This window comes from Dermacentor silvarum, chromosome 11 (genome assembly GCF_013339745.2).
Source record: "Dermacentor silvarum isolate Dsil-2018 chromosome 11, BIME_Dsil_1.4, whole genome shotgun sequence".
Classification (NCBI taxonomy): domain Eukaryota; kingdom Metazoa; phylum Arthropoda; class Arachnida; order Ixodida; family Ixodidae; genus Dermacentor; species Dermacentor silvarum.
In genome coordinates, this window is record NC_051164.1 from 38,661,242 (window position 1) to 38,733,330 (window position 72,089).

A 72,089-nucleotide genomic window follows, 5' to 3' on the forward strand; every position below is an offset into this window, starting at 1 on the left:
CGTTACAGAATGCTCACGAGAAGACAAAGAATATTACTTTCGTATACTGTGGCGTTGCACATGGATGGCTTGGGACAAAAAAGGAATTGTATCGAGTTAGCCTCGCTTGCTTGTCTCTGAACAGGTTTAACTCGCGGAGCAAATGCAGGACAATTAAGCGCCCAATGTTTCTAATGTTCGCACGTGATGACACACTGGGCGTCGCGGTTGCGAGTTTGAGTGTGGAGTGCGTAAAGTCATCCTTCTCAGTTTTATTTGAAGAGCCAAACTTTTGCCTACGCCTGCTCCAATTGATTAGATTGTGTGAACAAATGGCCCAACATATCCGATCTCTCCCTATCTCTGTGCGTGTGTGTGTGCCCGTGCGCGCGCGTGTGTGTGTGCGTGCGTAATGTCCAGGATACAACGTACTACGAATACATCGCACGAGCGCTTTCATGTACATGCACGGCCATGAAGCCTCTGTACGGCCATGCCTGATTCGGGCAAATAAAATTATTGCCACCGCAGTGCCCGTGGAGTCGTCTAACGCCCGCGTTGGCCGTTCATAGTCTTACCCAAGCACAGTTCGCCCGCGGAGATTCCTAACCAGAACGAACCCGCCTCGGGGAACTCTGAACCGCTCCTTCAGCTTGTCGAGCAAAGGCATTCCGTGGATGCCGCAGGATGCTGTGAACGTCGCTGCCAATAACGTCAGTCGGTGAGCTAGTTGATACGTTACCTTGAAAGCAAACCTCCTTGCTAGGTTTCAGAGTTGCACACTGCTTGCAGCACTTGGTGAAACGTGAGTTTGAATTGTATTCGTTGTAAACGAGTTCTCCGCATATGCGTTGAAAATGACCCGCCAGCTTGCGGTCACCTGACGTAAGATGCCAGCCGTTGGATGACAAATAGAGGAAACTTGCACAACTGTACTGAGTCTTCGTGAAATGACTTATTTGGTGTATTACCACTTAAATGATTGTCCTGAGAATGAAGGGGAGGGAAGGGCAGAGGAGAGCGAGTACCACGTAGTCATCGTAGCGATCACTGCCAAGAAATTGGGAGGATTACGGAACAGATATAAATAGATGTCAAAGATGCGTTAGAAACTACAAAATCTTAAATATTCCATCGACCTTGGCGTGACGCCACGCAATCGAATGATATCTGCGTCGAAATGATGACGCAGATATGATGGTGAAATTAATGATGGTGAAATTCTAGCCAACGAAGAGTAGCCAAGGAGCGGGCAGTGTGAATTCTGTATTGTACATACGGAGAATCAATGCAGAAACGGCGATCAAACTGAATGGCAAACGGAGGTAAATAAAAATTGGAGGATGCTTAAGCATCGCCTTTAAGAGTGAAACGCGATAGCGTTATCGGACCTCGGTCGCATCACTTTTTTTTTTTTCAGTGGAAGCTCTTCATTGCAGCACAGAACGTGGGAAAGCCAGCTTACAAAGACCAAGCATACACCAATTCCCTTAAAGTCGGCTTCACGTTTGAACAGAAATGCATTGCTGGGAAGAAGCTTTTTCTTGGGCAATATAGGTGTTGTTATATTAAAATGTTAAGGCTCTAGCACCTTTTTTATTATTTTATTAATTGTTTGGTATTGCCCCGACCTGCGCGCGTGTCCAAAACGCATTTGGCAGGCAAAGTCCCAGTTTGAACTGCCGAGCATGCGAGTGCCATCTGGATATCATTTTCGCACCGTGAAGTCATAGTCATAGTCATAGGTTGAAGTCATAGTGACCGTCTTCCAACAGGCGTGCCGCAACTTCGCTAGCGGCCGGATTCATGCCACTACGCTCAAGATAATAAATCAAAAGCTGCCAACCAGATAAATTATGATCGTCTGGGCGCCAGCTCATCACGGCATTCCTGGCAACGAGGTCGCCAACCACGTGGCTCGAGATTTGACCCACCTAGCCGACGCCGAGGAATCTGAACCCGAGCGCATGCCCCCTCTAGTCTCATACCAAGACATCACACAACACTACAAGCTAACGCGCAGAACATATGCACCCCCACACGAGTCACTACCTAGAGAGCAGGAGCGATTCCTCCGAGCTCTACAGGTTAACACATTCCCCCACCCAACCAGAAACCACCTCATAGCCCCTGCACAATTCTCTCCTCAATGCCGCTTCTGCGCAGAGCCCGGGTCACTCAGGCACATAGTAGGGGGCGGCAAAGAGGCACCACTCGATCCTCCGAACCCTTACCAAACCAACGAGCTTTGGGAGAGAGCCTTGGCCAGCTTTCGACATCGAAGATCAGCAACGGCTGATTGCGAGGGCCCAGGACGCGGCCCGAGCTCAAGGCGTTCTGGAATGAGGACGCCTCTCCAAAGCTGCATTTGCATATTAAAGATGTTTATTCTCTCTATCATTTTCGCAAGTACCCGAGAGCGCGCCTGTAGGGTGTGGTAAAAATAATGGACAAGGGATTTTTGTTTGAGTGTCCTCGTAGCGCGGCCTGCGTGGTCGGGGAGGTTGGCGATTATTTTCTCCGCCACCAACGCCGGCATCGCACGCCGACGCTGGTCGCTGACGACGGATTTTCTGCGACACGGGGCCCTTAATGCTATCGCGTAAGTAATCAGCCCGAAAGCAAATGAAGTATCTGGGAACAAACAAGATATGAAGAACAACATAGCAATTTTCGGATGTAATCAACTTCAAATAAAGCAACGGACGCTCTCTACGACATCTCTGTGTCCTAGAAAAATAATTTACAGGTTCATTCGCACAGAACTGCCTCGGAAATGCTTGACGATAGCATGCTACGGGCACTGATTACTAGTCTCAAACCAGTCTCGGAACCACAGGCGGTTAAGAAAACGAGCAAATTTAGGCACTTTTAAGGCTGGAAAATTTTAAGTATCTGGTTTGATTGCGGATTTATGCAAAAATCTCTAACTCAAGTTCCCAGCCTGTTGACAGGCGTTGATTTATCGTTGGACCTCACAGAGCATCTTCGAAGCTCCATCTGAGAAGGCGGGGCAGCGCTGATGAAATTCGCCGCAAACTTGGGGACAGGTATTTTAAGACTGCTGTTCCTACAGAGTGAGCATGCCTTTAATACTTGCCTGAACTCCGCTGCTGCGACATGACCCTCAAGGTGATTAGTAAAAGACGGGTGATGACATATTTCATTGTAGATAATAGCGTGGTTTATCACAAGCGCTACAGATCGAGGGCTGCTCAGCAAAAGTTACGCAGTATCGGATTCCCGTCTTCTGATCATCGGATACGGTCATGGCTGAAACAACCCGGCACATACATTAGCCCACTTCGCACAGGCAGGTGGCAAGGATGGTACCAATACTAGTGGTTCCTGGTGGCAAGATGGATGCCTTAACGAAGGCCAAAACAATAAGGAGAACAAAGACAGAGGCTGCACAGTCAAGCGCAATCGGCGTTCTCTCCGCTGCTATCCTCTCTTGCGTGCTTCTGTGCTGTCCCTGTCTACGTTCTCCTGCTTAACTTTCATATTTAATATAAGAAAGACAGAGGTTGAAAGAAAGGTACAGACTTGCGATCAACATCGGCCGAACAAAGGCTGAACAAGCGTTCGACACGGGGCTTCATCATGACGTGGACGAGTCTCCCTCGTCGAAGCATTCGCTGGTTTGATTAGGGGAGGTGAAAAAAAGAATCACTGGGGCTTTTAAGGGTACACTGGGCTATAGCAGGCCTCTCGATTAAGTGGTGACCTCTTCGCGTCCACCAACGTGCGCATAAATCTGAGTACACGAGCATGTTCGCATCTCGTCCCCATCGAAATGCAGCCGCCGCGGCTGCGACTCGAACCCGCGACCTTGGGCTCGGTGGCAGAGTGACGTAACCACCGTGTCACCGTTGGAGAATAAACGTTGCCTGCAGCCCGAGACATCCCTTGCTCAACCACTGTTGGTGATTTCTATATATACATTATCCAGCACAGAATTTGGAGATAGAGATTAGTAAGCAGATGCAGTGAGGCAGCACTGGTGCATGTTGGGAAATTAGATGCGCTATCGCCCCGCTACTAAACCTAACGCCATTATCAGAAAGAACGGTTGTCCTTATTCAATAGTATGCTTGCGACACTGATTTTCTTTTGCGATGGTATTTCAACTTCGAAAAGCAGTCGCGGCTTCGCCCAACAGGCGGAGCATCGATTGCGATAGCAAATTAGTAGAGAACTACATGAAGCAAGGATCGTAGTTTAATGGGCCATCATCATCATCATCAGCAGCAGCAGCAGCAGCCTGTATTTATGTCCACTGCAGGACGAAGGACGAGTGATCTCCAATTACCCTTGCCTTGCGCTAGCTGATTCCAACTTGCGCCTGCAAATTTCCTAACTTCATCACCCCACCTATTTTTCAGCCGTCCTCGACTGCGCTTCTCGTGGTATCCATTCTGTAACTCTAAGGGTCCACCGGTTATCCATCCTACGCATTACATCGCCTGCCAAGTTCCATTTTTCCCCCTTAATGTCAACTAGAATATTGGCTATCCCCCTTTGCTCTCGGATCCACACCGCTCTCTTCCTAACGAGCCGTATAAAGTTGTAAATATTCGCTGACTGAATAAATAGACAAGCACGGTGTCACGCACGCACAGATAAACATAAACACATCTCGCTCGATGACCGCGGAAACTAGCTGAGACAATGTCATGGGTGGCGGCAATTGAAAAGAAGTGGACTATCACTACCTACCTCAAGAGAAAACACGAAATCATGAAAGAAACAATTTATGATACCTCAAAGGGAAACTCCTTACACTTCGAAGCAAGATCAGGATGCCTTAGAACGCGTAGTTATAAAGCAAGGTACGCCAAGAATGAAGAGGTATGTGCTTCCAGCTGTAAAGCTAGGGAAACGATGAAACCTGTTTTGTTGGAATGTGAAGAAATCTATCCAGCAGCCAGTCTAGGCTCCTGTGACCTTGAAGCTCTTGGGCTCACGCGTATAGCAGGAGGAAAGTAAACATGTCCGCTATTTATATTATTAAGAGGCGGTTGGAGGTTTGGTGGCAGAACATTAGGGAGACCACAAACAACGGAGAAGTGCAGAAAAAGAGTTCCCAGTAATGGTTCGAAAAGTTTCATGCATGGAATTTTTAGTATTTGTGTGTTTTCTCAAAAATAAAGGTAGGACATTAGGCAAAATAAAAATAAGAGCTTGGTGGCGCAACCTACCCCACCGACAGATAGCATCCATCTATCCATCCATCCATCCCGGCCAGCGCCGCAGCGCCAGTGTTTTACAATTTATGCGAATTGCACGTGCTGGGCTTGCTTTCCTGTGTGACAGAAAAAAGTTGTCGCAGTTTCACCTGAAAGGCGAAGCATCAATTGCGATAGCAAATTTGAAGAGAGCTATACGGAGTAATGATAGCAGCTTTATCAGCTGTATAAACTTGGACATGCAGCAGCACCGGCAACACGCAGAACTGTTGTCGACGCCGCCGGCGTTTTGCCCGCGTTCGCTCAATATGCGTGCGGCGTTGGTGACTGTTGCCGGAGCCTCTGATATAAATAGGCACTTGGTGCCGCAGCTAAACGTCGCCTCCCTTCCCTGCCCCTCCCCCCCCCCCTCCCCCACAGGCTTTCGCGCGTCGGAAGAAGGTACGTTTACTCTACATATATGGTGATTGTGGAGGAGGAAAGAGACGCCTACTTCTGCAGCTCTTAAGGGAGCACAGCGCAGAACGCGCGTTTCTTCTCCGCCGTGCGTTCACTCCCCGTGAAAGCGCGCGTCCCTAGCGCTCTTTCACTCGCACATACAGCGTTCGGCGGCGCGCGGCGACGATTTCATCTCCATTGACGTCATACGGAACCTCACGGCGACGGCGACGGCGACGCCGACGCCGACGGCAGAAATCTGCTTTTGAGTGTCCATATAATTGCTATCGCAATAAAATAGTCCGCCATCCCGCCCTGCGAACGTAACTTTCCACCGAAGCTGTACCAAACACCTCACACATGGTTGAGCATTCTATTCGCGCTGTTCTTCGGGGTCCTTAATTTCCATGGTCTATCCATAGCAGTTCTAGAATGAACCGAATGATATGCTACGTCGTCATTTGTACATACAACTGATCATCATCTTTTGGCTCGTGTGGTGCTTCGTCTCTGTCTCGGGCGGTTACTCGTAAATAAAGGCATCGCATCGGTATCGTCTCACAAGTGGTGGAGTGTGCTTAGATTCCCACGTTCTCTTACTCCGGTCCGGTCGTCGTTTGCTCTCGCCTAACACGGTGATGGCAGAAACCAACCCATCCAACAGTGCTACTACCACCTCTGCTCAGCCAGCTGGGCCTACCTGTACCGTGAACACCAAGCAATGAGACCCTCCCGTCTTTGCCAGCCTCCGCGCCGACGACGTGAAAGATTGGCTTGAGCACTAAAACAGAGCAAGCGACGTCAACCATGGGGACGAAACGCACAAACTGCGGCATGTCGATTTTAGCCTCACCGAAGTTACAAAGACGTGGTTCTTTAACCACGAAAGTGACTTTTCGGACTGGCCATCATTGACCCAGTAATTTCACCAGATATTCGGCATGTACTCTGGACACTCTGAAGTCGCGAAACAGAAGCTGGAAATACGCATACAAGAACAGGACGAGTCTCATACATCCTACATTTAGGACGTCCTCGCTCTCTGCCGCCGCGCACAAAGTGACATGGCGGGAGCGGACCGCTTTCGGCACATTCTGAAGTGCATCAACACAGTCGCCTTCAATGATCTCCTCCTCCAGAGCCCAAACAGCGTTTGTGATATTCTCACAGTATGCCAGCGTCTTGAAATGCTCCTGTCCATTGGCCTGCCACGTGCCTCTTGCGACAGTCGTCTCAACAGTGACGACGAGTTGCGAGCGGCGATACGTAATCTCATCAGGGAGGTACTTCACAGACATCTTTCTGGACCTGCGACGCTTGCAACCGTTCGCCCCGATATTTCTAGACTGCATGACATCATCAAAGACGAACTGGCGTCGATGACAAAGGCCTAAATGGACAAGTCTACTGCACCATTTCGTCCGCCAAGTTATGCCAATATGGCCTCCAGGCCTCCCTCGACCGTTCGGTCTCCACCTGCAGAAGCTTACCGCGACCCCTTAGCTTCGCTGGCAGCGAATACTCCAGCACAGCCGTAATACTAGACCTGGCAGTTGTGGCTCGCGGTTTGTTTCTACTGCGGTATTTGCGCCCACATCTTTCACTATTGCCGTCCGCGTCAACAAGATAAAAGGCGGGGCTACGCTACATTTAAGCGAGAATGGGCACCTAAGTTTGACTCCTATGTTTCCGGGCGTCACCCAGATGAGCGAGACCACCTTTGAGGTGGTCTCGCTCATGTTTGAGCGAGACAGGGGACCTGGGTTAGATTCTTACGTTCCCGGACCATATACAACCTCTTCTGGTCGCTGTCCTTCACCTTCCCAGGACATGGCTCGAGCTTTCCGCTCACCCCGGCGTCGCTCTCCTTCACCTTACCGCCGTTCCTCATCGCCCTTGCGTGCTGCTTCTGATGTTGTGGACACCCGTTCGGAAAACTAGAGGCTGCAGTTATTTGGAGGAGAAACTGCATCGTATCGGACTGTCCCGACTCCTCCTGCTCGCCCCGCCAATTTACGCTCGGTTTGTGTGGAAGGTCTTTCTGTCGACACCCTTGTAGATACTGGAGCCGCTATTTCTGTTATTCATCGTGAACTGTGCTTCCGTCTGCGAAAAGTGCAACGCCGTATGTCGGTTCAGTTTTATGTGGTGCCAATGACGTTCCTATCTATCCTACCAGACAGTGCACAGCTCGCGTTTTGATAGACAGTATTCGTCATCATGTACAACTTGAGCTACTTTCGACGTGCGCTCATCAGATGATATTAAGATGGGACTTCCTGTCCGCTGCTTCTGCACTAATTTCGTACGGCCACCCAAGGATTCACATCAGTGACACCGAGATTTATAGCGTTTTAGATTTCCCATGTCCCAACCTCATTCCAGCAGCGGATTTTATTATACCACCAGACGACGAACGTATTCTTACCATGGATTCAAGAGACACTGTCGAAGGAGACGCATTGGTTGTACTTTCTCAGCGCTGCATTTCTCGAGGACTCGCGATCGCTTCTTGCTTGGTCCGGTTCTCGAGTGGCTATGCCAGCCTCACCGCCTTGAGCATGACTTCTGAGCCACTACTGCTGCCGGAAGGGTCTACTTTCGCCAAGGTCACCGATGCTGCACCGGTATGTGTTGTCAGTGTTTCACCTGCCACGTCTCCCACGCATTGTACGTCCGCAGAAGGACACACTAGTGCTATTAAGGCCACCTTGAGTGCAGATTTCAATCCGGCCCAGACCAATGCACTCCTCACCATTTTACTGAAGCATGAAGCTTGTTTTGACGTTTCTTCGCGAGGCCTGGGTCAGACCACTGTAACTACTCATCGAATTGAAACAGACGGCTCTCGCATCATTCGCCGTCGCCCGTACCGTGTGTCACCTTCGGAGCGAAAACTTATAGAAGAACAAGTGAACGACATGCTGACACGCAACATTATAAGGCCTTCAGCAAGCCCTTGGTCTACTCCGGTTGTTCTTGTTTAAAAAAAAAGAATGGTTCTGTGCGCTTTTACATCGAATAAAGTCCAGCGTTGCTAATCGATTGCCTCAATTTTCAACGCTGAACAAAATTACCCGTAAGGATCTTTATTTAATGCCTCTTATCGACGATGCTTTGGATACCATACCAGGTGCCGAGTATTTTTCTAGCCTCGACTTGCGCTTCGGATATTCGCAGATTCCAATGCATGTGCCGTATAAAGAAAAGGCTGCGTTTGCTACACCTGATGGCCTTTTCTAGTTTAACGTGATGCCTTTTTGGGCTGTGCAATGGACCAGGTACGTTTGAACGTATGATACAGTACTCCGTGGCTTAAAATGGAACACCTGCCTTTGTTACTTGGACGACATTGTCATTATTTCGTCGAGTTCCTGACAGAGCATACAACGTCTAGACCAAGTTCTCGGGTATCCAGCAAAGGCGGGCCTCCTACTGAATACTAAAAAGTGTCGCTTTGCAAGCAGAAGCATTGAAGTATTCGGCTACGCCGTCAGTAAGCATGACCTTCTGCCTGATCCCGATAAAATCGCTGCAGTGCTGCAATTTCCGCCACCAACCACACTTAAAGAAATCCGCAGCTTTCTAGGACTAGCATTCTCCTTCCGCGGCTTTATCCGTGACTTCGCCACCATCGCCGCTCCTCTACACAAACATCTCACTTCGAGCGCGTCCTTTGTGTGGTCGGACGAGTGTGAAGCCGGCTTCCAGATTCTCAAACGATTTCTCACCTCAGGGCACATGTTCCGTCATTTCGATGCAACCGCCCCAACTGTTCTACACACCGATGCCAGTGGGCATGGAATTGGCGTTGTCCTGCTGCAGTGGAAATACAAGTCTGAAGGGCCAATCGTGGCTTATGCAAGTCGTGTTCATTCTCCTGCTCAGCACAACTACACAATCACAGAACAGGAATGCCTCGCCATCTTGTGGTCAATTCAACAATTTCGATCCTATGTCTACGGCCACCATTTCACAATTGTGACCGACCACCGTGCTCTCTGTTGGTTGTCGTCCTTGAAAAACTTCTCTGGACGCCTCGCTCGCTGGTTACGGCGCTTGCAGGAATATGACCTCACTGTCACGTATTGGTCCGGCAAACAGCATCAAGGTGCCGACGCTTTGTCGCGCTGCCCGCTATCTCCAAACGCCCATGCTTCACCTTCTGTCTGCACGTCACCATCTAGCCACACCTCTCAGCACACGCTCAGTAGCCCAGGGACAGTCGGTTGCCTCAGTCGATTTTCTTCCGTCTACTGACCTCGTCTCACTCCAATCTCCTAATTCATACTGCAGTATGGTTATCGAACGACTTACTGGCTTGGCATGACCCCCCAACAGTCGCTTAAGACGAAAACTTTCACCTTTTAGGCTTCAAGGTGGAACGTTATTTTGATTATTCTACACTCATTCCGGTAACCGATGGGTACCAGTCATACCTCGCTCACTTCGACTCCAAGTATTAGAAGCACTTCAGGACGACGCGACAGCTGGCCACTTGAGCTTTACAAGACCTACGACCGCATCAAAACGCGTTGTTTCTGGTCGGGCTTTTCCTCCTCTGTCGCCAAATACGTTGGCTCCTCCGCGTCGTGCCAGCAAAGAAAACGGTCGACATCCCTTGCAGCCGGTCCTCTGCAGCCTCTACCATGCCCGTCAACTCCCGTCTAAATTGTGGGCATAGGCTTCAACGGACCCCTGCCACTCACGCCCGCTGGTCACCGATGTATCGTTACCGCAGTGGATCATCTAACGCGCTACGCTGGGACAGCTGCTCTTCGCTCGGGTACTGCCTCCGAATTCACCGAGTTTTAACAGCGAATCTGTTTAAGCCAGCCGTAATTTGTGGTGCGTATCAAGAAACTACCAAGAAAGAAAATTAAATTTCTTGCCGTGACGGGATTCGAGCCCGCGTGCCCCCGGTCCGAAGACGAGCGTCGTAACCACTAGGCTATACAGCCACACTTACAGAACATGCATTTATGTGAACCATATGATTGCGTTCGAGCGTCGTCTTCGTCCACAGCTGGCGCGTTCGTACGCTCGTGCTCTGCGAAGTGAAGAGGTCTTGCGCGCTATGAGAGCGAGAAAGAGCGACAGACGAATTCACGGAGCAGGTCTCCTGGAACGCGGTGTCGGTGTTGCAAGCTGCGCTATGCAACGCGCAGTGACGGTCGTAAGTCCGAGACGCGCGAAAAGAAATTATGATCATCATGAGCAATAACATGAAAAGTTCGCGAGCACTTCCGGAAAATGCTGGGCTACGATCGCCCAGCCGCGCTGTTTCAAGCGTTGCACGGCCGAGTGCAAGGTTAAGCGTTTATTATTTTTTTTTTTCGAGAGCGGTGTCATTTTGCGCCACGGCGCACCTGAGTGACCGTGACAAGAGGTTCCTCTGATGTGCTTCGGGAAGTCCTCCAGGCCTCTGACACCACAAGACCACTCAGCGTACCATCCGCAAACAAATGGTCTTGCAGAGCATTTTCTTCGAACTTTGTCCGACATGATGTCTATGTATGTTCGACCCGATCACACAAACTGGCACACCATTCTACCTTTCGTGACGTTTGCCTACAATACTGCCGTCGAACGCACAACCAATTGCAATCCCTTCTTCCTTGTGTACGGTCGTGCGCCGTTGTGCGCCGTCTTTCGTCTTGAACACCACACTCCTTTCAGCACCTGCTGCTCCAACCGCGTCTCTTCCTGAAGAATTTGCTGCTTGGATAACCGCCGTGAAATTTCCCGCGCCAACACCGCTACCATTCAGGGTCAAAGGAAAATTCGCTATGAAGCGACGCGTCCCGTTGATTCGTTCTGCCCTGGCGACGAAGTTCTTTTGTGGACACCTACCGGGGCTCTGTGAAAAATTTCTTCATAAACATCTCGGCCCCTACACCGTTTTGCAAAGAACTTCTGCCCTTAACTACCGCGTCACTCCTGTCAGCTCAGCTGTACAGCCAGCAGTACAGAAATGGTTGACGTCTCTCATTTCTGCGGGGTCAGATCGCTGTTCGTGGCTTCAAATGTGTCACACACTATCTACATACAGCCCGTTTGCCGTCTTCGCGAAACAGTGGTCAGATTCAACCTGCGCGCCATTGAATACGACCACGACGTCGTTACAGTGAAATATAAAGCATAACGTGGCTCCTTAAAGCCTCGGGTGAGAAGAGCGGAGTGACATTTAAGACACGGGCGTCTCTGGTCGTGTGTGTGATTTGGTCACGTAATAATCGCTTCATAAGGCTATGGCAGTTGTATCTGTGCGAAAAAATGGGGGCCCTCACTGGCATAAAATATCATAATTCATGATTTCTAAAGCCAAGAAAATTTCTTCTACAATCACCAGCTGCAAGATCAGATTGTGTGATACTTAGAAATAATTTACTGAAGTATCGCACGGCGGATCTTAAACGCCCTCCATATCTATTCGAACTTGTATTATCAAAATATTTTTCAAAGTATACATTTCTAAATTAAACAATCAACCTGCACAATGCAGAGTTTCGGTACACATCATCATTCTCTCAAAACATAATATTGCGGTCACTTTTGGTGTCTTTTTTCCGGATAACGGTGAAATTAGGTAAGCGTTTATTATGCGTCTAATCACCCCAAGAAGCGAGCGTTTAGCAAGTCCCATTTGGATTTTGATAATTTACCCCCTCTTCAAAAATTGCCTGCACACCACTCCTAACAATGTCCCACCCTTGGACATTCCTTTAAATATAAACTCGGTCAATAATTCAGCTCTCTCATGCGACTGTGAAAACACGCATATAATATTTTCGGGCGTAACTGCTTTGCTCTAATACCAATGCTACCCCTGCCTTCAGAGTGCTCCGCAAAAAAATCTGTAAATATTTTTAATGCAATACCTTTGACAAGAACTCGCGGAGCAAGAAAAAGCTCGGAAAAACAAATAACAGCGGCAGTGCTTTAACAAAGTCTACTTTAAAAAAAATTTCAACCAGAGCTTCACTAACCTAGTCGAACCGATTTTCGCCGCCGCCAGCAATATAACCTTCATTTGACCGCAGCTGCGCCATAGCCGTGGCAACGCATCACGTGACTCGATGCGCCGAGCTACACCGGCGTCTGACCGGCGTATGACCACCCGTGGCATCTGATCGGCGTCTCACCGCCCCGCGGATATCGCCCGGCGAACTGCTTCACTGCAGAGGGTCCGGCGTGTCAAGCGCGCGAAGCTAGCGTCGGAGAATGAGGAAGAGCGAACCGTTCGGCTACGGTAGTTCGGCTCGCAAAACGCTTCGACTTGTAGGTTGATTCAGGCATTGCTAATCAGCCGCATAGTCTACTGGTTCCCCTATTATCACCTCCGGAAACCAGACAAAGAAAACATTGAAGGTATAATTCAACAAGCCTACAAATGGGCCCTAGGTTTGTCAGTTTATACCAGCACCTAGAAACTCCTTCAACTTGGAGTGCGCAACACCCAAGTGGAGCTGATCGTATCACACAAAACAGCACAAATAACATGGCTATCAGACACGATGACGGGACTACACATCCTTAGTAGACTGAACATTAAACCCATATACACCGCGGAAGGCAGACAACCCACTATCTCCCGCAATCAGACATTACCTAATAATCAAGCCAATGCCCGAAAACACCCTCGTGTGCGGGCACGACGCCAGGAGAAAAGCCAGGGCTGACTGACTACGCGAAAAGCGCGAGGAAGACCTAACCGCAGTCTTGGTCGCTGTCGCCAACCAGGGACACAAAACATTCACCCCGAGTTCCGTGGACGGAGAATCTAGAATCGTAAATGTGGCCTCAACTAGAGCCGCATCAATCAAAGAGGCCGAAGAAGTGGCCAAAGCGCTGGCCATCATGAACCCAACTACCCTTACTGTCTAGCGACTCTAAGAGCTACCCTTACTGTCTACTATCCCCTTACTGTCAACTACCCTTACTGTCTAGCGACTCTAAGATTCTCAGCTTGACAAGTTACCTGAAGTGATTTATGAGGCGCAGTATGGGACTAAATACAACCAAGATCCTGAGAAACTTCAATCAGGAAGACAACAAAAATCAATCTTCTCTAGGTTCCTGCTAACTCGAGAGATCCCGGCAACGAGGGAGCGCACAAAGTGGCTCGAGGATTAACAAACCGGGTCGCGCTCTACTTGGAACCGGGCCCCCCGATGGGAGAGGCATTGACTTCCTACAACGAACCTACCAATCTATATAAAGAGCAGATGGGAATATACCTTAAACCACACAGCAACCTTACGAGAGTGCAGGCCACTATCCTCCACCGAATTTAAACTAACACCCTTACCACTCCTCATCGCTTAGTGATCATCACAGATGGGGAGTGTGTCCCAATATGCAAAAACTTCGACAAAAATGCCATAGAAAACGAAAGTCACATACTCTGGGAATGAGAGGGCCTTCGCCCACCCAGAGAGCTTCTGCCAGCTCCCTCAGAAACGACATGGGAGCCCCTAATATGGTCCCCTGAAGAAAAGCCAGAAAAAGCAATCATTGCCTGGGCGGAAGAGGTCCCCGCAGCCAAGGGGCCCTGAAATTTCTCTTAATAAAGTTGTTTCCTCCTGCTCCTGTCGGCTTATAATTTATATCTACATTAATGATGAGTGTATGCCTAAGTATAATGATTACAGCTAAACAGAAGGATAACCAAGTAAGACCAAGACTTAACCAGGCTAAACCAAGCCTTCGCTTTGCATATCCAGGGTTAGCTCAGCTAAGCCGCAGCTATTTTTTTTTCTGAGAACACATATGGCACGTACCTCGGGAGACACATGCTACTCAACAACCGGGCTGAATTTTTTAGGCTACCCTGGCTAGCTACGACGCTTCTTTCGAGCGCCCTTCGAACCAATACCCTACAAGACGCGACGGCGTTCGTAATATCCGCCATGATAATTGGGCCGACCGGCGAAAGGTCCATAGTTTCCGCGTTCAAATGAACAAGACAATGCAATTCGAAAGAGGCCAGCGTTCTATAACAAGCGAAAACAACCACAAGGTTTCGTTACCATGGCAACGGACCGCAGCGAACGTAGTTGTGGAACGCTCGACATGTGCCAGGTGCACATTTGTTTTAAACGACGAACGCCGGTTAGTATCACTACAAGCATAAGCTCGGCGAATGATTTCCCACGGCGTGAAAACTTGCGCATAACGTCTTTGAACGCTTGAAGCTGTGCTATGCCAACTTTCTTGTGATCATAAATGAGCAATAAAAACGTAATATATAAGAAGGACGTACAGCCTTCGCGAATTTAACATGAAGCTTTGCCACGGGAGCTCCTATCAAAATACATGCGAATGGAGAAATCGCGCTCTATGTATCTACTGCACTGAATTTGATTCGTATGCTACACTGAAAAGAAAAAAGGAAATATAATGACTTCAGGAGCTATCTTCTTACTTAGCCTTCAATTTTTTTAGGTTTTTTTGTGTAAAATTTCTAAGAATTGAAAAAAAAAACTAATGCTAAGTTTTAAACTCCTACTAACAAAAACGATATCATACTTCTATAAACTACACTTTTTTTTCCTTTTTTTTCCTCAACCCGTATCAACTGATCCTTTTGAAACATTGCTAGCACATAACCCATAAGGTTTCTCTTATTCACCTGAGATGCCAACGTCCTCTCACGTTGAGTTCTTACTGGACGTAGGGCTAACTTCCTAAGCGGTTCGTATAACGATTGTATAAGCAATTCTCTGCAAATGCTGTAATTAATTTTCACGGCCCACGACATTAGACTTGTTTTATCTAAATATGCAAACGGACCTCATTTCTTTCACCGAGGTGACCAAAAAAAAAAACAACAGGCCTCGTTTAGCTTAAGAAAACAGGTAGAAAAGGAGCAATCATTGATGCTGTCAACGGAAATATTTACCTACGCACGTCAAACATTCGGAACCTGGGTGCCCCACCCTCTCCAAGTACAGAATTGTTCTCACTTGCGGTAACTTCAAGCTGGTGCGAAAACTTAACTTTTCAAATAACGCCGCTAACCCCCGCATGAAAACATGCCCATGCTTGATTTGATGCTTGGTGCGAACGTGCCCAAGACGCTAGCTGCGTTTCCTTCGGCACGCTCACGTCAGGCATTATTTTGACCAAGTCAAACATCGCCACTAAGTTAAGGCGCATTTCCGAACACGGACGTAAACCTAAGCAGAAAACGAGGGCTTTCACGCAGCCACAATTTTTTTTACACGAACTTCAAAATTTGCCGGAGCATCACCCCTGGAATGCCAGAATTTCCTCTATTTATAACCACCGTTTCAGTTATTCCGGGACACCCTGAAAACACGCCTATAATGTTTTCGAGCATTTATATTCGAGCTAATAGCGCCGCTGTATTGATGAAAGCTGTGCGGTCGCCGTGTTCGACGATAACATCGTATTTTGAAAACGCACCGCCGCTGATAAGAACGCGACAGACATGATAGAACTCGACCAAAAAAAAAGTGGTAGCATTTCAACAAAGTTCGTTTGTTTTCGCAAAGCTGTCTTGAGCAGATGGTATCTGAAACATGGCGACCATGGCGATCTCTGGCTCCACAATCAGTTCCAGCGATCGTAGTGCACAAAACCTGAGCCTTCGAGATCTATTCCTGTTACTGAAAGGCAACCGTCGCTGAGACGTGAATTTTGACACAGCCTATTGTTACAACGACTCACATTGCGTGTCGCAACATTCTTTCACTCGCCACAACAGCACCTAAGGTTGCAGGCAGCATTCTTGAAATCCAGCACCGGTACGCCAGCAGCTTGAAGTAACCGGAAGAACGCGTATCTCCTTTTCCGTCACGCTCGTCAAAAGCTGTGGACCGCAACGTTTGTGGAACGCTGTGGACGTTTGAACAAGCCTATCTATGAAACAACTTCCTTGGTTAGAACCAAGTAGCTAACGCTGGTCGCGTCAGTTCAGTCAAGTCCTTCGTCTGACCAAAAGCTACGGTTTTTAATGCGTTTGCATTGGGAGTGTCAAAGTTCGAAGAAGCGTACTTGCGTGAAATGCAAGAACTCGGTCACCTAGTAGAGGTAGAGGAGAGACGGGAAAGTTTAGAAGAGTGCGTACGTGTTTATGTGTCAATTCTTATATAAATAAATAAATATATATATATATATATATATATATATATATATATATATATATATATATATATATATATATATATATATATATATATATGCTGACGCATTTAAAAGTGGATCGTAGCAGAATACGTCCCCAGTCCGGACCGTCGTCCATCACACTTCGCCGAGTTTAGCAAACTCAGAAAATGAACGCGTTCGTGGAATCAAATGTCTACAAGACAGGTATATGAATGCGAAGAAAAACACTTTACCTCTTCGCATCATCGATAGCCTCCACAACCACGAAATATAAACGAAGTGATTTTTTTCTGCTCACAAAGGTGCATCGCGGACGCAGTGTAAAACGCATTAAAGCAGGCAGAAAACGAGGGCTCAGTAATTATTTACAACCAGACCAGAAAGCTTTATGTCTCACTACGAGGTAAACTTCACATGCTGCCAATTTTCAACAAAGATAAACTATGTTTGGCCTCGATTTCTTTAGGAACACTTGTAAACGTGACTGATAATTGCCGCTTAACGCTTTCGAGCACTTGGTGAAGCAAGTGTTTGCGAAGTCTGTCATTTATCTACCAGCATTTGCCTTTGCAGGCACATCGGCCGTGCATACAACCTACGAGGAACCTGGTATAAACCATGAAAAAAGGCACAATGCTGGTATTCAGTAAATATTTGCAACAAGCGTTATTTAGCCAAAAACGCTAGCTGACCTTTCTCCGCATATAACTCCTAACAAAGCTCCCATTTCCACCTAATATAAACTCCGTGTCATGCACGATCTTCTTAAGGCTCTGTTATATAGTGCATACAACGGTCGCATGACGCTTTCAAACACTGGTTTAAGGAATTTTTCGCAAAGCGCATAATTAACAAGTGCTCACGAAACTGCCAACACGTCCTACTTTATTTTCTTCTATTGGTTTAAAATAATAACTTCTTGGTACGTTCATCTCGTTCATGACATCAGCATGCTTGATACGTGGATCGTACAACGACTGGAACGCTTGTATAAGTAATTTCCTGCAAAGGCTGTAAATACCCTACACAGCTGAAATGTTTATCACACATTACCCACGGCATCCTCCTTTGTTCTACCAAATATAAAGAACGGGAATTGTTTAGTTCAGTGAGGAGACCAAGAAAGCCGGCTAAGCACCTCTCATAGCTCATTTATTAGGGAGGAAAAAAGAATTCGGTAACTGTTTTCAACGCTTGTAATTGAGAAAGAAACGTTAAACTTTCTCGATACATCTCCTGTGAGGTGGCCTCCGTCTTCGCTTGTTTTAAATTTTGCGTCGTTTGTTTTCTGTGTTAAAGTACACAGGAAAACATTTCAAAAACTGCCGTATAACGCTTTCGAGCACTTGCCTAGAGAACTTCCTTCAGAGTCCATATTTATCTCACGCTCGTAAAGGTTTGCTTGCATGCCAAACCTAAAGTGTACTCTATTTACTTAAATTTCTATTTTGTGACGCATTTAGTTCGTATGATAAGCTTTGAAGCACTAGAACGCTTGTATAAGAGATGTGATAGGATGGTTACAGATATCCTAGAGTTTAGTAGACTTTTACCGTACATCAGCCACAAGACTATCCCCATTTTCAAAGAAGAACTAAACAACATTCTCCGTTCAGTTCACAGAGGAGACAGAAAAAACCATCTATGGGTCTCGCATAATGCACGAAAACCGAGAGAAAATAAGTATTCAGTGATAATTTTCAAAGCATCTTATTAACCTACACACTTCTAACTTCTACTAACGCGTCACACATTTTACGACCCACATTCTGGCAAAATATGTAATTGCTGTCGCTTTTGTTGCTCTCAGGGAAGAGGGCAAACTTGTAAGCGTTTCATGTGAAGCGTGCAAAGGTAGCAAAACGAGCGCTTAGCAATATTTATTCAGCACCTAATTACCTCAGGCACTTCGAAATTCGTCAGCGCATTATCCCTTACATGCTCCAGATGTACTCTAACTAAAACCTTGAATTGTCTAGCCATTGGTAAGAATTCGCGGAGCAGTGAAAGTTTTTGACGAAGCAAATAGCAGTGGTAGGGATCCAAAAAGTATTTACTTTATTTTTTAACGTTTCATATTGTTCTGAAGACACACATTGCACTGTCCCTCAACGAGAGACTTATGCTACTTGAAGAATGGGCAGATTTTTCGAGGCTACGGTGTAATACGCAGTCGCGTCTCTCGTTTAAAAATTCCTTCCTTCAAGGCGCAACGACGATCGTGATCTCGACCACCATAATTAGGTCAGCCGGTGGCAGTTCATCATTCTGGCGTCCAGATGGACAAGCCACGGCAATGCGAAAGATGTCAGCGTTCCGTAGAAAGCAAAAACAACCAAAACGTTTCGTTACCATGGCAACGCTCGGCAGCGGAGGCAGTCGTGGAACGCTCGGCGTTCGTAACGAACGCCGCTTTGGACCCTGCACGAGCTTGTATAAGAAAGCGGGCTGTTGAGCTTCATCTGCACACGACACTGCGGAAGGCAGAGCAGAGGGAGCTGTTAAAGCTTTGCGCTTGATACGTCGCCTGCTTCCTGACATTCCAGAAGACGTCATTTTAGCTTCACCCCTCTAATGAGAGACAGGTGAGCAGTGAGCTCCGTCCACGAACGGTCCCCCACTTTTGTTCAAGTGAAAGCGGATCGCTTCCTCCTCGATAACTTTGCAAGCACTGCGGCAGCTATGGACGACATCACCGACGATCAGATCTTCGACATCTCCCAGGTGACGTCGGCCGGGGACAACATGAAGGTCGAGCCACCCGCGACCGCGGCCCGTCGCCGCCGCAAGAAGTACGGACGTGGCGCCTCTGCTAAGCCTCGTGGTAAGTGTCTTCGCCATGTCGGCCGCTTGGCGCTTCCTAAGCCTTTTTTTTTTTTTTTTTTTTTTTTTGCCGCGCAGAGATGACGATTCGGAGTGCGCTAAAATGCTACGGCCCCACGCAGCTTGTTCCTTGTTTGTTCTTTTTTGTTTGTTTGTATGTTTGTTTCTTTTTTTGTTCGTATGTTTGTTTGCTTGTTTGTATGTTTGTTTGTTTATATCTTCGTTTGCTTTTTGTGTGTATGTTTGTTTTCTTTGTTTGCTTTTTGTATGTATGTTTGTTTGTTTTGTTTGTTTCATTGTTGTTTGTATGTTTGCGGGTTGTTTGATGTTTGTTTTTTTGTATGTATATTTGTTTTGTTTGTATGTCTGTTTGCTGTTTTTTGTATGCTTGTTTTTTTTTGTTTGTATGTTTGTTTGTTTTTTGTTTGTATGTATATTTGCTGGTTGTTTGTATGTTTGTTTGTTTCTTTCTTTCTTCTGTATTTTTCTTTGCTTTTTCTTTGTATGTTTGTTTTACTTTGTATATTTGTTTGTAGGTTTGTTTTTTGCTTGTCTGCTTGTTTTTTGTTTGCATGTTTGTATGCTGGTTGTTTGCTTGTATGTTTGTTTCTATTTTTGTATGTTTGTTTGCTGGTTGTTTGTTTTTTGTTTGTTTGTTTATATGTTTGTTTGTTTGTTTTTGTTGGTACGTTTGTTTTTTTGTTCGTTTGTTGTTTGTTTGTTGGTTTGCATCTTTGTTTTTGTTTGTTTGTATGGTGGTTTCTGCTTTTTGTATGTTTTTTGCTGGTTGTTTGCATGTTTGTTTGCTGGTTGTTTGTATGTTTGTATGTTTGTTTGCTTTTTTGTATCTTTGTTTGATTTTTGTTTATTTGTTTGTATGTATGTTTGCTGGTTGTTTGTATGTTTGTTTGTTTCTTTCTTTCTTTCTTTCTTTGTATGTTTCTTTGCTGTTTGCTTGTATGTTTGTTTAACTTTGTATATTTGTTTGTAGGTTTCTTTTTTGGTTTGTTTGCTTGTTTGTACGTTTGTTTTTGTTTGTATGTTTTTTGTATGTTTGTTTCTTTTTGTTTGTAGGTTTGTTTGTTCGTTTGTGTGTTTTTTTGTTGCTTTCTTTGTATGTTTGTTTCTTTTTTGCTTTTATGCTTATTTGCAGGTTGTGTGTATGTTTGTATGTTTGTTTGTTTGTTCATATGTTTTTTTGTTAGTATGTTTGCTTGTTTTTTGTTTGTATGTTCGTTTGGTTTTTTTTGGATGTTTGTATGTTTTTGTTTGTTTGTTTGTTTGTTTGTTTGTTTGTTTGTTTGTTTGTTTGTTTGTTTGTTTGCGGCGCTGTGCGACCATGCTCGCGGGCACCCTCGAGGTGCGAAAGAAGTTGCCCTCTTCGGTTTTGCAGATCGTAATACTAGATGTCGCCATTATGGGGGCTCCTTCCTCCCGGACGGCGTGGAACGTGCTTTTTTGTGTTGTTTTTATGTTTGTATGTTTGTTTGGCCTCTTTGTCAATTCGTCACGTTCGACACTCTTTTATAAATCATTGCGGCGCTCTATAAAGAGCTTTATTTGAGGCTAGTGCGGTAAATATTATCGATTTTTCCAAAGAACAATGCAGCGTTGATTTATTTTTTATTCAATTGGCTGCTCAATTTCTGCCTTTGGGGACAATCATTGCGCCTGCTTCGCATAATGCCTGTCACGGGGTAGGGAAAATTTCTTGGCTATGCCGAATCGGTCTGACCGGAAAATTGCTCCGATTGACTGTTCTTATTTTACCCGGACCGGTGTTTATGCTCGCTTTAAGTTAAAAAAAAAGTTAACGGTGGTAATATGAAAACCCAATGAGCTGTATTTTTCGTTTCGGCACCGACAACAGATAAACTATGTAGGCGCAAATGTGCTCAAGAGTTTTCTTTTTTCTTTCCTTCTTTTTTTTTCTTTTTTTTAAGTGACGTCTGTCACACGGCGGACTTTCGATAGAGATCAACGCTGATCGGGATCGAATTTCTTGATTGCTATTGGCTTTTCTGACCAAGCTGCGGGAGGAATCCAATCGCGGTCCACAATTTCGATCCGGATTGCGCTCTATCGCAATCGAAAGTGGCCTTGTGACACTGGTATTGGTTACTAAACAGCGATGTGCCTTCATGTCTGGCGTGGGCTTGGCAAGCCTTGGGTTTGCGCCTTCGCGGGTGTTTGTTTATTGTTATTGCTTATTGTAGCTGTAAGTTCATAAGGCTCGGCTTGCGAAAACAACATGCCTACTTCGTTGGCGTACATCGTAATTGCTGCATTCACCATGACTGCGGCTTAGGCTACCAGGACATTGTGGAGTCTCATTATGTTCTGTATCGTTCGTTGTTTTGTTTTGTTTATTTTTTTGCACTTACCCTATAGCATTTTTTTCGCTAGTGTGCTGAATAGGGCTGATTTCTACCAAAGTCTCAGGCTGTATTATTTTAATGTGCTTATTTTCAAATCAAAAACATTTTTTTCTTAATGCGAAAGTCATTGAGACGCACGATTTGCAATATGCCGTTGAAGTTGTACTGAAAATCGCTTGGGTATGGCGGGCTCTTCGTATACCAGCACACTGCGCTAATTTTGCGGATACTTCTTTCTGGTGTTTTACGTGCCAAAGCCTGTTCTGATTATGAGGCACGCCGTAGTGGAGGGCTCCGGATTAACTTTGACCACCTGGGGTTCTTTAACGTGCACTACAACACAAGCACACGGGCGTTTTTGCCATTTCGCCTCCATCGAAATGCGGCCGCCACGGCCGGGATTCGATCCCGCGATCTCGTGCTCAGCTGCGCAACGCCTTAGCTGACTGAGCCACCCCGGCGGGTAATTTTACTGATACTACCCGAATGTTAGTCTAACTTGTTTCCAATTAACAAGAAGAAACAATTTTTTTTCGGGCAGTATTCAAATGCGCTTTGTATTTCATGTCTGCTCCAGTATTCAAATTCAAATTCAAAGTTTATTTGTGAATACAGCATATACATACATAAATTCTGACCTGCCTAAGTATGTTGTGCTCTTTGGCTGGTGAAGCAGCAGGTGGAGAATCTTTAAAAATATATTAATAGCAGTGCCTCGACTACGAGTGAGCAAACGCGTTCGGAATTAATTTTTTTCCTTTACCAACGTGTTAATTACCGCGCCGCAATTCTCACTTGACGACTGGTATTATTGGAAAAGAAAGTATGACACTATTACGTGCACTGCCATTCCTTCCGGTTGTGGCTACTTGTTTACAATAGACTGACCTTCATTTTAGATTAATCTGCGCCCCTTGCAATGCTGCGCGATATATTTAGTGGACGAATCAATAAAGTGAAGTGCCGCCATCGTATTGCGGAAGTATTTCGAATCATGCAATTTTCATTTCCGAAAAGTGAAATAGAATTGAACAATTATTTTGCCTAAATTTTGCCACCAATTAACACAAAACACTTTCTCTGAGCGAAGCAGATATTGTAGTAACGTGATCGCCCTTACTACAGAGTAAAACTACAGGCGGTCATAAGGAAGCTGCTGGTAAGAAGGTAGCTTCCTTGCCCTCTTTCTTGCCAGTGAGCGCTTCTCTCTCTCCCTGTGTGTGTGTGTGTGTGTGTGTGTGTGTGTGTGTGTGTGTGTGTGTGTGTGTGTGTGTGTGTGTGTGTGTGTGTGTGTGTGTGTGTGTGTGTGTGTGTGTGTGTGTGTGTGTGTGTGTGTGTGTGTGTGTGTGTGTGTGTGTGTGTGTGTGTGTGTGTGTGTGTGTGTGTGTGTGTGTGTGTGTGTGTGTGTGTGTGTGTGGTGTGTGTGTGTGTGTGTGTGTGTGTGTGTGTGTGTGTGTGTGTGTGTGTGTGTGTGTGTGTGTGTGTGTGTGTGTGTGGTGTGTGTGTGTGTGTGTGTGTGTGTGTGTGTGTGTGTGTGTGTGTGTGTGTGTGTGCGTGCGTGCGTGCGTGCGTGCGTGCGTGCGTGCGTGCGTGCGTGCGTGCGTGCGTGTGTGTGTGTGTTTGCATACAAACCGTCCATACGTGCACGTATGCGCGGTATGTATGCTTGTGTACTCGTGTGTACTCATTCGCCATTATGATTAGCCATTCGCCGATTATGATAGTAATAGCCATCACTGACCTTGACAACTATTTGTCATCGTCTCCGCAGATTATTATTAAAACGAGACGATCAGAGAATGTTGCAAAGCAGTGCTATTCGAGCGTACGGAGAAGTCTGTTGATGTCGAACAGGCAACGAAGGCTGTTCAGAGCACATATAAACCGGAGAGACAAGTTTTGCCTTGAAAGCTTGCTTCTCCTCACGGCCACTACGCGTGAGGAGAGGCCGCCGCGTTTCCCGCTGCGCGCTTTGCTGACAACGTGAAAAATAACTTCCACACGCGTGTCCATCACACCTCAAGTCGAAGGCTCTATGACATTTGCGCGCTCACGCACCGATACCTTTTGCAGGTCGCGTCCGCAAGGCAACCAGCCGTACAGGCGCCAAGCGAGGACGTACTCGCCAATCGCGTGCCGCCGCAGGAGCCTTCGTCGCGACTGCTGCTGCTTCTGCTGCTCCGAAGAGAACGGGGTACGGCGGCTGCGTCAAATCCGAAACGGCCGTAGAATTGCCGCTGGAGACAGTCACCGCGGTAAGTGTCAACACCTTAACCTGAGGTATTGAATTTGGCAGCGCCTCTTCCACTGTAGCTAAACAATTTTCTATTCGACAGCGTCCAATGGTTCATTGAGCGAGAAAGAGAGAGAGGACGCAGTTTCATGACGTTCTTCATGCTGACGACGCATCTGTAAGAGATACGCTAGCTTCTAACTTTGATTCCTTTCAAGCACTTAGTCTTCATGGTGACGTTGACACATTGGTCAGTGCATTTGAGCATATCGTGAAGGTATGCAATGATCATTTTGTTCCTCTCAAAACCAAAAAGAGAAATCCCCAGATCCACGGATGAATCACAGCATACTGCAAGCTTCGCGTCGCGTTCGTCGTCTGCGCCGTTTGAAAAAGACATGTAATCCAGATGTTATCGTTCGCTTTAACACTGCCGTGATTGTCCTGCGTAAAAAAATGCAAAGTGCTAAGAACTTTTATTTTCAAGTTGAGCTTCCGGGATTATTGCAGTCTAACCCGCGCAAATTCTGGGCTTCTATTACCCCAACTAAAACCCATACAGTTTCCTTTATATTAGATGGCACGGCTGTTTCATACCCCATTAAAATAGCCAATGCTTTCAATGTCTACTTTCAGTCAGTGTTCACGCATGACAATAACGCTCTCCCTTTGCTCACAAGTTCTAATCCTGAGCTGTCCATCGGCGATCTGGTAATCAGTCAAAATGGCATCCTAAACTTGATTCTAAATTTAGACACAAAGAAGTGCACTGGCCCCGATAATATTCCATCCAGCTTTCTGGTGTATTACGCTCTCTGGTGTTCACGTTATTTGGCGATTGTTTTTGACAAATCCTTGTCTTCAAGTACCGTCCCCGAGTCCTGGAGATTCGCTAAAATCCTGCCTCTGCATAAATCTGGCAATTGACAACTTCTGTCCAACTATAGACCCACATCGCTTACCTCCAATTCCGGGAAGCTGCTGGAGCATATCATTTATAAGCATATAACTGAGTATCTTGAATCGAACGACCTTCTGTTGAACACACAACACGGATTTCGTCGTGGTTTCAGCACAATAACACAACTGGTAGAATTTTCACATGACATTGCTAGCAATTTAGACACTGGTAATCGAATGGCTTATTTGTAGATTTTCCAAGGCTTTCGACACCGTTATACACAACAAGCTTCTAAGTAAACTAAACGTAATTTTAAAAATTTTCTCAATTGATCGACTGGATAGCTAGCTTTCTCAGCTCGCGCTGTCAATTCGTTTCATTTAATTTCAACTTGTCCTCAGCAATAAAAGTAAAATCATGTGTTCCGCAAGGCTCCGTTCTGGTACCCCTGCTATATTTGATTTTTATAAATGACCTTCCCAGCAATATTAGGTCCAAAGTCCGTCTCTATGCCGACGACTGCGTGCTTTACCAGGTAATGACTTCTTCTAATGATCACAGAATGCATTTTAAACAACACTACAATGGCAATACTAGCTATACAAAACAACGCAACACCAGCTAAACAACACAGCATCAGACTGAAATTTACAAGATTAACATTTGCCAAGAAAACGAAACAGGTTGTACATTATATATTCAGAACCAAGGCAGTATAATAATCCCATCAGATACATTACAAGCGAAAAAAGTATGAGCTGAGTTCTTTCTTAGTGAAATTATAGACATTTTTGTATTTCTTGAAAATGAATGGTAGGTTATGTATTAACGACGGATGCTTATAGAGTGTTCTGAAGTATGGAATTGACCATATCTCAGGATTTATTGTGTTCGCATTAATGCGACGACGCTCTAAGGAGGTTAATTCTTTTCTGTAGTTCCAAGCTAATTCGGACTTGGATGGCCTAATGAATGGTCAAAACGCCGAATTGAATATTAACTTTTTGATTAATTATTTTACGGCACATCTTTCAATATACGAATTGTAGCCGCTGAGTTCGAAAGGCATACCCACTTGGAACGAATTCTCAAGACTGAACCAGTTTCGAGATATTAATTTCCAAAGTGTCCGACGAAATGCACTTAACTCTTTTTAGGAAAACGCTGTATTATGCAGTGAAGCACAAAAGTAACTAGCCTTAGCGCTATGCAATAGTATCGACACTGGTAATAGTGCAATCGCAAAAGCGGTAACATGGAAATGGTTTGAGGAGCGGTTCTTTGTATAATATATTTTTCCTCACGTGGCAACAATGTTCGTTCTTGTGGAAAAGAAAAAAAAATAGCGTAGCTTCCACTGGCGGCGCAATGCTAAAGAGACAGCGGAGATGATGGGCACCTAGCTAGTCCTGGCTTTTTGGCTAGGCTAAGCACTACGAAGTCATCCCCAGAATTTCCCGGAATTTATTTATAGCTTATTTATTCTTGATCAATTATCGATTAGCTTTTGATTGGCTATCGCTTGACTACCGCAAGATATTGGCCACGTATTTGGGCTAGGCTAACGACTACGAAGTCATCCCCAGCATTTTCAGGAATTTATTGATTAGTTATTCATTGGCTATCGGTTGGCTATCGTAAGGTATTGACCACGTATTTGGGCAAGGCTAAGAAGCACTACCAAGTCATCCCCAGCATTTTTCTGGAATTTATTGATTATTTATCGATTATCGGCTAGCTATTTATTGGCTATCAATTGCCTATCGATGAAAGAATAAGTTTAAGTAGTCCCCACTATTCTTAGCTAGACTTAGCCAGGCTCAGCTTCGCTAGTTCACAGGTGTATGTGCCATTGCGCTCGGACCCTTTCTGCACGGCTGCCAGGATCGGCCCACATTTTTGGATTCAGCAGACACATTACGCCCGGCTGAAACAGCTCCGCTGTTGAAAATGCGAACTTCATCTGTTTTGCTATTTTATTTGATAAGATGTACAGTCATCTTACACGTGTCACTTCAGCTTGGCACAGAATGCATTGAACCATGCAATGCATAACGGTCGCGTGTGCTCGAAGGCCCACTTAGGCCCTTCAATGAGCGGGCCCGAGTCTGGCCCGGGCCCGCGGCCTCAAGTCGAGCCCGGCCCGAGCCCGCCGACAAACGCTTCGGACGGCCCGACCCGGGCTTTCTGGGTCGGCCCGGGCCCGTGCAATGCTCTATTCAGTGTTCTTGTGCCTGGGCAGGCTGTACACGTTCAGAACGAATACGCTTCCCTCGCCTCTCTTGTACGGTATGGTCTCGGTTAGCACGGGCTCGATGTCCGTGTCTAACGTCAGGTGTTGGATCACCTCATCACTTTGGCAGCCAGGGTTGTCGCTTTCGCCACTGTCTGGTTCGAGTATGCGTAGTACCGCGTTAGACTAGCAGAGCAGCCAGTCTCCTGCAGGGCTACCATATCTCGCCTGACGAAGATCATCTGCATGTACTGTTATAGGTTGATCTGCTTCTTACGGAATCTGAGGCAGTTCCATTGCCAAATTTCTAGCCTTTCTGTGTCTCCCTTAATGTGTCTGGCCAGTATGCCTGGTCCTGACTGCACTGGGTTAATTCGATTAGCTCGCTGTTGTGAATGCATGCCTTTTATACGCCTGTTCCTAGACTTTCTCTGAGTAGTACTTCTTTCTCACCGTGCTCTCTACCTCGAAAAGTTGAAGTTGAAATTGAAGTCGCACCTCAGGCAGCAGCTTGAGGTGCGACTTCGTTCATTCTTGCTGCTGCTGTACCTGCTGTTGCAGCTACTGCAGCTGTTGTTGCAACACCTGTAGTGTTTGTGCAATATTTTGCATCAGGTCGGCTGACGTTTGCTCGACCCTCGGAGCTTTTGTCAGTGGCTCATGCATGTCCTTCCTGGTGTCCTTCTTCCCAACATCGGTGTACGAGTACGTTCTTCCTTGGCCTACTGCGCTAGTTCCCCTACTTCTCGTGGCTTTCATTAGCTCGTCTGCCTTGCAGGTCACCTCGTCACATTTGGCACGCGTAACTTCGAACACTTGTTTGCGGTTTGTGTGCTTTGTGTGTTGGCCGTAGTAGTGGGATTGGCTGCTTTTGCAGCCCAGCTTATCTTGCCAGTCTCCTTGTTCTTCTTTTTCTTCCCCTCGTTCGGGACCCTTTCGTAGTTCTGCTGGCGACGTCGACCGGAACCTGGATCAGGACCACCTACGGCTCGCCGAGATTTTTTCCTCGGAGCTGAACCACCGTCTCATGTCTCCTCCGTCACTGTCGTCCTTACGGCTGCGCCGATAATGCTAGCAATGATGATTGTCATGCCGATGCGAAGCTTTATAAGGAGGTATTTGTAGTTTCCACACATTTCCTCGCACATTTGTAGTTTCCACACGCAGCTACAACAGCTCGCGCCACTTCATGGTTGGTGAACTTTCGAACGATCAGTCATATCTTGTGCCGTATTATCACTTTGATGTCATTCATCGGTAGCGGAGGCAGTCTTGGTCATAAGGTCCACTTCTCTGCCCCTTTATTTTCTAGTGCGTTCCTTCCCACGTCGGAAGTAACGCCTCGACGCAACCTCACCCTCTCTCTCTCTCTCTCGGAAGACGGCGCTATGCGCGCGTTCCTTGTCCGCGCAAGCTCTCACCTGCGTTCTAACTGCACCTCTCGAAGGCCATATCGAAACGCGCCAATCGTGTCAACGCGCGAGTTCATAACTCGAAGTACCGTCCAGAGTCGTTCAATTGCACATTAATGCTTTCGCATTCACAACTCATAAGAAGTGCATAGATGCCCTCGGATCGTTTTTTTTTTTTTTTCACTAGAAATGATTTTGCGCTACATTATTACTGAATCATGTACTACAATTTCTGTATAATTTTTTATGTATGTGCTAAATAGTCCCAAACGCAAGACAATACAAATTCGTGGCGTCACACGTGCGTGCCATTGCGGTTCTTCTCATGCGGAATCTAAGAAAGCGAATGGTCGTCTTGATTTTCTGTAACAGCAATCAACATTTTTTGCTAAAAATAAAACGAAACAGAATCAGTAAAAGGATACGTGTTTCTTTTAAGTTCACGTTAATCTATCCTGTGCACGCAACAAAAAGCTTGTTAAAATAATGAAATATACCTTATGTCTGTACATGCTTTTAATAATGCTGGAGATGTAAGAATGGTGTTATACGTAAATTTTCAACAGACGCACCAATTTGACATATGATGGGAGTAGGCCATAGGCGACTGCAACGCGCAGAACTGTTAGCGACACCGTCGGCCTTATGCCCGCGTTCGCACCGAACGCGCGCCACGTTGGTGACTGTTGCCACTGCGTCTGAGGCTGGCTTGGAGGTTTTCGACGAGAACACAACGGGACACTCGTCGAGCAGCGTCAGAAGTCTTTACCACCTTCTCGCCTTGCAACGTTTTTATATAAATACGTATTTGGTGCCGCAGCTAAACGCCGCCTCCCCTCCCTCCCGTCCCCCCATGGCCTTTCGCGCGACGGGAGAAGTCGCGTTTGATTTATATATATGGTGATTGTAAAAGCGGAAAGAGACGCTTAATTCTGCATCCCTTGAGGCAACATGGCGCAGAACGCACACTTTCTTTCCGCCGTGCGTTCACTCCGCGTGAAAGCGCGCGTCCCTCGCTCGCTTTCACTCGCACATACAGCATACGGCGCGCGACGACGATTTCATCGCCGTTGGCTGCATACGCCACCTCACGGCGACAGCGACGGCAGAAATCCGTTTTGAGTGTCCATTATTTGCTATCGCAATAAAACATGGTGTGAAAGTTCCTTAGCTCCCCTTTTACACCGCGGAATGATGGCGAGCCTTGAGATTGTAGAATGCTGCACTTCAGGCTCTGTTACTACGATAGAAACATTGTAGCTTGCTGCATATATGCTAAGCAAAAGCCATCGGAGTCCTTACTAAGCCACTAAGTAGTCCACTCCTAAAGAGAACATTTATACAGCGCGTGATTTTTTGTGTTTTTTTTATAGAAAATGCACAATCGCGCAGCTCTGCAGCAGATCACATGTGGTTTCTAGCGCTGCCATACTTCTGGGCATCCAAGCCAGTCGTTTTCATCGACATAGCTACCGCCGTGACTTGCAGCTAGAGCTGGAACTCTAGCTGCAATGGAGCTGTTCATTTTACACTGGACAGCACTGTCCGCCTGAACAGATGCAAAAACGTCATGAACTACTCTAATACCAGAATCGGCTATCAGGATGTACTATGCCGCTCTCAGTTAGCCATATGTCTGTGCCTGATCGCGCGCGTGCAAAATTTGCTCACTCACCTTTAAGTGTGGTGGACCACGCGTTGATTTCTTGCCTACCCCCCCCCCCCGCCCCCTCGTGTTGTATCACAGGATTGCGAGTCGACCATCGACCAGCAGGCCGACATGTATGTCTCCAAAATCCTGCCGGACCCGGCGACAACCGTTTACGCGGAGCGGGGCAGCGTTCCAGCAGCCTCATGCAACGACAACACGTATCCAAGCTGCGAGAAGCCGCCCGACCCCACCGCCGCATCGACGCCGTGGTGAGTCCGTAAGCAGGCGTCGATGGCAGAGCAGCGACCAACTGCCAAGTACACTGAACAGTGTCTATAGCAGAGCTGGTTCTTCAGGACAGCCGGTTCATACCTAAGCAATAACGGTAGCGTGTACGGTACGGACACAAGAAAGGTGACAAGGCGCTTGACCTCTTGTCGGTGCACTTATATCGCTGTCTCATTACCGAAATAAACTCCAAGTGAGTGTACTCCACGTGAGTGTATCTGGCGTCCGTCTCATAAACGCTACATAATCACTGCTCCGAATATACATAAATATGAACTCAATTATGGGAAGGAAAATGGCGGCTGCAAGCGATGGCCACAAGCAATCTGCGGGCCGTGTAAATTTTGTCACACAGTGCCGCACAACCTGGTTTTCTCCGCCGGTGTGTGGAACGCTCTCGCGCTGTGTGTGTGTGGTGTTTGTGTGCAGGAGGGCGCAATCCCCGACCGACCCCAGTGCGCCGGCGCCGGCGCGTGGCCGTAGACGGTGACGAGCGCGTCGTGTGCAAGGCCCAATCGGGCCGTTGGTCCTCGCGTCTGCCCGTGGGCACGGTGGTGCGCAGACCCTCGGTCAAGCTGGTCCAGCTCGTCGCGCAGGCCATACACGAGAGCCCACACCGGGTGCTGCGAGTCACGCACGTCTACGCCGCACTGCAGTGAGTCGACGAGTTCCCAGTTGAACGCTTGCCTTTTCTGGAAAGCCTCATCTTGTGCGCACTTGCAGGATAATCAATCGTTAACAGCGCCAGGGTCAACAGGGGCACGCTGTTCACGCTCGAATTGAGCTGTTCGCGCTCGATGGGAATTAACAACTAGCCGAGTCAGCCGCCTTGCAGGAGAAGAAGCCCTGCAACGAACAATCTTCCCATTCTCGCTCTATTTCTCTGTCATCTGATTTGCAAACGAAAAAGACAAAAACGAAAAACTAAAGATCTTTTGATTGTATGCATTTAGAAATAGAGTTTACCGAGAAAAGAGGGCTTAGATACTATATCATGGGAGTTGTGCTTGAGTAAAGCAGCGCGAAGAAATACCTCGACCGAAAAGAAAATGGACCCAGTGCCTGTCTGTCTTCGGTAGAGCTGTGTCTGCTTTCCTTGATAAATTAGTATCCTGTTTGCATTGCTTGCCTATAGAATAGAACAAGGACTGGCCCAGCAAACCATCCTTTTTTGTACGGGGTACACTTTGTTTTGTGTGTGTGTGCTGGTAGAAAGGAAGCTTATCCGGTCGACCTTATGTGTGTACAGTGTACTAAACCGAATGTATTGACGTACGAGCAAGCAGTGCTCTGCGATTAATGGCATGCCGTGCCGACAAATATCATCAGCAGGGACACTTGGCCCGAGCGCATTTTCTGTAACCACCGACTGACCAAGTACGAATAACAGAATCCCTAACTAAAGGTCACAATTTCTCATCCTGATTATCTGACTAGCAAACCATGTTAATTTCCTGAAATAATAATCACATCCTTGTCGAAATCGCTCATTGAATTCCAAATTAGTTGTGATAAATTAGCGGTTCGGTTTTTTATAAGCAATACGTTTTATGCTCTACCATCGCTCTTGCTGTAACTAGTCACTTATTGTTTGCACTATTTCCAAATTTCGCGTCTTTTTATCTTTAACACAATTACCTCCCATGTAAGCCCCACTTCTTGGCCAATCCCACGAAGTTGGTAAGCATCATGATTTGTGCAGCAAACAAGCAAGCCGAGCCTATTCTAGATTCTCTTGTTTTTGCATCACGTGACACGCCTCACTTTGCAGGAACAGATACCCTTACTACAGGCTGCAGGACAAGAAGGTCATCAGCAGCTGGAAGGTAAGCGACTCGGTTGCTATAGTTTCCAGTAAAGCAATCCTCCGCAACTTGAAAGCATCACAGCTCTTTTAGGGTTCTTCATAAGCCTAACGCCTGCGTTGGACCTAATGTATAATGGATAAAGCTTAACGCCATCGATGTCATCCAAAACAGTTTCGTGGTATTCCAGTATCTCTTGCCTTCATTTCATACACCGCATGGGTCTCGAGTCGCGGCAGTGTGCGGAAACCGATAACGCATATTTGCATTCCAATTGTGCATATCGTGCTTGGCGAAATAACCAGCAATGGACCTCATTGTAGTCACTGTTGTTGGCAGCCACTTGCCCCCATCTGTGTTTGCAGTAGGTGTGCGCACACTTAAGGGCGTTTTCGAAACATCGGCTTCTCCTATATCCGGACACTTTAGATGCATGGACCTCATAGCTGCAGCTGGGAATAGAATCAATCGCGCACATACTTGGATACATTCGAGCCCCCAGTGTCTTTTTACATTCTTAATTGCAAGCAATCCGTAACTGCCTTTAATGTATTTTTGTTTTTCTTTCCCATTCTGTGGAACAGCCGACTGGAGTAATTTAACTCGCGCAAAATCGTCAACCTGCCTCTTTATGAATCGCTTGCCCTTTCTCTAAATACAAGAAAGACCAGTGATCAAAGACTAGAAAAAGCAAGAGAAAACAAAATGCTAAGCATACGTGATCTCTTGAAAAGTATTTCGCTCTGGTATACATGCACATGTATTCGTATAAGTGACCTTTCAGAAATGATCAGCTCTGAGTTGGTGACTTGATTACTGTTGTATGTCTGCATGGTTAATCATCTACACTTTTGATTTCTGCGAGTAATGTGCTGCCTTCCTTGACATCCGCGTGCTTGCGGAAGCGCTATCTCGTCATCATGATCTCGTCATCATTACTTGAGATGAGCGACACCCAAAGCCGTCAAATGTGTTGAAAGAACAGTGAGGTCTTATACAAAGTTATATATAGTGAAGGAAGCTTCTAAGTCGGTAAAAACGTGTACATGGTGAACTTCCTAAGAAGCGCACTCAGCTGTGTAGGTTTAACAAGCATAAAGGCAAGCATATTTGGCATCATCGTCATGATCACCATCAGTCTATAATAATGTCAACCGTAGAACGAAGGCCTCTCCCTGCGATCTCCAATTACCCCTGTCTTGCGCTAGCTGATTCCAACTTGAGCCTGCGAATTTCCTAACTTCATCACCCCACCTAGTTTTCTGCCATCCTCGACCGCGCTTCCCTTCTCTTGATATTCATTCTGTAACTCTAATGGCCCACCGGTTATTCATCCTACGCATTTCATGGCCTGCCCAGCTCCATCTTTTCCTCTTACTGTTAACTAAAATATCAGATATCACTTTTGTTCTCTGATCCATACCGCTCCCTCCTGTCTCTTAACGTTGGACCTAACCTTTTTTGTTGCATCGGTTTTTGTGCATTCCTTAACTGGGTTCTCGAGCTTCCTTGTTAACCTCCGAGTTGCTGCCCCTTATGGTAGCACCATGCAATGATTGTGCACTTTTCTTATCAACTACAGTGGTAAGCTCCCAGTCAAGATTTGGCAATGCCTACCGTATGCACTCCAAGTCAATTTTATACTTCTGTAAATTTGTTTTTCATGATAAGGGTCCCCTGTGAATAATTGACCCAGATAAACTTATTCATTTACAGACTCTATGGGCTGACTGACGATCCTGATTTCTTGTTCCCTTGCCAGGCAATTGATCATGATCTTTCTTTTCTGCATGTTAATCTTCAACCCCACTATTGCACTTTCTCGATTGAGGTCCTCAATCATTTGTTGTACTTCGTCCCCATTGTTGCTGAATAGGACAAGGTCATCTGCAAAGCGAAGGCTACCGAGATATTCGCCGTTGATCCAAACTCCTAAGCCTTCCCAGTCCAAGAGCTTGAATACCTCTTCTAAGCAAGCAGTGAATAGCATTGGAGAGACTGTCTCCTTGCCTCACCCCTTTCTTTATAGGTAACTTTCTATTTTCTTGTGGAGAACCAAGGTAGCTTAGGAATCTTTGTAGATATTTGCGAAGATATTCACGTATGCCTCCTGTACTCCTTGATTACGCAATGCTTCTATGACTGCATAATTTCAGTATTGTATAAAGTATTCACCAAGATAATTTCCAATAGAATAAGGGCACACGTATGTCAACCAACAGAACAGGCTGGCTTCTGGAAGCGATATTATACGATGGATCATGTCCATGTCATCATGAAATCAGGTAATCGAGAAATCTGCGGAGTACAATTAGCCTCTCTATATGGTCTTCATAGATTCTGAAAATGCATTTCATTTAGTAGAGATACCAGCAGTCATACTTGGCATACTACCAACATATGTTTTCAAGTCAGTGAGAATCGTCATACAACAATCGTCATTGATGTTTCGTGCCTTTTCTTTCTTTAACGCGGCCCGCCCGGTACTTTCAGGTCACGGGTGGCATGAGTGCATAAGTATGACATTGAATGTATTGACCGGAAAGTAGCGAGCACATAGTGTTCAATACAGGAAACGCACGCGAGACTAAGGGCGATTGTTGTTTAATTGGGATTCACACGGCCGGATGGATTGCCGATTCAGCCAGCGGATGAGCATGACGTACCTCAGCGACACAGAATCACGTCGCACACAAAAACGACGCAGACGAGCTGCTAGCGGCGCGATTCGTTGCAGCTCAGTCACGTGACGGTTGTCTGCGGACTGAATGGGCGATCAGTCTGACCGTGCGGATCCAGCTTTAGGGTCAACATAAGCTCCAAAGTGCGTAAAGAATCAAAGCAATTAAGAATTAAAGGCAATACTTGTGTTCTGCTTTGTTCAAACGAGAGCGCGCTATTATCACTACATATGGCCGTGTAGTGCTGATAGCGCATCGTGTAATAACCCAGGGCCTACAGCGTTGCATGCTACTAGCTGCTGGCTGCTTTTGTCCATGACTACTATTCACTGCCACTTATTGCTCGCTAAGCGGTTACAACTAAAGTCCCTGGATATGCTTGGTTTCTGTTTAGGCGTATACAGGGACTTGAGTTACAGCAGATAGGAGTAACTTCTGAAAGATTGTAAGAAGAGTTGCACGGTGCTATACGCCATGCATTGAAAGCTGCGTTAGTCGCCGATAACACAAGTTTGCACAGGCGCATAGCACTTCCTGGTGCATGCGCGGCCACACTGAAGGCTGCACACGTTTTTTTTTTCTTTTTTTTTTGCGAAAGGCGTCACTTGATCGGCACCTTCGATTTTCTGCAGCCCGCCACTTCCGCGATGTGCGCTGCTGTAAACGAGTCGGTACGTTAATACGAACGGCCTAGAGCCAGATAAGCCAACGAGCACTGATGTGTACAAATAAGCTGGCGAGCAATTGGAAATATAAGTAAATGCCGAAAGAAGGCTTGTGACTTTGTGATAACTGACGTCTTGACTGGTGGTGCAAATTTTATTAATAAATTTACCAGGATGGAGATTGTTGACATAAAGGCTATATGTTAGAGGTGTAAAAAAATGGTCAAGAATGATGTAAGGAGTTTGGGTACTGTTTTGCGAATCCAATTTGGGTGGAACGTTAAACTTCGCGTTCCCTTCATGTGTCTCATTTTCTGTCATTTCTCATCTATCATCGTTCACTGTCAGCGTCCAGGCTGCGTGAGCCAATTACACACAATATGTGATCCGGACAATATCACCTATCAATGGTCTAAATTCTAAGTACAGCGTACTAATCTATATATCTATATATATATATATATATATATATATATATATATATATATATTAGTCCCGTTTCTGCGTACTTCAGGCGCGTATGCCAAGTGTGGGCTATATTTCACGAGGTTAGGCAGCAACGCAGACGGTGCAAATTCTAACGAACCCATAATCACGAGTACGCTCTTGCCAATGATGTCGTTCGATCTCCTCGCCGAGAGAGGCGCAGGGAGCTGACGCCGAGTGACGCGAGGTCTGTAGCAATGCGTCTGACCTCTCTCCCAGCGCGAGCAAATCGCCCCGGGGACGGTAGCGAGGTGTGAATGCAAGGGTGTGAGATTATGTCTCTCTCGCTCACCGGCACCTCGATACCCCTCGCAGAGCTCGGTGCGTCATGCTCTGTTCCAAAAATGGTTCATGAAGTTCCGCCCCACGTCCGGATGGTACGACACGGTTCGGCCCAGGAGTTTCTACTGGGGTCTCAACTACAGCAACAGGTAGGTGTGAATGTGTGTGCGTGTTTGCGGGTATACGTAACCAGTCGCCGTCTGCACCCTATGTCGGCAATTTTGTTTATTAAAGCGAAATCCACGTGTGGTTTATTCAGGCAGTCAGCAACGACTGCCGACCGGTGGAGGACTTCTCCGCTGTCCGCAACTAATTCTTTCTTGGTCCTTCGGTTCGACCGGTGTGACACACAGAAAGATTAGAGGCGGATGGCGAGAAAAAAAATATCTTACTTCTTGCTGCTGTTTTCTCGCTCTGACATGATGCGTAGTTCTGTTAACAGTGTATGCATCGGTTGAGACAGATATGCAGGTAGACGAACATGGAGGGCAACGGTGAGGTCAAGTAACAAGTTAACGTCACCAAATAACAGCCACAGATATTATGGTGTCATAGTCTATCTCTCGAAAAGCAAAACGCCCGTGTGCTTGCGTTGTAGTGCACGTTAAAGTACCCCAATGGTTAAAAATAATCCGGGCCCTGCACTACCGCGTGCTTCATAATAAGAACTGGTTTTGGCACGTAAAACCCCAGCAGAACGAAGATGAAAAAATTGGCCGTGGTTTAGCTCTGGTTAAACCTAGTCGAGTAGCGATAGCTGCGCTTAGGCTTCGCTTGTAGTTAGACATGTTGTTATTAAACTTAGCGGTTTCCCACTAGACTACGAAAGGAGAGACGTTGTGTTCAACTAACGGGTAAAACAATTTTTCACATCAATGAATACGCTTCTATGATCCGTAAGGTAATGCGCTTTTGTGGCAACATCGTCAATGGCGTAGTGAGGCTCATCAAAGTTCCGCTGAAGAAGCAAGTCGAAACTACTTCCGCACAGCGTGGTGGTACAGGGCTGCAACTGATTCACCTCAAGTTGATATCGTTCTTCCAGGCCTTGAATGAACGTAGGGTCTCGTTTCGGGTCCTTGTTCAAATCGCCCGTCATAGTTAATCCTCGTTCTGTGCGGCTGGGCAATCCATTGGCCACCACGTCCAAGGCGGTTTCGGCACTGGCCTGAGGGGAGAGACTAAGCGAGCCCGTCTAGCGGCATTGCTTTCACGGCGTTTGGCCAACCGTTCGGCACGCTCCTCTTGAGTCTCTTCAGCGCGCTGTCTCCTCTTCACTTCATTTCTACGGCGATCCCTGGCCTCCATCAGGCTGGCCAACTTCTCACCATCCATACTGCGGCCTCAACTATGGCTGCGGCGACGCGAGCTCGCCCCTTTTATACTCCCAGTTATCACAGCTGCGGAGCGCAGAGTGTGACGTAATACAGACGGCGCGACCGCGACGAGCCGAGTCGCCGGAGAATCGAGGCCCGTGGTGTGACGTCACAGGGCGGCCACGGCTCAAAGTGTGGCGACGGCGAAGAGGCGAAAACCTGGCGTAACATAGCTATCGCTACAAAAGAAGATGGCCCCCGAATGACGCCTGACGTAACACTGAGAGCGAGCCTACTCGCATCGCACGTGACTGTGTCCGGTCCCTGCGTGGCTGAGTCGAATTCCTGCAAGCGAAATATGCAACCAGTTATACGTGATCAGAAGATAATACCGGGGGTTGGGATGGCGGCCTGGGCTGCGACAATGCGTGCTACGAGAGGTTTGCTGCGAGGGTGATGGGAGCTCGCGAAAACGCAGTTGAATACGAGGGCAGTCCTCAGCCGGCGGAGTCAGCGCTTCGACAGGATGATGCCTGCTCGTTCGGGCCTCGACGAGCTAGACATCTCCAGTCGACACGTTGGCCGCAGGCCGAGCATCCATCCTCGATGAAGTATTACGATGCGCGTCGGGTGAGTGAACGTTTACGCTATGGACCGTTGTCTTGCCATGGAAGACCAAAGCTTTAATAGAACTGAATAGCCCTACACGTACCGAAGTCTAGGGTTAAGTTTACTTAGTAAAAACACTTAGCTGAGATCGTTGTGCATGATAGCGCGTCGTAGTCTTTTTACGCATTCGCTTTTGTGCTTGCCTTCCATTGGCACAAATACCATGTGGTCCTTTTTATCTGCCTGTTTCTCCCTCGTGTCCCCACTATGCGGAGATAAAAACGACATTGACTTTTTCTTTTCAAAGATTTACCAACAGTCTCGCTGCACGTTTAAAACAAAATGCCACCAGATGAAGTGGCAATCGACAATAAAAAGAAATAAAGGCTAGCAACCGTCACGTGCTGCTGAACATGTTAGTGTAAATATATTCTACAAACATGTTACATGTACAAATATGTTAGTAGTACATATGTTAGAACAAAATAAGGACATATAAAGCCAACAAACAATGAAGCCAAGGAAAGCATCGAGGAAATTAAGTGTGGTTGAAATTGGAATATCCAAAGTAATGAAAAAAATGGAAATGAAAGTTGACGAAGATATAACTTGTCGCCGGCGGGAGCCGAACCCGCAACACACAATTGGTAGTGCACTGCACGCGTAAGGCGGAGGTTGCGGGTTCGGCTCCCACCGGCGACAAGTTATCTTTTCGTCCACGTTCATTTCCATTTTCTTCATTACTTTCTACATTCCAATTTCAACCACACCTAATTTCCCGATGCTTTCCTTGGCTTCATTATCTGTTGGTTTTATGTGGTTACGATTAAGAGAGAGAAAGAGAGAGAAAACCTTTATTTAGACCATCGAGGTCGTTGATCTTGAGGACGAGTGGGTGGTGTCCTCATTCCAGGACTCCACTGGCCATGGCTGCTCGACGTATTCGCTGCACGAGAGCTTCTTGTCCTGCCAGGGTATCGCCGGTCAGCTGTACCTCCCACCGCTCAAATGACGTGCTAGACGTCTTTAAATGTTCAGGTTTGCCCCCGCACCCCCACGAGATGTAAAGGAGTGTAGGATGTGTGTCGCCGCACCAGGGGCAGATGCTGCGATATGTTTGTGGGTATATTTTGCTGTATCAGTGTAGGTTTGGGAATGTGTTTGTTTGCATAAGTCTGAGGGCTATTGCGTCTGCAGTGCTGAGCTTTTTGTGAGGGGGAGGATAAATCCTGTGGTTCAGTCGCTGGATCTGGAGTCGGTCACAGTAATTTGATGGCAGGGGCACGAAGGTAAAGGGTGGGGATTGATGAGACGATTGGTTGTGCCCCGCTCGGTTGATTAGCGCTCGAGTTAAGGCGTTATGATTAATAAAATTGAGCCCCTCAGTTCCCCTTCTTCTTTCGTACAAGCAAAGGACGCTTTTACTTGATCGAACTAGACGAATGGACTCTTAGTCCACAGATACCAAGGCGCTGATGTGAACATGTGCCCGAGAAATCTGATCACGCAAGCACACATTCAGGATTCTGAAGTTAAACTTACTTTCAAAGGTGCTTTCTAAATGTCATTGTGTTCGGTCTTCGGAGGGTAGAAAATTTAGTGGGAAACTCTCTACTGTTTCGTCGGGTCTGACCGCAGGCCACTCGAATGGCAGATGCCCCAACGACTGCCGCGTCTGTTTCTGCCGACCGACGACGAAGGTGAGCAGCGGGACGGTGAGGCGTCCACGCTGTGCTCGGGCCTACACCGAAACACCGAGTCACCGAGCAAGACGAACACAGCGCTGATGCCGTCGGCATTCCGCCTCGAACTGGAGCACACACTTTTCGCGCCACCGGAACCCCAGTCACCGGGCGACAAGCGCAAACTGTCCACCGTCCAGTGCAGCGAGCTCGCGCCGGTGACGTCGGCTGCGCAGTCGGAGGACGACCTGGCCTCCGTGGGCAGCCCTCCGTCCGAGAGCATGAATCCGGTCGGCTGGCCGGCGCCGGGGAAAACGGAGAAGCACGCCTTGCAGCAGCCAAGTGACAGCGCCTGTGCTGCGCCACCTAGCGTGAGGGACGGCATGTACTTCGAACCGGTACGTGCTTTCGGTGGTGCGTCACGGTGGGCGACACCACCACCAATGCCGCAGCACTGTGGGCTTAAAACCTGCATGATTGTAGACGATGATAGAGGTTGGCATACAACATAGGCATAAAGGTATCACAACAGTTTTCAGGTGGAGAAAAAAAAAACATTGAATCACGGACAAATTGTGACGAGCAGGCGATGGTCGCGACTAGATGTGGAAGAGAAAATTCCAGTCCTTAGTTGATTCTCGGCAGGGAAACGACTTCGAAGATGTACTTGTGGGCGGTCGTAGTTGCGGCTACCAGAAGGGTTATGACCAGTGCGTCATAATTGTCGTAATGGAAGATGTCACTCCCGTGGCAACAGGATATGCTAGGCCACGGCACGTAGAGCTGAAAGAAAAGAGCAACCGGTACGTAGGCTGCAGGACTGACCACTCTGCACGTGCCATCGGCCCGAATGCTTGCTTCTTTCTTGGCTCAATGTGAGCTCGAGCCGTGGCGGACACTGCAAGGTCTTTGTGTGATTGAAACAGCAACCGCCGTAATATGCGCAGCCGTCGGCACCACCTTGCTCAACCACAACGACCACTTCCCTGACTGCGATGATGGCGTCGCAGCCGACAGCGCTGGTGGAGGCCGTCGTGGATAGCATCCAGAAGCCGGCGCAGTCCCTGTCGGGCGAGTCGTTCGTCCAACTACAGCAAGAAGAGCAGCAGCAGCAGCAGCAGGAGGTGCAACACTCATTGCAAGAGCCGCCAGAACAGCAGCAGCAGCAGCTGCTGCACATGCTGCAAGCACCACTTGAACAGTTCCAGGAACAGCAGCAGGAGCCGCAACAGCAACAGCAGCAGCAACAACAACAACAACAGGAGGAGGAGGAGCTGCTGGACTGGCTTATATCACTGGATGCCGGAGGTAAGTTGCCGATGAGAATCCTCGCTTGCAGTTTCTTACTAAAGTTATTAGAGGCCAACAGCGACGATACAATTGTTAAGCTACAGCGCTAATAACGGTGATTACATGACATTTGTTTGATCTCCGTGCTTACAGTTCCATATTTGCCAAAAACCTCATCCGGCGATAGTGGTAAATTTTGCGTGTAACACGTTTGTCGGTTCAGAGGTTCTTGTGTATTCATTTACCACTCGCCGCCTGCCTTAATTGGGCGTAAATTTCAAAGAAAGCCCGTTCTTGTAAACGCAAAAGTCAATAGGTATCGGTGCACAAACAGAACAGAGCAATATTCCGTTGAAAACGATCGATTCGTTCAGTCGCAAAGTCGGTTTAACTCAGAAAGACGAAGTTTAAAGGCCTCGCCATGTTAAGCCAGTACGTCAAGGGGACGTCGCGAAATTCAAAGCATTTGATTGTCGGACAAGCCATTTCGGTGAAGCTTTCGAAACCTGCTGGTTCGAGTTCATCGGTTATTATAAAATGAGGTGCTCCTTTCCTTTCCGAATTACCTTACCAGCGCATTCGTTGGGTATATCCGTAATGTCACGGTGAGTTGGTGCGGGAAGTTCAGGGCAGCGTCATCACCACTGTTTGGTTACTGCGTCTCTTCAAAGCGATGCATTTTTTTTTCTCGTGCCAGGCACTTTACGGTAATGCATTTACATAGGATCCTGTCTCGCCTCATTGTCTCGACGCCTCATTAAAAGAAACGAAACGTTCGTTGACGAATGGGTGAGCCTCGAATCATTGACCCCCATCGCAATACCCCGAGATGATCTACACAATAGGCAACATACGCAGTTTGTCCTTGCCAACGCTAACTAGGTCTTTGAGACAGTTGGCGCAAACGTCACTTCGCAGACGACAGTTTTCTTTAAAGACGGGAGCACCAGCGCCACGTGCCAGTTTTAATTACGCCGCACAGGCGGGAACCTAATGCCAGATAATTGTCAACCTTGTCTACGTTATCACTGTCATTTACATGCGCCACGTCAGACCACAACAACCACTGGTATAACAGCCAATAGCGGACCATCATCCCAATCCTCCGCACATTGCAGGTGGTGCTACGAGACGCTGTGTGACAGTTTTTCGCCTCTGTGATCAGTCAAGGCTTGACGAAACAGGCTCTAATGTTTCTTCCGCCGGAGTATACGATAAATGAGTCGTCCTGCTGTGACCGTCAGTCTACCGTAGACGATATACAGGGTGTCCCAACTATCATGCACCAAGGTACAAATATGCAAATGACACGCAGCTAGACAGCACCGAGGTGAAGCTGTTTGATTTCGCTTGGAGATACTCAGATTATTTTTGCATTCCGCCTAATTACATAATTAGTAATAATTAAATATTCAACTTCTGAAATATAATTTGACGAAAACTGTCAATGACAAAATTGTAGAGCAACATGAAAAACTTCCCATGTAGGTTTCTGTTGCTCAATACGTGCTACATAAAAGTGTCCTTTTTCCGAGTGTGAAATAAGACCACGAATACACGCAAAGTGCCTCGGAGGCCCAGTCGCCCGGCAATGTTGTGTGTATTCGCGGGCTTCTTTCACGCTCAGAAAAACACTTTTTGAAAAGTTTGAAAAGTAAATTTTTTAGACTACTTATGCAATTAGGCGAGCTGCAAAAAGTTATTTGAATATTTCAAAGCGATAACAAACAACATTTCCTTGGTTCTGTCCACCTACGTGGCATTTTCATATTTTAAAATCTTATCGCATTACAATTCGGACACATGGTATACTCGTCACGTTGCATCTGTCGTATCATGCACAATTCTTCACTTTACACGAACACGTGGGTTCATTTGGTAACGCTTTGCAATATAGTGAACGACGCTGTGTTAGCTGGCTGCCTGCAAAATGCTTCGCCTAACATAGACTTGAACAGAGCGTGGGATACGCATTTTCTTTTTTTTTTTTTTTTTTGCTTACCATTCATTTTCTCGTGATAAATGTGGTCGTGTTTCTGTCGCACATGTGCAGTTTACTAACACAACATTTATTGCCCACTTTATTGTCTCTTTAAAGTAACGACCGCTCAACTCTCTTCCTTCGCCAGAAGAGCGCAGAGCATATCCAAATCGCCAGCGTGCACGACGCAAAAGCGCGGTCAGCAAAACCATCTTGTCATTTGGTGTCGCCCTTTTCGCAGGCCCTAACGACCTCTCCGATAACGTCAGAGCGGAACTAGAGGACATGTACTGGGCGTACGTCAATGACGTCCACGGATCGGTGGGGTTCGGCCACGACGAACCGCTGGCACCGTCGTACGTGACTATGACATCTCCGAGGCAGACACCGCTTGCCACCGCGGCTTCAACCCGAGTGCAGACCCCATCCGAGCAGTCACCGTCGATTCCCGGACCATCACAGACGCCTGAGGTAATGGAGAGTTTCAACGCGTCCGGTATTCCCGTAAATAAAATGACCTTTCCAGATTACCTCGATACCAGAGGAGTAAGCGTGAGCGACGTGGCTGGTGCTGCCATCTGATGACGCAAAGTTCTAATAGACAAACACAGACCTATTACGGCAGTCAGCAAGAGTATTCCACTTCGCTGCCGGTGTAAATTTTCGGCAGTAGCGTAATCGTGAACACGTGGCTATTTTAAATGTCTCTGGGAACACGATGCGATTGGACAAAGCATCGCAAGATGTCAATAGCAGCATCCGGCAACCTGGTATTACGCAAATGCAGTTGCGTTTACCGGAGTACCCGACACGCTAAAAAGTTTTGTCAAAAGCTTTGGCGGTATACCGCTACCGTACACTGCCATCTATGGAATGTGTTACATGAGTAAAACGCGCACGTAATAACAATACTTGACCATCATATCAGTCTGTACAAACAGTGTTGCCACATTTTTTTCAAGCGTATCGCTAAAGTGAGACGAAAAAGACGGTGAATTTCCGCTAGGTATTACTGCAAACCTAAACGCCTTACCGAAACGTTTCACGTTTGTCGGTAGTGTCCCTAAGAACAGTGGACGGAACAGTGAATTTTGCAGCACTGTTTAGTGGCCGTTTACTTCCCTAATATACTTGCTTAACAACGGCCGATTACAACTGACATTTGTTTACCCTCAGATTATAAGGTTCGAAATGCAGCGTGGTCACAACAAAGACAAGCAATGTGAGTTTTCTAGCACGTGAAGGCACTTGTTCCACATTATCCCTGGCCTGAAAACCTACTTCGTGGTGATTCCGAAAGGGTATAGCTAAATTCTGCAAGACGCGCGTGGTCGCATGTTGACACGGCGAGGACAATTGCGCGACCTTTACGCAGCTCAAGTACTACGCTTGCGCCCCTTGGTCTGCCTGAATGCTCTTCGCAGTACAGATTGTCCAACACCCATGCGATAATGAAGCAGTCTAGCATGCCCACAATTTTTGTTTTTACCACGACCAAATTTTTAAAATTGCTTGTGGCAACACGGCAGAATTCCAACACTTGATCTGAATTATTCGATGAGGCAGAAGTTGCTTGTACGAGAAATCAGAATGCTTAATAGAACATTTACATAATAGCACTAAATAACGCTACTCAGTAAATTACTCAGGACTAAGCTAGTGACGAGATAATAATTTTCAAGGTTTATGACAAAATGAATACGTGTCGTAGTTACTTTCATGCTTCAATACATTAACTAGCATTTTCTTTATAAAGTGAGTGGGAAAACAGCGCATTTTTACCGCGAGTTTCACGCCACATATCTCGAAAGCGTGCTTGGGAGGAAATCTCCCAAGAATTCTTCTTCAGTGAAAGGCATGCCCTTTACTTCCCTGAACTCCCAAGGGCAACCCTCCGATGATCGCATTATGGACAGTCCCATGGAAGGTGTTTTAAAGACTCTTCTACGCTACATATAAGAAGTACAACGAAAATGTATAGCATTTCAAACAAAATTCTAAGTTTTGCCAGCAGCCCATGCAGCTATCTTTCTGACGAATTGCCGAACAGAGGGCGCGGTTTCAATGTACATGTGGTTACCAAGAATGTAGTGCAGTCAAATCCGATAACAATAAACTATGCTCTATATGCGTGAATGTTCTAGTCACAGTAATGCTCAATAAGTTGCTTCAAAAGAAGTGTACATTGAATGTATTCAACTATCAGAAGCTGTTGGCCACTCCACAATTCGTTACTTGTGCTGGCAACACGGTCCAACTATACAAAGATGGCTCCGACATCTAGTTTCACGGTGATTCTTTGGCGTGGTGCTGGTCTCACGTTTCCCGTTTGCGGCATAGCATCAAAATGTTTTAGGGACCTTGCTGCCGATTGATCGCTCTCAAGCATTTCATCAACAAAACCGAGGACATCGTTCCGCTGTCCATGCAATTGTCCAACCTGCCAAGCGAGCCGCATAGAGCTTTTCAAGCCAGCCGGAGGTTAAAAAACATCATGAGCTATTCCACTCTGTGAAGGTGGACGACCAGCGAAGCTGTTTAGCGGCCGACACGGAGGTGACACGTAATGTCGAACAAAGGTACGAACATATTTATTGTCCTGATCGGTGCTCATCGTGACGATAAGTACGCACGCACATTCGCGCATCACCTCTGTTTTTAAATCTGTCCATCACGTAAGACGAACATACCCTCTAAGCAATGGCTCATACGCCCGTAAACGCGGCCTCCCCTTTACAACAACAGAAGAGAAGTGAAATTCTGCACTGGAATGATGAGCAGTGGCACGAGCGCGATTGTGCCGAGGGGCGCCTACCCTTTCCTCTTCTTCGCCTTACCATGGGCACACTACGTCACGCACTACGTCATACATTCACAGAGAGACATCTATTTAGACACGGGTTAAACTGAGCTCCGACGCTAGCGGCGATAGGCGTTTGCTTTTGTTGTTGACTCTTTCACCCTCACTTTTTAGGGGACAGTTTTTCCGCAAGGACGCCATAAATCCCGGATCCTAGCCATAAACAACTTTGCTGTAAACGGGAAGCTTTTGTGCGTAGCGTGCCTCGCAAAAGTGAAAGCACTTGTGCGTCGTCGGCTACTTTCGAAAACGATGCAGTGATGAAGTGCTGTCTTTACATCGCGATGACACGCATAATGGCTACATAGCCAAATTCTATCAACACTATTCTTTTTTTCGGGCTTGTTCGTGAGCATGACTTGAGAACTACGATTTGACGACGATTTGAGAACTACGAGGCAACGTTGCAGAGCACGATGTAATGTGATAACCTGCCTAGATCGGCTGATTCTCGGCGCCGCCGCTAGGGCACGAGCATTTATTTAGAGTAGCGAATTGCGTGAGGGCGCTCGACTCTGTCGCATTCGCCGAACTACGTGCAAGAAAGATGCATGCTGGGAGTAAAGGAACCAGTTGGAAAACTTTGGAGACTTGAAACGGGTCGACTAAATTGCGAACAGCTAGACTCGTGACTATAAAGCTTTCAGAAATTGCAAACAAGGACTAGATGGCACGTTCTTTTTGCGAAACCTATGGCTACTCGTGCAGAAAGCATAGCCGCGTGAAACATGTTCCCAAGAAAGTACGATCATGCAAAATACGATATGGCCAGCAAGCATTACCACGGTGCCATGTTACTAAGTTACCCATATCCCAGAGTGCTTCAATCGATTATACACAAATAACTTTTAATGAGATAACGTGCAGATAATGTGCTGTTGACGGCGCCACTATAAAGGAAGAATGAGACACAGAGACAGCACCCGTTCCTGGGCCAGCTGCTGTATCATCTGCCCACCTCCTCTTCCTCCACCTCGCTCCCCCCGCAAGCAGCCGAGTCCTGGTGCCGTTCTTTTGCACTATATATATATATATATATATATATATATATATATATATATATACATGGACGCACTGGCAAGACTGACGGGACTGGCGCAAAGGTCTGAGATAGTGGCCACGCGAGAGCCTCGGCATAGCTGAGAGGTGCAGTCACCTCGGGTAAAGCAACTGGAGTCGGCACTCACGGAGCCTCGCGGGCAGAAGGGAGAGCGGCGCACACTTGCTCGTGGATCGACCTGGCGAAGGTTGGCCGGCAAAGGCGAGGGTGCTGGTGTGACTGAAGACAGCAGCGAAAGCTGACGAGCGAGCTCAGCACGGACGAACGCTTTTATCTGGCAAAGCAGAGAGTCAATCTCAGGAGCCGCGGTCATGCTCGCGAGGGTTTCATCGAACACAGGTGGGCGCCGCGTGAGAAGACGCTGTCTGCAGAGCTCGTCGAAACATTGGCAAAGCTCAATGACTTGAGAATAGTGCCTGGGTTTTCGGACAGCAGCATATGAAAGGCATCGTCGGAAATGCCCTTCATGATGTGACGTATCCTTGTCCGCCTCCGCCATCGTCGGGTGGACACGCCGGCATAGTTCGACGATGTCCTCTATGTAGCTGGTAAACGTTTCACCAGTTTCCAAGGATCGGCTTCGAAGGCGTTGTTCAGCGCGAAGTTTGCGCATGCCTGGGCGGCCGAAAACATCTGCGATGCCGGTTTTGAAGCTAGCCCACGTGTGTAGATCGGCTTTGTGATTTTCGAACCACAGCTTGGCGACACCCTATAAATAGAAGATCGCGTTGCCAAGCTTGAGGGGATCGTCCCATTTGTTGGTGTTGCTGGCGCGCTCGTGCGATTCCAGCGAATCTTCAACGTCTTTCTCATCGGTGCCGCTGAAGATGTCAGGATGCCGCTGACGCTGATGATGACGATATGATGGCTGGAGGAACCGGTGGGGATGTCGGGCTAGGGTCGTCAGGCATGACGGATGGCAGAAATCGGGTGCGTAATTCCAGGTTGGGGGGAAAACCGCAGCTCCTGCACCAGAATCTAATGTGAATACAGGCCAAGAGAGCAGCAGACAGCGTGTCTCAACCAGAGCAGATCAGGCAATCTCTAGCTCGCGCCTCCTGGACTACTGGCGGTGTGTCTGCAGCGCCGGGCATTCGTCTTCACTACAATCTATATATATATATATATATATATATATTATATATATATATATATATATATATATAGTGCAACTGGCGGCGGCCAGCGCCGGACCACGGTCAGTTGCCGTTCGCTCCTCCGAGAAGAAGGACGTGTATTGAATGCGCTCCCGAACAACACTTTGCAATGTCATTAACGTGGTTTCAATCATCCATCCGGGACCTCAAAGTGATGCGACACAATGCTAACGCAGTCAGTTAGCGGCATTTAGCGGCATTTACCGCTAACTGTCCACTGATTTGCGTTTACCTTTTTTTACCTCTCTTAACCAGGAGGCCTTACTGCGACCGATGCCGCAGGAGCAGGCACACCACATGGGGAACATCCTCAGAGGCTACAGACTGCTATCGGCCGACTTAAAATTGCCTAATTAAATCTCAGTAAGAAAAAATTACTGGTGGCTACTCCATCCACTGTACTGGAAACAATAGGCACTAGCTTTGCTTCGCGTAACGCCGTTCCTCTTTTTTTTAAATCATGCGGCATGATAGTTAGGACACCCTATATAGATATAGTGCAACTAGCGGTGGCCTGCCCTGCACCACCGTCAGTTGCCCTTCGCTCCTCCCAGAGGTAGGACGTGAATTGAAAGCGCTACCGAAAACACTTCGCAGTGTGGTGAACGTGGTTTCAGTCATGCATCCGGGACCTCAAAGAGGTGCGACATGAAGCTGACGCCGTTCTTCTAGCATTTACTGCTAAATCTCCACTAATCTGTGTTTTCCTTGTTTTACCTCTCTCCGCCAGGAGGCCTTACTGCAACCGATGCCGCAGGAACAGGCACGCCGCCTGGGGAACATCCTCAGCGGCTACGGACTGCAGTCGGCCGACGGCGAGTGCTTCGCCTTTCTGAACGCCTCGTGGAGCCTGTGGAATTGCTTGACCCGGCTTGGCGTCGTAAGGAGGAGCGCCGAGTCACGCGCCAGTGGTGAACGAGGGCGCATTGGGGCGCTCGTGGTGGCGTCGCCGTCCACGCCACTGCCCACCCATGTCGACAACTGCGGGCTTATCTTATCGGAAGAGGCCGACCGACCCTTCACCGGCAGCGAAGAGTGAAGGTCGTTCCCCGTGGAATCACACTCACAAGGCAGAGTTGTTGAATAAAGTTTACATCTAATTACCGTTCAGATGATCATTCCTCTGTAAACATTCTGAAACAAGCTTGCTCAATTAAGGATTCCTTAACTGTGGGTGTGGCAGGTTCAAGGTGATCTCGTTAAAGCCTCGCTTACCGCCGTCGAATCTTTGGACTAAGCTTGCCAAGCTTTTGTCCAATGTTTAGCGTTCTGTGACCGCGGTGCAGCTTTATTCATTCCACATGCAGAGTATGTTATGTTTTTTTTTATTCATTCTGTGGACGCACATACTATCTCTGCAACAGCCGTTAACAGGCGAAAAGCAATCTCAACCGAACGCACCCACGTTACTGAGCGAACTCGCGTTTATTTACTATTTTCGGCATTCATGTCGTTTCTGCATTTCGTTCCAGCTATATTACTTTATTCTCAGTTGAGATTCGGTCTTGCTCAAATGCCTTCAACGTTTTTCAACATGCCATATGCGTGTGTGCGTGTGTGTGCGTGTGTGTGTGTGTGTCGGCGCAAGCAAATGACCTGTCAGTAGCCTCTATCTTGATGGCATAATTTTCTGTGCTCTTGACAGATCGTGCTCCATTCCTAAGTATCCTACCTTTTTCTTAGTCTTTGACGCTGGCTTAGGGTCACGCATGTCCTCGGTTTCAACTTTTTAAGATTTTAGGGCTTTAAGTGTTAAACGTTAAGCGTTATTTTGGTGCATGCTCGATTCATTATTACTCAAGCTTTATCGCATATTCGATGCACTTTCTTTTTAATTAAGATTAGTCTTGTCCTGGCATGAACGTCGAAGTGGGTTTCCAGCACTGAAATGCCCTTATCAGCGTTCTCAAGTGCAAGTTTGGGTCAATATTCCGCTACAGTTTTATCTTCTCAACTGTACCTTAATTTGATTATCTGTATTATGTAGCCCTCAATCGAAGCGGTGACTGTGATAACGCGTGGCGAAGAGGAATATGCTATAATTACTGGGCCTTGGGCCAGAGCAGACAAAAGCAAGCTTATCAGCGTGTTCCTTTTTCGGATAAGCATTCGCTGCAAACATGTTATCGACGTGTAAAATTTAGAAAATTTGGCTCAGATCAATACTTCATATCACTGCTAGCTCTACAACGCCATTGTTCGCTGTTAGTTACGCCATATGTGTGTTCCCCTTTGCTTTAAGTTATCATGTACCAGCGATGGTAAAAGCTGGAGGATTTTGTTTCAACAAATATTTATGAAGATAATCTCCGTGCGTTATTTTTAGTGACTTTCTTATGAGCGGTGCACTTCAAGACGTTACCGAATGCTCACGAGAAGACAAAGAATATTACTTTCGTTTGCTGTGGCGTTTGACACAGATGGCTGCGGGACAAAAAAGGAAGTGTATCGAGTTAGCCTCGCTTGCTTGTTTCTGAGCAGGGTTAACTCGCGGGGCGAATGCAGGACAATTAAGCACCCAATGTTTATAATGTTCGCACGTGATGACACACTGGTCATCGCGGCTACGGGTGTGAGTAGGGAGTGCTTAAAGACATCCTTCTCAGTTTTATTTTAAGAGCCAAAATTGTTCCTACGCCTGCTCGAATAGAATAGATTGTATGAACGAATGGCGTAACCAATCCGATCTCTCTTTCGCTATCTATGTGCGTGCGTGATGTCAATGACACGATATATTACGAATACATCGCACCAGCGCTCTCATGGACACGCAGGTCCATGAAGCCTCTTTACGGCCGTGCCTGATTCGGGCAGATAAATTTCCTGCCACCGCAGTGCCCGTAGAGTCGTCTAACGCCCGCGTTGGCCGTTCACAGTCTTGCCCAAGCACAGTTCGCCCGCGGGGATTTCTAAGCCAGAACGAACCCGCCTCAGGGAGCTCTGAACCGCTCCTTGATTTGTTGAGCAAAGGCATTCCGTGGATGCCAGAGGATGCTGTGAACGTCTCTGCCAATAACGTCAATCGGTGAGCTAGTTGATACATTACCTTGAAAGCAAACCGCCTTGCCAGGTTTCAGAGGTACACACTGCTTGCAGCGCTTGGTGAAACGTGAGTTTGAATTCTATTCGTTGCAAACGAGTTCTCCGCATATGCGTTGCAAATGGCGCGCCAGCTTGCGGTCGCCTGACGTCAGCTGGCAGTAGCCTGTACAGATGCCACTCGTTGGATGACAAATGAACGAAGCTTGCACAACTGTACTGAGTCTTCGTGAAATGACTTATTTGGTCTATTACCACTTAAATTATTGTCCTGGGAATGAAGGGGAGGGAAGGGCAGAGGAGAGCGAGTACCACGTAGTCATCGTAGCGATGACTGCCAAGAAATTGGGAGGATTACAGAACAGATATAAATAGATGTCAAAGATGCGTTAGAAACTATAAAATCTTAAATATTACATCGACGTTCGCGTGATGCCACGCAGTCGAATGATATCTGCGTCGAAATGATGGTAAAAATAATGATGGTGAAATTTTAGCCAACAAAGACTAGCCAAGGAGCGGGCAGTGTGAATTCGGTATTGTACATACGGAAAATCGATGCAGAAACGGCGATCAAACTGAATGGCAAACGGAGGTAAATAAAAATTGAAGGACGCTTAAGCTTCGCCTTTAAGAGTGGAACGCGATAGCGTTATCGGGCCTCGTTCGCATCACATTTTTTTTTCAGTGGAAGCTCTTCATTGCAACACAGCACGTGGGAAAGCCAGCTTACAAAGACCAAGCATACACCAATTCCCTTAAAGTCGGCTTCACGTTTGAACAGAAATGCATTGCTGTGGAAGAAGTTTTTCCTTGGGCAATATAGGTGTTCTTATATTAAAATGTGAAGGCCCTAGCACCTTTTTTATTTTATTAATTGTTTGGTATTGCCCCGTGGTGCACGCGTGTCCAAAACGCATTAGGCAGGCAAAGTCCCAGTTTGAACTGCCGAGCATGCGAGTGCCATCTGGATATCATTTTCGCACCGTGAAGTCATAGTCATAGGTTGAAGTCATAGTGACCGTCTTCCAACAGGCGTGCCGCAACTTCGCTAGCGGCCGGATTCATGCCACTACGCTCAAGATAATAAATCAAAAGCTGCCAACCAGATAAATTATGATCGTTTGGGCGCCAGCTCATCACGGCATTCCTGGCAACGAGGTCGCCAACCACGTGGCTCGAGATTTGACCCACCTAGCCGACGCCGAGGAATCTGAACCCGAGCGCATGCCCCCTCTAGTCTCATACCAAGACATCACACAACACTACAAGCTAACGCGCAGAACATATGCACCCCCACACGAGTCACTACCTAGAGAGCAGGAGCGATTCCTCCGAGCTCTACAGGTTAACACATTCCCCCACCCAACCAGAAACCACCTCATAGCTTTTACACAATTCACTCCGCAATGCCGCTTCTGCGCCGAGCCCGGGTCCCTCAGGCACATAGTAGGGGGCGTGAGAGAGGCACCACTCGACCCTCCGAACCCTTACCACACCAACGAGCTTTGGGAGAGAGCCTTGGCCAGCTCCGTCCTCGAAGATCAGCAACGGCTGATTGCGAGGGCCCAGGACGAGGCCCGAGCTCAAGGCATTCTGGAATGAGGACGCCTCTCCAAAGCTGCATTTACACATTAAAGATGTTTATTCTCTCTATCATTTTCGCAAGTAAAGTACCCGAGAGCGCAGCTGTAGGGTCTGGTAGAAATACTGGACAAGGGGTTTGTGTTTGAGTGTCCTGGTAGCGCGGCCTGCGTGGTCGGGGAGGTTGGCGATTATTTTCTCCGCCACCAACGCCGACATTGCACGCCGACGCTGGTCGCTGACGCCGGATTTTCTGCGACACGGGGCCCTTAACGCTATCGCGTTAAGGGCCCCGTAATCAGCCCGAAAGCAAATGAAGTATCTGGGAACAAACAAGATATGAAGAACAACATAGCAATTTTCGGACGTAATCAACTTCAAATAAAGCAACAGACGCTCTCTACGACATCTCTGTGTCCTATAAAAATAATTTACAGGTTCATTCGCACAAAACTGCCTCGGAAATGCTTGACGATAGCATGCTACGGGCACTGATTACTAGTCTCAAACCAGTCTCGGAACCACAGAAGTTTAAGAAAACGAGCAAATTTAGGCACTTTTAAGGCTAGAAAATTTTAGGTATCTGGTTTAATTGCGGACTTATACAAAAATTCTCAAACTCAAGTTTCCTGCCTGTTGACAGGCGTTGATTTATCGTTGGACCTCCCAGAGCATCTTCGAAGCTCCATCTGAGAAGGCGGGGCAGCGCAAAGCGAGCATGCCTTCAGTACCGGCCCGAACTCCGCTTCTGCGACATGACACTCAAGGTAATTAGTAAAAGGCAGGTGATGACATATTTCATTGTAGATAATAGCGTGGTTTATCACAAGCGCCACAGCTCGAGGGCTGCTGAGCCAAAGTTACATAGTATCGGATTCCCGTCTTCTGATCATCGGATACGGTCATGGCTGAAACAGCCCGGCACATACCTTAGCCCACTTCGCACAGGCAGGTGACAAGGATGGTGCCAATACTGTGGTTCCTAGTGGCAAGATGGATGACTTAACGAAGGCCAAAACAATAAGGAGAACAAAGACAGAGGCTGCACAGTCAAGCGCAATCGGCGTTCTCTCCACTGTTATCCTCTCTTGCGAGCTTCTGTGCTGTCCCTGTCTACGTTCTCCTGCTTAACTTTCATATTTAATATAAGAAAGACAGAGGTTGAAAGAAAGGTACAGACTTGCGATCAACATCGGCCGAACAAAGGCTGAAACAAGCGTTCGACACGAGGTTTCATCATGCCGTGGACGAGTCTCCCTGGTCGAAGCATTCGCTGGTTTGATTAGGAGAGGTGAAAAAAAGAATCACTGGGGCTTTTAAGGGTACACTGGGCTATAGCAGGCCTCTCGATTAAGTGGTGACCTCTTCGCGTCCACCAACGTGCGCATAAATCTGAGTACACGAGCATGTTCGCATCTCGTCCCCATCGAAATGCAGCCGCCGCGGCTGCGACTCGAGCCCGCGACCTTGGGCTCGGTGGCAGAGTGACGTAACCACCGTGTCACCGTTGGAGAGTAAACGTTGCCTGCAGCCCGAGAGATCCCTTGCTCAACCACTGTTGGTGATTTCTATATATACATTATCCAGCACAGAATTTGGAGATAGAGATTAGTAAGCAGATGCAGTGAGGCAGCACTGGTGCATGTTGGGAAATTAGATGCGCTATCGCCCCGCTACTAAACCTAACGCCATTATCAGAAAGAAACGGTTGTCCTTATTCAATTGTATGCTTGCGACACTGATTTTCTTTTGCGATGGTATTTCAACTTCGAAAAGCAGTCGCAGCTTCGCCCGAGAGGCGAAGCACCGATTGCGATAACAAATTAGTAGAGAACTACATGAAGCAAGGATCGTACTTTAACGGGCCATCATCATCATCATCAGCAGCAGCAGCAGCAGCCTGTATTTATGTCCACTACAGGACGAAGGACGAGTGATCTCCAATTACCCTTGTCTTGCGCTAGCTGATTCCAACTTGCGCCTGCAAATTTCCTAACTTCATCACCCCACCTATTTTTTAGCCGTCCTCGACTGCGCTTCTCGTGGTATCCATTCTGTAACTCTAAGGGTCCACCGGTTATCCATACTACGCATTACATGGCCTGCCAAGTTCCATTTTCCCCCCTTAATGTCAACTTGAATATTGGCTATCCCCCTTTGCTCTCGGATCCACACCGCTTTCTTCCTAACGGGCTGTATAAAGTTGTAATTATTCGCTGACTAATTAAATATACAAGCGCGGTGTCACGCACGCACAGATAAACATAAACACATCTCGCTCGATGACCGCGGAAACTAGCTGAGACAATGTCATGGGTGGCGGCAATTGAAAAGAAATCGACTATCACTACCTACCTCAAGAGGAAACACGAAATCATGAAAGAAACAATTTATGATAACTCAAAGGGAAACTCCTTACTTGTCGAAGCAAGATCAGGATGCCTTAGAACGCGTAGTTATAAAGCAAGGTACACCAAGAATGAAGATGCATGTGCTTCCAGCTGTAAAGCTAGGGAAACGATGAAACATGTTTTGTTGGAATGTGAAGAAATCTATCCAGCTGCCAGTCTAAGCTCCTCTGACCTTGAAGCCCTTGGGCTCACGGATAGCAGGGGGAAAGAAACATGTCCGCTATTTAGATTATTAAGAGGCGGTTGGAGGTTTGGTGGCAGAAAATTAGGGAGACCACAAACAATGGAGAAGTACTGAAAAAGAGTTCCCAGTAATGGTTCAAAAAGTTTCTTGCTTGGAATTTTTTGTATTTGTGTGTTTTCTCAAAAATAAAGGTAGGGCATTAGGCAAAATAAAAACAAGAGCTTGGTGGCGCAACCTACCCCACCGTTTCAAAGGGAATGCTCATAGCATCCATCTATCCATCCATCTATCCCGGCCAGCACCGCAGCGCCAGTGTTTTACAATTTATGCGAATTGCACGTGCTGTGCTTGCTTTCCTGTGTGACCGAAAAATAGTCCGCCATCCCGCCCTGCGAACGTGACTTTCCACCGAAGCTGTACCAAACACCTCACACATGGTTGAGCATTCTATTCGCGCTGTTCTTCGGGGTCCTTAATTTCCGTGGTCTATGAACCGAATGAACCGAATGAACCGAATGAACCGAATGAGATGCTACGTCGTCATTTGTACATACAACTCATCATCTTTTGGCTCGTGTGGTGCTTCGTCTCTGTCTCGGGCGGTTACTCGTAAATAAGATCTGAAGTGAAGGCACGAAAACGACGACGGACGAAGAGAGAGCACACACACACAGGGCGCCACTTCCAACAATGTTTAATCAGAAAAGAACGCCACTAATTTATACAGGGAGCACAATCACAGTTTCTCAGTGCGCATTCGCGTTCAGGTAAAGTAGTTCTTTGCGTGATAGAGATATTGAGGCAACACTTACGCACTTATCACCTGCTTCAATGATCATTTTGGCCTCAATTATTAAACGAACCCATTTGTCACGGCTTCTGGCAACCACAGCGCAGGCGTAGAAGTCTGGCTTGCATTTGCAGTCTCTACAGTGAATTGCCAGGTGGCCCTCTCTCCCAATGTTGACTTTGTTATTGTGCTGCCTCAGCCTGTCATTCAGGCACTGCTCGGTTTGGCCCACGTACTTTCTACCGCAATCTAAAGGAATTTCGTAAACTACTCCTGCCTGACAATCTACGTACTTGTTGTCATGTTTTGTGACACAGGCCGGTGCCTTGCGGAAAAAAGGGTTAGTCATTCTACAGAGCTTGGAAAGCTTGCACGGGGCAGAAAACACGACATTTACGTTGGCTCGCTTGGCAATCTTCTTCAAATTGTGCGACATGCGGTGTATGTAAGGTATGACGGCTACCTTTTCTTTTTCGCGAGGTGGTTCCTGGTCCAGTTGGCGTGTTCGGGACTTCTTCAGGATTGTTTCCGCTACGGAAACTAGAACAGGCTGTGGGTAACCTGCCTCTTCCAGTCGGTCGATCTGCTTGAGAAAACTTGCCGCAGCTCGATGTGAACAGGACTTCTTAAAAACATTCAGCAGGCACATGTTAGCAATGCTTCGTTTAACTAGCTTTGAGTGAGAGGAACTAAAAGGTAACAGAGGTTTACTTGCCCGAGGTTCATACTGCCAACAGACGTGGTTACTTGCTAAAAACAATCTAAGATCTAAAAACCTGATGGAGGAATCTACCGAAAGTTCGTGGGTCACTTCTATGGGAGATAAAGTCTGCCTGAAGGTTGTCAATGTTTGACTAACGACCAAGTCGGCGTCAATGAAATTCTTATCTACGAAAATTAGGAAGTCGTCAACGAATCTAAAAACTTTGACAACACCGCTACCCTCTAGACTGCTAGACATAGTTCTGCCAGCGCGAGCTAAGAATAAGTCGCTCAAGATCAGAGCTAAACAGGAACCTATGCAAACGCCGCTCTTTTGCAGGTACAAACGACTGTCCCATTCAATATAGGTGGAAGCCAGGTATAGTTCGAGCATGGCCAGGAATTTGTCTTCCGGAATACCCGCTTCATTTTGAAATGCCAGGGAGCCATAACTGTCAATGCCTTCCTGGACGCACTGAAGCAATTCTGCTTTTGGCATGCTATAATATAGATCCTTCAGATCTACGGAAAAGGCCTCTAATTCCATCACTGGCTGCCTCGACAGGTAGTCAACTACTTGTGTAGAATCCTTTACGAGGTAAGGGTCGTCTACTGTAAGAAGCTTGAGCCTTACTAACAGAAAAGCAGCTAAACACTTCTGCCACGTATTGCGCTCCGACACTATTACTCTTAAAGGGCAGTTATCTTTATGGGTCTTGGCGCTGAAAAAGACCTCGAGTGTGCGCACTTTAAACCATAAAGATAACCCATGAAGATACCCATGAGATGACCCGCAATCAGACATTACCTAATAATCAAGCCAATGCCCAAAAACAACCTCGTGGGCAGGCACGACGCCAGGAGAAAAGCCAGGGCGGACAGACTACGCGAAAAGCGCGAGGAAGACCTAACTGCAGTATTGGTCGATGCCGCGAACCAGGGACACAACACATACACCCCGAGTTCGGTGGACGGAGAATCTAAAATCGTAAATGTGACCTCAACTAGAGCCGCATCAATCAAAGAGGCCGAAGGAGTGGCCCAAGCGCTGGCCATCATGAACCCAACTACCCTTACTGTCTATCGACTCTAAGAGCGCTATTCTCAGCTTGACAAGTTACCTGAAGTCATTTATGAGGCGCAGTATGGGACTGAATACAACCAAGATCCTGAGAAACTTCAATGAGGAAGACAACAAAAATCAATCTTCTCTGGGTTCCTACTAACTCGAGAGATCCCGGCAACGAGGGAGCGCACAAAGTGGCTTGAGGATTAACAAACCGGGTCGCGCTCTACTTGGAACCGGGCCCCCCGATGGGAGAGGTAGTGACTTCCTACAACGAACCTACCAATCTATGTAAAGAACAGATGAGAATATACCTTATACCACACAGCAACCTTACGAGAGTGCAGGGCCACTATCCTCCACCGAATTTAAACTAACACCCTTACCACTCCTCATAGCTTAGTGATCATCACAGATGGGGAGTGTGTCCCAATACGCAAAAACTTCCACAAAATGCCATAGCGAAGCAAAGACATCATCTGGGAGTGCGAGGGCCTTCCCCCACCCAGAGAGCTTCTGCCAGCTCCCTCAGAAACGACATGGGAGCCCCTAATACGGTCCCCAGAAGAAAAGCTACAAAAAGGAATCATTGCCTGGGCGGAAGAGGTCGCCGCAGACAAGCGGCCACCTACAAAGACCTGAAAATTTTCTTAATAAACTTGTTTCCTCCTCCTCCTGACGGCTTATAATTGATACGTGCATTAATGATTAGTGTATACCTAAGTATAATGATTACAGCTAAATCGAAGGATAACCAAGTGAGACCAAGATTTAACCAGGCTAAACCAAGCTTTCGCTTTACATATCCAGCCATTTTCTTTTTTTTTCTGAAAACACACATTGCACGTCCCTCAGCGAGAGACACATGCTACTCAACAACCGGGCTGAATTTTACAGGGTAACCTGGCTAGCTATGACGCTTCTTTCGAGTGCCCTTCAAACGAAAACCCTTCGAGACGCGACGGCGTTTGTAATGTCCGCCATGATAATTGGGCCGGCCGGTGAAAGGTTCATAGTTTCCGCGTTCAGATGGACAAGACAATGCAATTCGAAAGAGGCCAGCGTTCCACAAGAAGCAAAAACAACCACAACGTTTCGTTACCATGGCAACGGTCCGCAGCGAACGTAGTCGCGGAACGCTCGACGAGCTCCAGGTGCGCGTTTGTTTTAAACGACGAACGCCGGTTAGTGTCACTACAAGGATAAGCTCGGTGAATGATTCCCCATGGCCTGAAAGGGCACGCGCATAACGTCTTGGAACGCTTGAAACTGTGCTATACCAATTTTCTTGTCATGATAAATGAGCACTAAAAACGTAATAGATAAGAAGGACATACAGCCTTCGCACATTCAACATTAAGTTTTGCCACGGGAGCTCCTATCAAAATACATGCGAACGGAGAAATCGCGCTCTCTGTATCCAGTCCACCGCATTTGATTAGTGTGTTGCATTGAAAAAAACAAGGTAAATATATTGATATCAGGAGCTGTCTTCTTACATAACCTTCAATTTTTTTGTGTGTGGAATTGTTAAGAATTGAAAAACAAACAAAAAAACTCCGACTAACGAAAACGATATCATAATTCTATAAACTAGATTTTTTTATTTTCTTTCCCCAACCCGTATCAACTGATGCTCTTGAAACATTGGTCGCACATAACCCATAAGGTTACCCCTATTCACCTGAGATGCCAACGTCTTATCACGTTGAGTTCTTCCCGGACATAGGGCTTACTGCCTAAGCGGTTCGTATAACGATTGCATAAGCAATTCTCTAAAAATACTGTAATTAATTTACACGGCCCACAACATTAGACTTCTTTTATCTAAATATGCAAACGCACGTCATTTATTTCACCGAGGTGACCACATAAACCAACAACAGGCCTCGTTTAACTTAAGAAAATAGACAGAAAATGAGTAATCATTGACGCTTTCAAGGGATATATTTACCTACGCACCTCAAACATTCGGAACGTGGGCGCCCCACCCTCTTCAACAAAAAATTGTTCTCACTTGTGGTAACTTCTAGCTGGTGCGAAAACTTAGCTTTTCCCAAAACACCGCTAACCCCCGTATTCAAACATGCCCATGCTTGATTTGATGCTTGGTGCGAACGTGCCCAAGACGCTAGCTGCGTTTCCTTCGGCACGCTCACGTCAGGCATTATTTTGACCAAGTCAAACATCGCCACTAAGTTAAGGCGCATTTCCGAACACGGACGTAAACCTAAGCAGAAAACGAGGGCTTTCACGCAGCCACAATTTTTTTTACACGAACTTCAAAATTTGCCGGAGCATCACCCCTGGAATGCCAGAATTTCCTCTATTTATAACCACCGTTTCAGTTATTCCGGGACACCCTGAAAACACGCCTATAATGTTTTCGAGCATTTATATTCGAGCTAATAGCGCCGCTGTATTGATGAAAGCTGTGCGGTCGCCGTGTTCGACGATAACATCGTATTTTGAAAACGCACCGCCGCTGATAAGAACGCGACAGACATGATAGAACTCGACCCAAAAAAAAGTGGTAGCATTTCAACAAAGTTCGTTTGTTTTCGCAAAGCTGTCTTGAGCAGATGGTATCTGAAACATGGCGACCATGGCGATCTCTGGCTCCACAATCAGTTGCAGCGCTCGTAGCGCACAAAACCTGAGCCTTCGAGATCTATTCCTGTTACTGAAAGGCAACCGTCGCTGAGACGTGAATTTTGACACAGCCTATTGTTACAACGACTCACATTGCGTGTCGCAACATTCTTTCACTCGCCACAACAGCACCTAAGGTTGCATGCAGCATTCCTGAAATACAGCAACGGTACGCCAGCAGCTTGAAGTATACAAAAGAACGCGTATCTCCTTTTCCGTCACGCTCGTCAAAAGCTGTGGACCGCAACGTTTGTGGAACGCTGTGGACGTTTGAACAAGCCTATCTATGAAACAACTTCCTTGGTTAGAACCAAGTAGCTAACGCTGGTCGCGTCAGTTCAGTCAAGTCCTTCGTTTGACCAAAAGCTACGGTTTTAATGCGTTTGCATTGGGAGTGTCAAAGTTCGAAGAAGCGTACTTGCGTGAAATGCAAGAACTCGGTCACCTAGTAGAGGTAGAGGAGAGGCGGGAAAGCTTAGAAGAGTGCGTACGTGTTTATGTGTCAATTCTTATATAAATAAACAAATAAATAAATAAATAAATATATATATATATATATATATGCTGACGCATTTAAAGTGGATCGTAGCAGAATACGTCCCCAGTCCGGACCTTCGTCCATCACACTTCGCCGAGTTTAGCAAATTCAGAAAATGAACGCGTTCGTGGAATCAAATGTCTACAAGACAGGTATATGAATGCGAAGAAAAACACTTTACCTCTTCGCATCATCGATAAGCTCCACAACCACGAAATATAAACGAAGTGATTTTTTTCTGCTCACAAAGGTGCATCGCGGACGCAGTGTAAAACGCATTAAAGCAGGCAGAAAACGAGGGCTCAGTAATTATTTACAACCAGACCAGAAAGCTTTATGTCTCACTACGAGGTAAACTTCACATGCTGCCAATTTTCAACAAAGATAAACTATGTTTGGCCTCGATTTCTTTAGGAACACTTGTAAAAGTGGCTGATAATTGCCGCTTAACGCTTTCGAGCACTTGGCGAAGCAAGTGTTTGCGAAGTCTGTCATTTATCTACAAGCATTTGCCTATGCAGGCAGATCGGCCGTGCATACCACCTACTAGGAACCTGGTAGAAACCATGAAAAAAAAAAAAAAGGCACGATGCTGGTATTCAGTAAATATTTGCAACAAGCGTTATTTATCCAAAAACGCTAGTTGACATTTCTCCGCATATCCCTGCTAACAATGCTCCCATTTCCGCCGAATATGCCATTTCCACCGGTGTCCTGCACAATCATCTTAGGATATAGTGCACATAACAGGCGCATGACGCTTTCAAACACTTGTTTATTGAATTTTTCGCAAAGCCCATACTTAACAAGTGCTCAAGAAACTCTTCCCGCACGTCATACTATAAGTTTCCTCTATTGGCTTAAAATATTAACTAGAACGTTCTATTCGTTCATGACATCAGCATGCCTGATACGTGGATCGTACAACGACTGGAACGCTTGTATAAGTAATTTCTTGCAAAGGCTGTAAATACCCTACGCTGCTTAAATGTTTATCATACATCAGCCACGCCATCGTCCTTTGTTCTACCAAATATGAAGAGCGGGAATTGTTTAGTTCACTGAGGAGTACGAAAACCGGCTAAGCACCTCTCATAACTCATTTATTAGGGTGAAAAAAATATCGGTAACTGTTTTCAACGCTTCTAATTGAGCCAGAAACGTTAAGCTTTCTCGATACATCTCCTGTGAGGTAGCCTCCATCTTCGCTTGTTTTGAATTTTGAGTCATTTGTTCAAAAAATTTGTCGCAGTTTCACCCGAAAGACGAAGCATCAATTGCGATAGCAAATTTGTAGAGAGCTATACGGAGTAATGATAGTAACTTTATCAGCTGTATAAACTTGGACATGCAGCAGCACCGGCAACACGCAGAACTGTTGTCGACGCCGTCGGCGTTTTGCCCGCGTTCGCACAAGACGCGTGCGGCGTTGGTGACTGTTTGCCGGAGCCTCTGGGGGCGGCTTGGAGGTTTTCGACGACATCAGAACGGGACACTCGTCAAGCTGCGTTGGAAGTCTTTACCACCTTCTCACCTCACAACGTTTTTATATAAATACGCACTTGGTACCGCAGCTAAACGTCGCCTCCCTTCTCCCCCCCCCCCCCCCCCCCCCCCCCCCCCCCCCCCCACGGATTTCGCGCGTCGGAAGAAGGCGCATTTGCTCTGTATATATGGTGATTGTAAAGGAGGAAAGAGACGCCTACTTCTGCAGCCCTTAAGGCAGAACGCGCGTTTGTTCTCCGCCGTGGGTTCACTCCCCGTGAAAGCGCGCGTCCCTCGCGCCCGTTCACTCGCACATACAGCGTTCGGCGTGCGGCGATGATTTCATCTCCATTGACGTCATACAGAACCTCACGGCGACGGCGACGACGACGGCAGAAATCTGCTTTGGAGTGTCCATATAATTGCTATCGCAATAAAATTAAAAACTACCGTATCACGCTTTCGCGCACATTCCTAAAGAACTTCCTTAAGAGTCCATATTTATCTCACGCTCGTAAATCTTTGCTTGCATGCCAAACCTAAAGAGTACTCTATTTAATTAAAATTTCTATTTTGTGACGCATTTAGTTCGCATGATAAGCTTTGAAGAACTGGAACGCTTGTATAAGTGATTCGATATGACGGTTGCAGGTGTCCTACAGATTAGTAGACTTTCACCGTACATCAGCCACAAGACTCTACCCATTTTCAAAAATTTACTAAACAACATTCCCCGCTCAGATCGCGGAGGAGACAGAAAAAACAATCTATGGGGATCGCATAAGGCACGAAAACCTAGAAAAATAACTATTTAGTGATAATTTTCAAATTATCTTATTAACCCACGCACTTCTAACTTCTACTAACGCGTCACACATTTTACGACCCACATTTACTCTAACTAAAAACTTGAATTCTCTAGGCATTGCTAAGAATTCGCGGAGCATGAAGGTTTTGTCAAAGCAAATAGCAGTGGTAGCGTTCCCAAAAGTATTTACTTTTTTTTTACGTTTTAAATTTTTCTGAAGACACACATTGCACGTCCCTCCATGAGAGACTTATGCTACTTGAATAATGGGCAGAATTTTTCGAGGCTACGGTGTAACACGCAGTCGCGTCTCTCGTTCAAAAATTTCTTCCTTCAAGGCGCAACGGCGATCGTGACCTCAACCACCGTAATTAGGTCAGCCGGTGGCAGGTTCATCATTCTCGCGTCCAGATGGACAAGCCAAAGCAATGCGAAAGATGTCAGCGTTCCGTACAAAGCAAAAACAACCAAAACGTTTCGTTACCATGACAACGCTCGGCAGCGGAGGCAGTCGTGGAACGCTCGGCGTTCGTAACGAACGCCGCTTGGACCCTAGCTGCACGAGCTTGTATAAGAAAGCGGGCAGTTGAGCTTCATCTGCACACGACACTGCGCAAGGCAGAGCAGAGCGAGTGGTTTTGGAGTAGGAGAGGCGCGGGTTCAAGCTGTGCGCTTGAGCGAGAGGGAAAGATACGTCGCCTGCTTCCTGACATTTCAGAAGACGTCATTTTAGCTTCACCCCTCTAATGAGAGACAGGTGAGCAGTGAGCTCCGTCCACGAACTGTCCCCCACTTTTGTTCAAGTGAAATCGGATCGCTTCCTCCTCGACAACTTTGCAAGCACTGCGGCAGCTATGGACGACATCACCGACGATCAGATCTTCGACATCTCCCAGGTGACGTTGGCCACGGAGAACATTAGGGTCGAGCCACCCGCGGCCGCGGGCCGTCGTTGCCGTAAGAACTGCGGATGTCGGTCCTCTGCTAAGCCTTGTGGTAAGGGTCTTCGCCATGTCGGCCGCTTGGCGCTTGCTAAGCCTTTTCCTTCTTTGCCCCGAAAGTATGACGATTCGGAGTGCGCTTGTTTGTTTGTGTGTTTGTTTTTCGATTGTATGCTTGTTTCTTTTTTGTATGTATGTTTGTTTGTTTCTATAATTCATAATTTTTGTTTGTATGTTTGGTTGTTTGTTTTGTTTGTTTGGTGTTATGTATGTTTGTTTCTTTGTTCTTTCTAGGTTTGTTTGCTGGTTGTTTGTATGTTTGTTTGTTTGTTTGTATGTGTGATTGTTTTTTGTTTGTATGTTTGTTTGTTTGTATGCTTGTTTGTTTGTTTGTTTGTTTGTATGCTTGTTTCTTTTTTCGTTTGTATGTTTGTTTGCTGTTTCCTTGTATGTTTGTTTGCTTTTTGTGTGTATGTTGGTTTTTTGTTTGTTTGTTTATGTTTTTTGTTTGTATGTTTGTATATTAGTTTGGTTTTGTTTGTTTGTTTGTATGTTTGTTTCTTTTTTGTTTGTATGTTTTTTCTGTTTCTTTGTATGTTTGTACGTTTGTTTTTGTTTGCGTGTTTGTTTGTTTGTTTGTGTGTTTGTTGTTTTTTGTATGTTTCTTTGCTGTTTCTTTGTATGTTTGTTTTTTGTTTGTTTGTTTGTATGTCTGTTTGCTAGCTGTATGCATGTTTCTTGGTTTCCATTTTGTTTGTATGTTTGTTTGTTTATATTTTTTGTTTGTATGTTTGTTTGTTGGTTGGTTGCTTTATTTGTTTGTTTGTTTGTTTGTTTGTTTGTATGTTTGTTTGGTGGTTGTTTGTCTTTTTGTTTGTTTGTTTGTTTGTGTGTTTGTATGTTTGTTTGTTTCCTTTTTTGTATGTTTGTTCGCTTTTTGTATGTTTGTTTGCTGGTAGTTCGTATGTCTGTTTATTCGTTTGTTTGTTTGTAGGTTTCTTTTCTTTCGTTTGTCTTTTTGTATGTTTGTTTGTTTGTTTACATCTTTGATTGTTTTTTGTTTGTATGTTTGTCTGTATGTTTGATTTTTTTGTTTTCTTGTTTGTATGTTTGCTTGTTTTTTGTTTTGTTTTGTATGTTTCGTTCTGTTTGTTTGTTTGTTTGTTTCCGGCGCTGTGCGACCGTGCTCGCGGGCATTCTCGACGTGCGAAAGAAGTTGCCCTCTTCGGTTTTGCAGATCGTAATGACAGATGTCGCCATTATGTGGGCGCCTTCTTCCCGGACGGCGTGGAACGTGCTTTTTTGCGTTGTTTTGTTTGTTTGTATGTTTGTTTGACTTCTTTGTCAATTCGTCACGTTCGACAGTCGTTTATAGATCATCGCGGAGGTCTAAAGAACTTCATTTGGGGATAGTGTGTTATATATTATTCAGTTTTCCAAAGAACAAAGCAGCTTGATTTTCGTTTTTTTTTTTTTTTTTCAATTTGGCTGCTGAATTTCTGTCTTTGGGGAAGATCATGGCGCATGCTTCGCGTAACGCCTGTCATGGGGTAGGGAGAATTTCTTGGCAATGCCGGGTCTGACCGGAAAATTTCTCCGATTGATTGTTCATATTTTACCCGGACCGGTGTTTATATTCGCTTTAAGTAACAAAATAATAACGGTGGTAACAGATCAGCTATCTCGGCGCAAATTGTGTTCAAGAGATTTCTTTTTTCTTTCCTCCTTTTTTTCTTTCTATTTTTTACGCGACGTCTGTCACACGGCGGACTTTCGATCGAGATCAACGCCGATCGGGATCGAATTTCTTGGTGGCTATTGGCTTTTTTTAGCAATCTGCGGGAGGGATCCAATCGCGGTCCACAATTTCGATCCAGATTGCGCTCTATCGCTGTAGAAAGTGGCCTTGTGACACTGGTATTGGTTACTAAACAGCGACATGCCTTCATGTCTGGCGTGCGCTTGGCAAGCATTGGGTTTGCGCCTTCGCGGGTGTTTGTTTATTGTTATTGCTATTGTAGCTGCAAGTTCATAAGGTCGGCTTGCGAAAACAACATGCCGACTTCGTTGGCGTAGATCGTAATTGTTGCATTCACCATGACCGCGGCTTAGGCTACCCGGACATTGTGGAGTCTCATTTTTTTTCTCTATCGTTTGTTGTTTTGTTTTGTTTATTTTTTGCACTTACCCTATAGCATTTTTTTCGCTAGTGTGCTGAATAGGGTTGATTTCTACCAAAGTATCAGGCTGTATTATTTTAATGTGCTTATTTTCAAATCAAAAACATTTTTTTCTTAATGCGAAAGTCATTGAGACGCACGATTTGGAATATGCCGTTGAAGTTGTACTGAAAATTGCTTGGGTGTGGCGGGCTCTTCGTATACCAGCACACTGCGCTAATTTTGCGGATACTTCTTCTTTTCTTTCTAGTGTTTTACGTGTCAAAACCAGTTGTGATTATGAGGCATGCCCTAGTGGAGGGCTCCGGATTAATTTTCACCACCTGGGGTTCTTTAACGTGCACTACAACACAAGCACACGGGCGTTTTTGCATTTCGCCTCCATCGAAATGCGGCCGCCGCGGCCGGGATTCGATCCCGCGATCTCGTGCTCAGCAGCGCAACGCCTTAGCTGACTGAGCCACCCCGGTGGGTAATTTTACTGATACTACCCGAATGTTAGTCTAACTTGTTTCCAATTACCAAGAAGAAACAATTTTTCTCGGGCAGTAATCAAATGCGCTTTGTATTTCATGTCTGCTCCAGTATTCAAATTCAAACTTTATTTGTGAATACAGCATATACATACATAAATTCTGACCTGCCTAAGTATGTTGTGCTCTTTGGCTGGTCAAGCAGCAGGTAGAGAATCTTTTAAAAATAAATTAATAGCAGTACCTCGATTACGAGAGAACAAACGCGTTCGCAATTCTTTTTTTCTTTTGCCATCGTGTTAATTACCGCGCCGCAATCAAACTTGACGCCTGGTATTATTGGAATAGAAAGTATGGCACCATCACGTGCACTGCCATTCCTTCCGGTTGTGACTACTTGTTTTCATTAAATTGACCTTCATTTCTAGATCAATCTGCACCACTTGCAATGCTGCGCGATATATTTATTGGACGAATCAACCAAGTGAAGTGCCGCCATCGTATTGCGGAAGTATTTAGAATCATGCAATTTTCATTTCCGAAAAGTGAAGTGGAATTGAACAACTGTTTTGCATAAATATTGCCACCTATTAACACAAAGCTCTTTCTATGAGCGAAGCAGATATTCTAGTAACGTGATCGCCCTTACTACAGAGTAAACTACCGGCGGTCCCAAGGAAGCTGCTGGTAAGAAGGTACCTTACATGCCCTCTTTCTTGCCAGTGAGCGCTTCTCTCTCTCCCTGTGTGTGTGTGTGTGTGTGTGTGTGTGTGTGTGTGTGTGTGTGTGTGTGTGTGTGTGTGTGTGTGTGTGTGTGTGGTGTGTGTGTGTGTGGTGTGTGTGTGTGTGTGTGTGTGTGTGTGTGTGTGTGTGTGTGTGTGTGTGTGTGTGTGTGTGTGTGTGTGTGTGTGTGTGTGTGTGTGTGTGTGTGTGTGTGTGTGGTGTGTGTGTGTGTGTGTGTGTGTGTGTGTGTGGTGTGTGTGTGTGTGTGTGTGGTGTGTGTGTGTGTGTGTGTGTGTGTGTGTGTGTGTGTGTGTGTGTGTGTGTGTGTGTGTGTGTGTGTGTGTGTGTGTGTGTGTGTGTGTGTGTGTGTGTGTGTGTGTGTGTGTGTGTGTGCGCGTCTGTATGTGTGTGCTTCTGTGTGTGTGTTAGCGAGTGTGCGTGCGTTCGTGTGTGCGTGTGCGTGTGTGTGTGTGTGCGTGCGTGCGTGACTGAGCGTGTGTATCTGTGTGTGCGTGTGCGTGTGTGTGCGTGTGTGTGCGTGTTGTGTGTGTGTGTGTGTGTGTGTGTGTGTGTGTGTGTGTGTGTGTGTGTGTGTGGTGTGTGTGTGTGTGTGTGTGTGTGTGTGTGTGTGTGTGTGTGTGTGTGTGTGTGTGTGTGTGTGTGTGTGTGTGTGTGTGTGTGTTTGTGTGTGTGCGTGCGTGCGTGCGTGCGTGCGTGTGTGCGCATGTGTGGCTGTGTGGGTCCTCATTTGCCGTTATGAATGTCTATTCGCCGATTGGGATGGTAGTAATCATCACTGATGTTGACAACTATTTGTGATGGTCTCCGCACATTATTATTAAAACGAGACGGTCAGAGAATGTTGCAAAGCCGTGGTATTCGAGCGTAGGGAGAAGTCTGCTGATGTCGAACAGGCAACGAGGGCTGTTCAGAACACATCTAAACCGAAGAGACAGAGCAAGTTTTGCCTTCAAAGCTTGCTTCTCCTCACGGCCACTACGCGTGAGGAGAGGCTGCTGCCTTTCCCGCTGCGCGATTTGCTGACAACCTGAAAAGTAACTTGCAGACGCGTGTCCATCACACCTCAAGTCGAAGGCTCAATCACTAATTTGCACGCACGCGCACCGATACCTTTTGCAGGTCGCGTCCGCAAGGCAACCACCCGTACAGGCGCCAAGCGAGGACGTACTCGCCAAGCGCGTCCCGCCGCAGAAGCCTTTGTCGCGACTGCTGCTACTTCTGCTGCTCCGCAGAGAACGGGGTACTGCGGCTGCGTCAAATCCGAAACGGCCAAAGAAGTGCCGCTGGAGAGCGTCACCGCGGTAAGTGCCAACACCTTAACTTGAGGTTTTGAATTTTGCAGCGCCTCTTCCAGTGTAGCTAAACATATTTTGAATCGACAGCATCCAATGGTTTATTGAGCGAGCGAGAGAGAGAGGATAAACTTTGTTTGTTTGAGAGGAGGGTTTCTACAGAGCGCCTGTGGTGGGTCCTCTGTCCAGAACTCCCGCGGCTTTAGGTGCCTGTCTGGAGCGTTCAACCAGCCAAATCTGGTCATCCGGTTCCCAGGTGGACTGCGCAGCCTCTCACTGCACCGGCGTCGCGTTGTGCACGATGGGAACTGCCTTTATAAACTGAAATCCCCATGTTGCATGGTATACTGTGGGTTTCTCGCCGCACCAGGGACACATTTCTCTGTGTATGGTTGGATGTATGTTATGGTAAATAAGTAGACATGGAAATGGATTTGTTTGTAGCGGCCGTCAGCATACCAACTTCTGCCTGTATATTTTTTTTGGCGCGGGAACATCACCTCCTAGTTCGCCAGAAGTGCTTCACAATGTCACCGTAGGTACGGGTCGCCACTTCTCTACCTCTAGATTCTGATCGCTATTGGCTGGCGTATCCTTGAGCTGTGAGATCGGCCACGACATTCCCGGCAATGTCCTAATGCCGCAGGGCCCAAATTATCAGGTGTTTTTCTGTACATTCGCCAACAGCCTTTAAGGTTCTTGCTTCTTTCCTGCCTACCCCATCATTAGTGAATCCCCGGCAGGCGTCCTGAGAAACTGATAATTACTAGCGAACGCACGGACCTGTTACCTTAGACAACCGCTAGAGCGACAGCGGCCTCCTCGACTACCTCATCGTCACAACTGCGTCCATCCCATTCACGTATGTGGCAGACTGAATTTTACAAGATTAACATTTGCCAAGAAAAGGAAACAGGTTGTACATTATATATTCAGAACCAAGGCAGTATAATAATCCCATCAGATACACTACAAGCGAAAAAAGTATGAGCTGAGTTCTTTCTTACTGAAATTATTGACATTTTTGTATTTCTTCAAAGTGAATGGTTGGTTACGCTATAACGACTGATGCTTATAGAGTGTTCTGACGTATGGAATTGACCATATCTCTGGATTTCTTGTGTTCGCATTAATGCAACGACGCTCTAAGGAGGCTAATTGTTTAATGTAGTTCCAAGCTAATTCTGACATGAATGGCCTAATGAATGGTCAAGACGCCGAATTGAATAATTTACTTTTAATTAATTATTTTACGGCACATCTTTCAATCTACGAATTGTAGCCGCTGAGGTCCCAAGGCATATCCACTTGAAACGAATTCTCAGGACTGAACCAGTTGCGAGATATTCATTTTCAAAGTGTCCGACCTAATGTACGGGCGTTCCCGTTAACCTTTTTTGGAAAACGCTATTTTATGCATTGAAGCGCAAAAGTAACTGGCCTTAGCGCTAAAATAATGCAATTGTATCGACACTGATAATAGTGCAATCGCAAAAGCGGTAACAGGGAAATGGTTTGAGGAGCGGTTCTTTGTATATTTTATTTTTCCTTACCCGGAAACAATGTTCGCTTTTGTGGAAAAGAAAAAAAAATAGCGTAGCTTGCACTGGCGGCGCAATGCTAAAGAGACAGCGGAGCTGATGGGCACCTAGCTAGTCCTATCTTTTGGGCTAGGCTAAGCGCTACCAAGTCAACCCCAGAATTTCCCGGAATTTATTTACAATTTATTTATTATTGATCAATTATCGATTAGCTTTTGATTGACTATCGCAAGATATTGGCCATGTATTTGGGATAGGCTAAGCACTACCAAGTCATTCCCAGCATTTTCCGAAACTTATTGCTTATTGATCGATTATTGATTAGGTATTTATTGGGTATCGATTGGCTATTGTGAGGTATTGACCACGTATTTGGGCTAGGCTAAGCACTACCAAGTCATCCCCAGCATTTTCTGGAATTTATTCATTATTGACCAATTATTGACTAGCTATTGATTGGCTATCAATTGCCTATCGATGACAGACTAAGTCTAAGTAGTCCCCACAATTCTTAGCTAGACTTATCCGGGCTCAGCTTCGCTAGTTCACAGGTCTATGTGCCATTGCGCTTGGACCCTTTCTAGAAGCACGGCTGCCAGGATCGGCCCACATTTTTGGATTCGGCAGACACATTACGCCCGGCTGAAACAGCTCCGCTGTTAAAAATGAGAACTTCATCTGTTTTGCTATTTTCTTTGATAAGATATACAGTCATCTTGCACGAGTCACTTCAGCTTGGCACAGAATGCATTGAACCATGCAATGCATAACGGTCGCGTGTGCTCAAACGCCTACTTAGGCCCTTCAATGAGCGGGCCCGAGTCTGGCTCAGACCCGTGGCTTCAAGTCCGAGTCCGGCCCGGGCCCGTGGACTCAAACCCGAGCCTGGGCCAGGCCCGCGGCTTTAAGCCCGGGCCCGGCGCAAGCCCGCCGACAAACGCTTCGGACGGCCCGACCCGGGCTTTCGAGTCGGCCCGGGCCCGTGCAATGCTCTAGTCAGGGTTTTTGTGTCTGGGCAGGCTGCACAAGTTCAGAGCGAATACACTTCCCTTGCCTCTCGTGTACGGTATGATCTCGGTTAGCACGGTCTCGATGTCCGTGTTTTAACGTCGGGTGTTCGATCACAG

At 46.6% G+C, this 72,089-nt stretch overlaps 2 protein-coding genes across 2 annotated transcripts in view; both read left to right on the forward strand.

Annotated features, from left to right (window-relative positions):
* The first annotated feature begins 19,098 nt into the window (after positions 1-19,098).
* On the forward strand, positions 19,099-49,571 carry LOC125941288 (uncharacterized). Its single transcript, XM_049658273.1, has 11 exons — positions 19,099-19,563; positions 24,014-24,195; positions 30,467-30,639; positions 31,088-31,144; positions 31,221-31,313; positions 32,430-32,484; positions 36,515-36,726; positions 40,141-40,582; positions 41,132-41,492; positions 43,697-43,926; positions 49,263-49,571. The coding sequence occupies exons 1-11, from the start codon at positions 19,422-19,424 to the stop codon at positions 49,569-49,571; spliced, it is 2,256 nt and encodes a 751-aa protein (XP_049514230.1). The 5' UTR covers positions 19,099-19,421.
* Positions 49,572-64,455: 14,884 nt separating this feature from the next.
* Positions 64,456-72,089, forward strand: part of LOC125941289 (uncharacterized) — a 35,142-nt gene continuing 27,508 nt past the window's right edge. The window contains exons 1-2 of the mRNA XM_049658274.1: positions 64,456-64,787; positions 69,249-69,430. Of these exons, the coding sequence (XP_049514231.1) occupies positions 64,646-64,787; positions 69,249-69,430 (324 nt within the window). The 5' untranslated portion in view covers positions 64,456-64,645. The remainder of the gene's footprint in view (positions 64,788-69,248; positions 69,431-72,089) is intronic.

What these genes read in the sequence shown, in the direction of transcription:
- LOC125941288 (XM_049658273.1), top strand. Translation starts at nt 19,422, where the DNA reads ATGGACGACATCACCGACGATCAGATCTTCGACATCTCCCAGGTGACG. An exon ending in GGTCTCAACTACAGCAACAG is followed by an intron (nt 36,727 to 40,140) that starts GTAGGTGTGAAT and finishes GTCTGACCGCAG; the next exon opens with GCCACTCGAATGGCAGATGC. An exon ending in ACGGCATGTACTTCGAACCG is followed by an intron (nt 40,583 to 41,131) that starts GTACGTGCTTTC and finishes TAATATGCGCAG; the next exon opens with CCGTCGGCACCACCTTGCTC.